General features: G+C 38.0%; 1 protein-coding gene across 1 annotated transcript; it reads right to left on the bottom strand.

Annotated features, from left to right (window-relative positions):
- Positions 1-13,638: 13,638 nt before the first annotated feature.
- On the bottom strand, positions 13,639-63,330 carry HIF1A (hypoxia inducible factor 1, alpha subunit (basic helix-loop-helix transcription factor)). The gene is made up of 15 exons (XM_006891786.1): positions 63,281-63,330; positions 39,022-39,212; positions 38,273-38,418; positions 38,104-38,188; positions 32,866-32,978; positions 31,949-32,151; positions 26,876-26,982; positions 24,951-25,098; positions 22,744-22,964; positions 21,291-21,577; positions 19,686-19,808; positions 19,144-19,568; positions 15,875-15,986; positions 15,300-15,426; positions 13,639-13,838 (listed from the first exon to the last, which is right to left on the bottom strand). Exons 1-15 carry the CDS (start codon positions 63,313-63,315, stop codon positions 13,687-13,689), a joined length of 2,475 nt encoding a protein of 824 aa, XP_006891848.1. The 5' UTR covers positions 63,316-63,330; the 3' UTR covers positions 13,639-13,686.
- Between the last annotated feature and the right edge of the window lie 6,048 nt (positions 63,331-69,378).

Here is a 69,378-nt window from a genome sequence, read left to right as displayed (position 1 = left end):
CTGACACCACATTTCTCCTCATAGAGACCAGCCTCTCGGATAATCTGTTCTGCATACAGGTTGAAAAGGTATGGAGACAGGACACATCCCTGGTGTACACCCTTCCCAATTTTGAACCATGCAGTGTTTCCTTGCTCTATTCTAACAACTGCCTCTTGGTCCAAGTATAGGTTTCGCTTTAGCACGATCAAGTGTTCTGGGATTCCCATTCTTCTCAGAGTCAGCCACAGTTTGTTATGACTCACACAGTTAAATGCCTTTGACTCCGGATATATTGCTCCGAAGAAATCAGTAGAAGTATTATATAAACAGGTCATTTGCTCAACTGGTAACCAAAAAAGCTGGAGTCTTGAGTCTATCCAGAGGCACTCTGGAAGAAAGACAAGGCATTCTACTTACCAAATAAAACTTAAAAAAACAGTCATTGAAAGCCTCCAGGCTTGAAGATTCCAACCACACCCAATTGGAGCAGAGAGGATATCTTGCCTCATCGTTGAAAATTTCCGACTATGTTCCTCAAATTGAGTGGGATTTCCAACCTGAGAACATTATACTTAAGCCAATAAATATTCACTCAAGTCCCACTGCTGAGTCTACAGAGCCTCAATCTTAGCCTCAATCTCTACAGCAGAGCAAAGAAAAACAGCAAAAACCCTTGTGGAGCACGGTTCTACTCTGACACACATGTGGGAATGCCATGAATTAGCTAACTTCATGACACCTGTTATAATGAGAAAAACTCTCTCATGAGCTAATTGTTACAGCCAGTGCTGTGGCAGACACTGTGATGAATCTTATCTGTTGGGAGTACCAAATGGTCCTCATCTGTCATCTCTCTTTGCAATGTCCCAGCTATAGACAACTGTCTGCAGGTGAAACCAAACAGCTCCTTGGCAAGGATTTTGAGACTCTGTCTCACTTACTTTGGTCATGTAGCCAGGAGGGGCCAGTCTTTGGAGAGGGATATCATGATGGAAGGGTCGAGGAATGGCGCAGAAGAGGAAGACCCTAGATGAGATGGATTAACACAGTAATTGGAGTAATGAGGGTAGGTGAAGTGTGTCAGAAGCAGTAAGATTGGCTCAGAATAGAGTTCAGAGCTATTGTGCATAGGGTCTGTATGTGTGGCAAGAGGCTGGACAACACATAACAACAACAAGCATTCTGGGAGTGGTGGTTGTGTACCGTCAAGTAGGAACTGACTCACAGCTGACTCTCCAGAGAATTTTCAGAGGCAGTAAATCACGCAAGAGGAACTTGCCCATCTTTACTCTGTGAAACAGCTGGTGGATTCAAACCATGTTCCTTCTTACCACTAAGCCATGAGAACCCCCTATACTGAGGGAGCACATCAAATGACTGTTCAGTGTGGAGGTTAAAAAGGCCTGGGTACACCCCACTCCCACCTCTGTTAACTAGACAACCTTGAAGGGCTGCTCCATTCGAGAGCTCCAAAGTGGCTGCCTCCTAAAATCTCTGTTGGGGCAACTTTCTCCTGCCTCCCTTTGCTTTTTTCCTCTCGCACATATATTGATACTACATCTTCAATCTCTGTCTCTGAATATACTTCTCAGGGAACCAAACTGCGAAGACACTTTGGCATTATTATACCATTGTCATGGTACATGCTTAAAGTTTTCAAAATAAAATACTAAGGGGAAACAAAATATCCAAATCTGTGTCAGATTCAATATGGTGGCTAGAGAACAATGCCAAGTAACATCCATGTTGTTGTTGTTGTTTTTAGGTGCAAGTCAAGTCAAATACAATTTGTAGTGACCTCATGAACAATAGACCTAAACCCTGCCCTACCCTCCTCATCTCTGACACACTTGAGCCAATTGCTGCAGTCACTGTGTCAATCCATCCCATTGAGGGTCATCTTCTCTTTTACTGACTCTACCTCTCCAAACATCATGTCCCTTTCCTAGGAATAGTCTCTTGTAGCAACATGCACAAAGTACATGAGTCAAAGCCTCACCATTTTTGCCTCCAAGAAGCACTCTGGCTGCATGTTCTCCAAGACTTATCTACTTTTTCTTTTGGCAGTCCATGGGATAGTCAGTGCTATTCTCCAACATAACAACTTAAAGGCATCAATTCTTCTTCTATTATTCTTACTCATTGTACAGTTCTCAGATGAACACCAAGTGATTGAAAAGATCAGCCTGAATTAGGCATATCTTAATCTTCAAATGGACATCATTGCTCTTCAGTAATTCGGAGAAGTCCCTGACAGCAGACTTGCTCAGTGTGATAGGTCTCCTGATCTCGACTACTAGTATCAAGGGCGTCAATAGTGGATTAAAGTGAGATGATCTGTTAATTGCAATCTTTCCTCCAACAATCATGACACTGCTTATTGGTATAGCAGTGAGGATTTTTGTCTTCTTTTTTTATTTATGCTTTATCTTCTTGATGTTGAGCTGTAATCCATCTTGAAGGCTACAGTCTTTGATCTTCTGCAGCAAGCACATCAAGTCCTCCTCACTTTCAGCAAGGAGGCTGGTATCAGCAGGGATCTAGTATCAAAGAGCGAGTGATTGGTGGTGCCATTCACCGAGGTAGGAAATACTGGTAATGACTGTTGGATGACATTAAAAAGGGTTTTGTTACACAAAATGAGAAGTACCTGTGGAAGTGGTTTGGCTTGTAGAGATAGATATTCAAGCTAGCGTCAAGTCATGAAAGGGAAAGGTTGCAGTGACTTCTTGTTGTTGTTGTTGTTGTTGTTAGACATGTTGTTGTTGTTGTTGTTATGTGCCATTGAGTCCACTCTGACTCAGAGTGACCTATGTATAACAGCTCTGAAACCTGCTCTATCCTGAGCCAATTTCACCATCTCTGACATACCTATACCTACCCCAATTACCCTAGTCACTGAGTCAATTCATTTCATCCAGGTCTTCCTCTCTTGTGCTGTCCCTCCACCTTTCCAAGCAATGAGATTCCTCACCCAGGACTGGTCCCTCCTTGCAACATGTCTAACATATATCAGATGGAGCTTCAAAATCCTTGTATCCAAGGAGCAGCCTGGTTTCACCCTCTCCTGAATTAGGTATATCTTAGTGTTCAAACTGATATCATTGCTCTTCAGTAATCTGGAGAAGTCCCTGACAGCAGACTTGCCCAGTGTGATATGTTTCCTGATCTCTTAACTATGAGTATCATGTCAGACCTGTTTGTTCTCTTAGCAGACCATGGTATATTTAATATTCTTCTCCAGCACTACAACTCAAAGTCATCAATTCTTCTGTCATCCTTAGTCATTGTCCAGATTTCTGATGTATAGCAAGAATTGCAAAGACCATCATGGCCTGGATGAAGGGACGTCTAAGTCCCTAGACTGACATCATTGCTTTTCAGTACTCTAGAGAGGCTCCTGATAGCAGATTTTTCCCAATACAATTTGTCTTTCAATTTTCTGCTGGCACCAAGAATGTTGATTGTGGAGCCGAGCACACTGAAGCTATTCTCAGTCTCTTCACTATCTATCATGATGTTGCCAAATGGCCCAGTGGGGAGAATCTTTGTTTCCCTGATGTTGAGCTTCAATCTATATTGAAGGCTATAGTCCTTAACCTTCTGCAGCAAATGCCTCAGGTCCTCCTCAGTTTTGGCAAGCAAGGTTTTGTCATCTGCATAACTGAGGTTGTTGATGAGTCTTCCTCCAATCCTGATGTCACACTCCTCCTTATGTAGTCCAGCCTCCCAAATGATCTGTTCTGAATATAGATTGAAGAGGTATGGAGAGAGGATGCATCCCTGGCATACACCTTTCCTGATTTTGAACAATGCAGTGTCTTCTTGCTCTGTTCTGATGACTGCTTTCTGGTCTAAGTATAGTTTTTGCATAAGCACAATCAAGTGTTCTAGGATTCCTACTCTTCTCAGAGTTAGCCATAGTTTGTTGTGATTCACACAGTTACATGCCTTACTGTATGTTAAATGACTAAAATTTTTTTAGCCTTCAATTATATTTTCACAATTACAATTAAATGAGAAGGTACCTCGTAGGATGAGCATTGTTGTTATGTGCCATAGAGTTGCCTATGACGCACAGCGACCCTATATACAACAGCCCTATACCCTGCTCTATCCTATGCCAAGCTTATTGTCTCTGACACACCTACCCCGCCTTACCCCAGTCACTGAATCAATCCATTTCGAAGGTCTTCCTCTCTTGCACGGTCCTTGGTGAGAAGTGCAACTAGAGACAAGAAAATGAAACTTATCTCACATACTTTGGCCATGTTTTTAGGAACGGCCAATCCTCGGGAGAAAACCATAATGCTGGGGAAAGGTCAGCAAAAGAAATGAGGATCCTCAAGGAAATGGGTTGACACAGAAACTCTATGATGCTCAAGCATAAGGCTGGCACAGTATAGGGCAAGATTCAGCTTAGTTGTTTATAGAGTCTCTATGAGTGGTAGTCGACTAGGCACCTAACAACAACTTGATGGCAGACATCATGTTCTACAGGTCCTCCAATAACATTTTACACTTAGTTTGTCCTATGTAAATTGCTTATTGAATCAATGAATTTCAGTGGAAGAATAAAAAAGTGATTTCCCTTGCCCCATTCTTCTCTCATCATAATTCTCTGGTCTTAGTGACATACCAATGTCTTAATTGTCTAGTGTTGCTGTTACAGAAGGAACACCACAGCATGGTGTCTTTAGCAAACAGAATGTATTTTCTCACAGTTTAGGGGGCTATAAATCTGAATTCAGGTACCAGCTGAAGGCTTTCTTTGTTAGCTCTGGAGGAAGATCCTTGTCTTCTCTGAGTTCATGCACCTGGAAGGCTCTTCCTGCCTAGATCTCTCTTTGCTCATTTCAGCTTCTCAGCTCCCTAAATTAATCTCTTTTGCACCTGGAAAGACATTGACTCAAAATACTCTCTACACTAATCCAGCTTCATTAACATAACAAAGAAACCTATTTACACACGAGATTATAGCCCCAGGCATAGAGATTGGCAGATATTACCTATATTTTGGGAGTGGTGGAAGAGTGGACATTTTTGAGAAAAATGAAAAATAATCCAGATGGGAGTAGAGCGCTATGAAAACTGAAAGTTTAGTAGGAGAAGAAGGGCATAGCCATATAAAGCAAACACAGAGAAGTAAAATGAGGAAGCTAAAAAGGAATTCATGTAGAAACTCTGAAGGATGATGAATACTTACAGGTGAGAGATTTTAGAAGCAGAACGTTGTTAGGAGTCAATGAGTCAGCTATGACTCATAGCAGCCCTAACTGATTAAAAACCATGCCCTATCCTGTAGCCTGGAAAGGTGGAGAGACAAAGAAGGAGAGGAAGACCCCGGATGAGATGGATTGATACAGTGACTGGGGCAATGCGGGTTGGTGTGTGGGAATTAATGAGACTGGATCAGGACAGAGCAGGGTTCATAGGGTCGCTATGGGTCGCAGGAGACTGGACAGCACATAACAACTTATCTGTTAGGTCTTCGCACTGGATGTAAGGCCAAGGACTCAAGGAAGGGACCAGAGAGAAAGAGAAAGCTAAAGAAGCTTTACTAAAGGGGCTCTTGGGGCGGGATTCCTTGGTCTGGAGAGACAGACCAGGGAAAAACTGCCCCTACAGTGGTTTGGGCAGGTTTTTACATTAAGGGTCTTTTAGGGAGGGAAGGAAGGGGGCATTTCATTGTGGTTTAGACAGGTGGGCGAGGCCGTTCACACTCCCTTTGTTGACATGTTGATATTCTTTGACTCCTTCATTCTCCTCTTTGACCATGGTCTGGGCCTGACAATAGTATTCTATGCCATTGTCTTGTGCCACCATGCTCAGCTCAGACCTGCTGTTGGCAGTCACTGTGTCACTCCATTTCCTAGAGAGTCTTCCTCTCTCACTGATTCTTTACTTTCCCCAACATGATGTCTTTTTCCACGTACTGGCCCTTCCTGGTAACATGCCCAAAATATGTGAGACAAAGTTTCACCATCCTTGCCTCGAAGGAGTCCCCTGGTTACACTTCCTGTAAGACACACTGGAGACAGTACAGGCAGATGCAAAATGCCTGCTGTTAGAGCAGCTCACTAAGGATTGCTGTTGTTGTTAGGTCCCATCTTGTTGACTCCAACTCACAGCGACCCTATGAACAACAGAACAAAATGCCTGGTGCTATGCTGAACTCACAATTACTGCTCTGCTTGAACCCATTGTGGAAGCCACTCTATTAATCCACCTCATTGAATGTCTTCCTCATTTTGCTGATCTTGTTTTTCCAAACATGATGTCCTTCTCCTGTGGGCCCTCTTGATAACACGCCCAAAACATATGAGACAGAATATTGCCATCCTCACTTTTAAGGAGCATTCAAAGTCTGGCTACAGTTCTTCCAAAGCAGATGGCAGCTCCATGGGAGAAAAATCTGGCGATCTGCTTCTATAAAAGTTACAGCGAAGGAAACCTTATGTTCAACTCTGTCACATCTGGTGGCTATGCATCAGAATGGGCTCAACAGAATTTAGCCACAAAGTTGCTTGTTTTGGTTGGTTTTCTCTTTAAATATCCCACCAGACAGAAACACAGAACATTTTTATAATAACTTCTTTTTGTTCAGAACTTCAGAGTATATTGTTCAGAAATTAAATGAAAGATTTTTATGGTCGTGATTATATGGAAGCAGTAGTAAGAATATAATAATACATTTTAAAAGCAATTGTTATCCCAAAATTTCTGGAAATTATTTTTAACATAAAATATTGTTTCCTAAAGTTTAAATATTTCAGGTGTCAGACTTAACAAAAATAGATTTGACTTTCCAGAATCCCAGTCAAGGTATATAAGATTCTCAACTTGTTAGAATGCAAAACACTTTTCATATATTACAGCCTTGAAACCACATCTATTCCTCTCTGTGGAAGAATCATGAATCACATATATAATTTACTTAGCATCTTCAGAACCAACAGAATTGTAGCACTTTGATTAAATGGTGGTGGTGGTTGTTGTTAAGTGCCGTCGAGTCGCAGGCGACTCATAGCGACCCTATGAAGGAGAGTCCTCAACGCTTCTGTGTCTTTCATCCTCTCTCCAGGTTCATAGGGTTTCTGGAGGCAAGCTATTTTAGAAGCAGATGCCACTCCTGCTTCCAAGCTTGTTTTAATCCGGGAGCTCCACCCCACTCTCTGTCTGCATCGGGTAACCAACCTTTAATGCATTTGACATATCAGTGTCACAGCGTTCAGCTTCACAGCAACCACAAATTACTGCTGTATGGCAACTTGTACACCAGGGCTTAAAGACACATGTAGCTGATGAAACAAGTCCATTTTTGTAGTTGAAAACCAGTTTAACTACTTTTTAAAAGTAACTCTTATTTTCAAGGAGACACTTTGAAAAGTAACTGTTACTTTCTAGGAAACATTTTAAAAACTAGCAATAATTTTGCTCCAGGAAATAATTTCAAATAAAATGCAAAATGTAATTATGCAGAGGTGAGGTTACATTCTTTAAACAGTACTTGGCTTAGTAATTTACAACCAAACAGGGTCATATAACGCTAATTACTGGAGATTAAATTTAAGGCTGTAAATTTTTCCTCTATTTTGTAAACTCTTCTATCCTCCAGACAATGTCCTCTCCCAAAGGATTCTCAATAGCTCTGCTGATAAGATACAAGTATACAACACATTAAGAAAAAAGAAAACAATGCCACCTGAGGCAATGATTTACATAAGTAGGAATGTTTCACAATGGACTGTTAGTCCATTCTAAATTACAGTTAGCTTATAGGATGTTATTTTTATGTGCAGTCGTCAATGACTCAAGCAATCCTATGTACAACAGCTGTGAAGCCTGCCCTGTCCTGAGTCAGTCTCACTGACTCCAACATATCTAACCCTCTTGCCCTAAATGAGACTGGCCCTATAGGGTTCCCAGGCTGTAATCTTGACAGATGCAGACTACCCATATTTCTAAGCAGGTGGGTTCCAACTGCTGACTTTTATTAGTAGACAGGTGAGGTCAACGCTGAACCATTGTGCCACCAATACTCAATGAAAGAAGTCTTGAGGGAGAAGTTTTAAGTGAACCAACAACTCCTCTATTTTTGACCAGATTTGTGAGAACTCTTGTTGAGTGTTTTTGGTTTTGTTTTTTGTTGGGGTTTTTTTGTTTGTTTTTTTTTTTTGTAAATATTCTCCATTTTTATTGCTAAGATATGTTCATTACCTTAATCAAGAACTGTTCTACAGGAAGGAAGATGCAATCTAGGAGGAGATTCGAGACATTCCTCTCGTCCACACAGCACATCTGCCCACCTCAACGCATTTGCTAGGAAATGCTGGAGAGCGTCCCACAGAAACGCGCAGAGTCCCATCCGCCTTTGCCCTATCCAAAAAGTCCTGGGACCGGGTCAAGCTCCGACTCTGAGCAGTCAGGGCAGAAGGGCAGGGAGGGCCCGTCGCCGCCCGCGCCCTGCTCCCTTCAAAGGGCAGGAGTGGCGCGCCTCCCACGTGCGCTCCCACACGTAGGCGCCCAGCCGGGCCCAGCGGCCCCACGGAGCACACGCAGCGGCCTCGCGCGAGTCGGAGCGCAGGGGCCCAGGGCCGGAGGGCGGGGGGTCGGCCGGCTGCGGTGCTGAGACAGAGCACGTACTGGGGCGTGGCTTGCAGCGGGCCGGGCGGGGCTTGAGGAAGTTTGCGTGGTGGCTGTGTTGAGCATCCCTGTACCAGCCGCCACAAGGAATCGAGGGGCTGCCCGGTGCTTCCGCGTCTCTGCTATCTTCCCTCCCGCAGAGGGTCTGTTCACGGCTCCTCTAAGGCACCTGTGTTTCCTTTCGGTGCTGGAGCGGATCTAACTCAAGGGAAGAGAGGAAATTAAACGGTGCAAGGAGATCGGATGTGCGGGCAGTCTTGGATAAAACCTTTCACTAAAGGTAAGAATAAAAATCATTCCCAAACCGCTGAAAGGCGTGAACACAACAAAGCTCCAGTAGACATTCCATAGAAAGTTTCGTGGCAAGGTGTAGCTTTTATTTTGCAGGGAGATTCTACCGAATCTACTTCTTCTCATTGAAATGATCTGAGACAACAGGTTCAGGACTATTTAAAAGAGCGCGTACTTGGGAGAGTGGTTTTTAGCGGTATTCTTAAACACCTGGATAATTGTTGTTGTTAGTTGCAGACAGCAACATGGATGCAAAGGTTTTATTTAACCAAGTCCTGTTAAATTAGTGGCGTGGGTGGTATGTTTGTGAGCATAGCTGCCTTCCAAGCGTTGATTAGGCTGAAATAAACAAAATCCTGTGTTCTCTGCAAGGAATTTTTGACATAACTGTTAAAACATTTTAATTCTTAGAATGTGAATATTTCTCCAAGTCCAGTCACCTTAATCTTTTATGTATTTAAGAGGGTATTAGGAGAAATCATGATTTAAAATAATTTTGTTATACAAACTTAAACATATAAATATGGCATTCCAATAGTTCCGAGAGCCATACATTCATCTAACTTTTGAGTCTATGGGCTATTTCCCATATTCAGACCTCAATCTCCAGGTTAACTCTGAATCACCAATTTATAGACTTGCCCTGCCACTCCCCATAGGATAGTCCCTTCATGTTCTGTGTACTTTCATTACTTTGAAGTCCCTGTTGCTTTCTGTTTGCCGTTTAAACAACGGTAATGGAGGGAAATGGGTCCTGGAAAGGAGCCCACAGTGGTTGAGCACTTGACTCCAGTGGTTTGAACCCACTAGTAGCTTTGGAGGAGAAAGCCATGACAACCTACTTATGTAAAGATACAGTTTTAGAAACCATAATACAGTAGCTTGACTCCATCCTATAGTGCTCACTGGAGGCAGGAATAATGCTTTGCCTCATTGCTTTGGGAGGACATGATGCTAGGAAGTGTGGAGGGTTGGTGGTGAGGAAGACCCTCGACCAGGTGGATTAATAGGGTGACTGCCCCAATGGGCTTTAATGTGTCAGGGAAGTGTGAAGATGGCATAGGACCAGACAGGGGACAGGGTTTTCAGATCTGTTCATAGGGTCGCTATGAGTCATACTCGATTCAGTGGCACCTAACAACCACAACATAGGGTCACCATGAGCTGGAGTCAATTGTACAGCAAAGGTGATTCCCCCCCCCCTTCCCTTTCTAAGCAAAGAAAAGGGTATATTCCACTGGATTGGCTAATGCTACAGGGTGGCTTTGGACTCAATGACTGTCAGCTCAAACACTATGCCACCCCACCTCTCCAAGACTTGTTTTCTCTTCTGCAAAATTAGATTTAAGTACTAGCTCATAGGAGTTTGTAAAAGAACGAGAGAGTTTATGCAAAATGCGGAAAAAGTATATGCGGGGTCTAGCCCATACTACTAAACATGTTAATCTTCTAATCTATGAGCTATTGTTATCTAGCTGTACTAGACTATCATGGTAATTCTATGCTTAATGTACAAAATATATTCAGCTTGCCATATTTATCTAGGTGTGAAAGCAATGCTATGGTTGTTTAAGCCCAGCCAACACCAGAAAAGGGGGAAGGCAGGGAGAAATATAAGCCATGGAGAGGGGACAATATTAAGCAGGGAAACTATTACATAGTTTAGGGCCATCCTCCTAGGATGAAGGCATGAAGAAAAGTTGTGATAGTGAGAGGGCACCAAGATGGGAAGGAATGCATGGTTCTATTTCAAATGGTACAGAAGACTCCAGATGACTTAGGAGTGCCTGGGAAGTAAGGACTTTCAGTTCTCTAGTCTTTTTACATGGCTTTCCTCTCTAATCATTGCTCAGAGGCATTTCCCACAAAACTTTTATATAAAATGTTTTTTTTTAAATTGGAGAAACTATGAAATTTCTTGTTTTCAGCTGAGGAGTGCCATAAACCATTAAGTGAACCTTCAAGCTAACTGAATGGTTGGCTGTTTGATTCCACTAGAGGCACCCAGTGACCTACTTCTGAAAACCCTGCCATCACAAACCCTATAGAGCAGTTTGCCCCAGACACAAGTGCAGCTATCTTGAATTGGAATTGATTCAATGGAAATTCTTTTCTGGATTTTTCTCCAACAAAAGCTAGTTTGTTACTAAAATTCTTACTTTAAGAATTTTAAATTTCGGAATATTAATGGTCACAATATTTGTGGTGAAGTATACAACTATCTCAGTTCTGGAGGGGGTTCTAAATTTTGTCTAAATTTTTCAAATAATAACATTTTATTCATTCCAAGTTTAAAAGTAGCCAGAGAGATTTGTTAAAGTAATGCATTCAGGCTATAAGATGAAAGGTTCTGGCACTGCCTACATAATTTGTCCATTAAAATAATTTATTGTTACCACCACATATGCATGTGAAAACTGGACACGGAATAAGTTAGAAGGTATAATGCATTTGAATGACAATGCTAATGAATAGTGAATGGGCTTAGAGAATGAACAATCTGGGAAGAACTACATCCAGCATGATCCTCAGAAGTAAGGATGCTGACACTTTTACATACTCTAAACGTATTAGGAAAGATAAGCCCCTTGAAAAGGATTTCATACTTGGTAAAAGGGAGGGCCAGTGAAAACTAGAAAATTCTCAGTAAGATATACTGACTGAAGTGGAATCAAATATAGCAACAATTGTGAGGATGGCACAGGACTTGTTAGTTTTCTGTTTCTATTGGACAAAGAAACGAATCACAATCATTAAGCTATGGTCAGGCATACCCCAGGCTGACTTTAATTTAGAAAAACTCTAGATTCAGATATCCTTAGTATTTTGTCCATTTTTTTAGTTATTGTTTTTATGTGCCATTGAGTCACTTGTGACTCATAGTGACCGATGTACAGTAGGCTTGAAACCTGCTCTATCCTGTGCAAACCTTACTGTCTCTGATACACCTACCCTCATTACTCCAGTCACTGAACCAATCCATCTCATCGAGGGTCTTCCTCTCTTGAGCTGTCAGTTTTTAATAATATAATTTTCAGTTTAAAAACTATTTTCTATGGATATATATTGACTTTTGGGTTTATTTTTTATCTTTCAGTACTGTATTTTAAACAAACAAAAAAATTCCAAAACCAATAATGTAGTACTTTTATCATGAGAAAAGAATGTCATTACTTTATAAAACAACAACAAAATATCAATGTTTGCTTTATGTTTTAAATTAGAGTCCAGAAAAGCCAAGTTTAAATTCTTGGTCCACCTATAAGCACCTTTAGGACATCAAGTTATTTTACCTTTTGGGGTTCAAATTTCTCCACCTGGGAAGTGATTATAAATCTTAAGAGGAATTTCTGTACAATATGTAATCTTTACAATAGTAAAATGTATGTTTTGTAAAAACACTTTTCTAAAAACATACTTTTCCCTGTGAAAAATGTGATTATTATTAATGTAACAATTACAGCATACATTAAATTTATGAAACAATAAATGTAAAATCAATCAATACCAATATAAAAATTGTTTGTAAGCTATTTTGAGTGGGAGATGTTGGAGCAATCACTTTTAAAACATAAAAGCTGATCAGAAGGGGCCTGGTCCACAGAAGATGTTTATTTCATGTAACAAAACAATACAGTTAGTGTTAGATCCAACCACAGAGAGCAAAAGGAATGAAAAATTTATACAATGCACATAGAAAAACAAGATATTTACTGTGACAACTACATATTCCTAAAATAATGCTTCTAAAATTACTCAATTATTAAAATCTACATGAAAACAGAAAGATGTTAATAGCGACAAAGTGCATAAAACCAAACATCAAATTTTGAGCAAATTAATATACTAGGCAATTTTGCTAATAATACATGATATTTTTGTTTACAATCTGCTCAAAATACTTTTATACCAACAGGGTGGGCAGAACATTTAAGTTTAATATCAATTACACAATAGTAGCATAAACCTTCACAACTACAGATAAGGTATTGGTTTTATTAATTATTTTTTTCTGAGCTGGAAAACTGACTACAGTAACATAGATCATTTCTCTGAATTGAGAATTTTATCCAAATGCTACATACCTTCCAGATATATGTATATCTTTCTATATCATGTAAATGGCTTTACCCATTTAAATAATAAACCATACAGCATTTAAGAATCATTATATGATTAACAATGACAAGTTCCAGGTTTAACAATTTCATAGGCAAAAAAAAAATTCTTCTTAAAAACTAGTTTTATAAATGCAGAATATATTGCATGAGTAACTGCTGGTATTTTTTTAAGAAAATATATTGTGCAATTGTGGCTACCAAGTACTGCTGGCAAAGCATTATTGTTTATGTGAAAAAGAACTTGAGTAAAAATCTTTCAACTGCCTATCATCATGATGAAAGGTTACTTGCCTTCTTAAAAAAAGTAAATTGGCATCTCCTTGGGGGAAAAAAAATCTGTTGCAGAACAAATTCCCTAGCCAAAAATAAATAAATAAAAAGGTGCATTTTAAAAAATGATGCTACTGCAATGTAATGATTTCAATACCAAAGAGCTGTGAAAATGTGTTGTCTGTGATCTGCTATTAAAGAGCATACTAAAAAAAAGATTAATGTAAATTAAGTAAAAAGGGGATCAAAACCAAACTAACTGAGTTTGTGCAGTATTGTAGCCAGGCTTCTAAAATTAGGTATAGAAAATATAAATAGACTGCTTTAGGTAATGAGCCACCAGTGTCCAAAAAAAGGAATGAGATTATGAAAAAGCTCAATTAACTTGATCCAAAGCTCTGAGTAATTCTTCACCCTGCAGTAGGTTTCTGCTGCCTTGTATGGGCGCATTAACTTCACAATCATAACTGGTCAGCTGTGGCAGTCCACTCTCATCCATTGATTGCCCCAGCAGTCTACAGGCTAAATCTGAAAAAGAAAAACAAAACCCCCCAAAAATAGCTAAGAAATCATTCATGTAGTCAATATTTATTAAATACTCACTATGCAGTAGGAATTGGGACTATTAAGTCTACAACCATCTAGAACATTTTTTATTTATTCATCTCTCGCCCTTTCTCTCATTATTAAGTAGGAACTGACTTATTTATAGATGATCCATCAGTGAGTTTTCGAGTAGTTTGCCCAACTTTTTCCATTTAAGCTGCTAGTAGATTCGAACTACTTAGAGAAGCAGTACTTTTGGTTAGCAGGGCAACTCTTTATGCACTAGGCCACCAAAACTCTCTATTCATCTAGTCAATATTTATTAAATATTCACTATGCAGTAAGAACTGGGGAAATTACAGGAAATAAGCATTTTAGAAGAGTCTGGGTTTTTAAATGGCAGAACCATCTGTATGCAGAACAGATTATCTGAGAGGCTGGGCTCTATGAGGAGAAGTGTGGCGTCAGGATTGGTGGAAGATCTATCAACAATCTGCGTTATGCAGATGACACAACGTTGCTTGCTGAAACTGAGGAGGACCTGAAACACTGCAGAGGGTGAAGGACTACAGCCTTCAGTATGGACTGAGGCTCAATGTCAAGAAGACAAAGATTCTGACCACTGGACCAATTGGCAGCATCAGGATGGATGGTGAAGAGATTGAGATTGTTAACAACTTTAGTCTGCCTGGCTCCATGGTCAACACTCTTGGCACTAGTAGCCAGGAAATTGAAAGATGTATTGCGATGGGAAAGTCTGCTGTTAGGGACCTCTTCAGGGTACTGAAGAGCAATGGTGTCACTCTGGAAACTAAGGTGCATGTCACTTGTTATGCATCAGAGAGTTGGACAATGACTAGGGAGGATAGAAGGAGAACTGATGCCTTTGAGCTGTGGTGCTATAAAAGAGTATTGAATGTACCATGGACTGCAAAGAAAAGAGATTCATCCTGGAGAGGGTTAAACCGGGCTGCTCCTTGGAGGCAAGGATTCTTGGGCTTCATCTGACATACTTTGGACATGTTGTAAGGAGGGACCGGTTCTTGGAGAGGAACATCATGCTTGGGAGGGGGTAGGGACAGCACAGGAGGGGAAGGCCCAGTGACTGGGGTAATCAGGATGGGTGTGTCAGAGGTAGTGCGATTGGCACAGGATAGAGCAGGGTTTAGGGCTGTTGTACATAGGGTCGTTATGAGTCGGCAAGCAACTCGACGGCACATAACAACAACAATGAAATCACAGATAAAGACATAGCAAAAATGATTACTAAGAAAATGAAAACACCATTTTGAAATATTTGCTCCTGAATTATTGTTACAGATGAGATGCTACTTCATTTTTCAACTTTGCTTAAGAAATCAGTCACTCTTACTTGTAGGAATGCTCCTAAATATATTTTAATTGTTTTTGTGTAGCTCTAGAGGGCAGAAATTGGAAACTAACCAGAAGGTATTAAAATAATTGTCTTTTGCTCCATTCCATGTTGTTCACTAGATTTGCATCCTTTTACACGTTTCCAAGAAAGAGATGTAGTAGTTGCACCGTCATTTGGCTGTTGTAGTAAAGTTCCCTAAAAACAATAAAGTTACTTTAATTTTATGATGATGACTTTTAAAAAAGGAAAAACGGAAACAAATTTAAATTTAGTAACAGTATGTAGGCAGGTTCCTTAATACTATTATTATCAATTATTCTTATCTCTCTTAGTCATATAATAATGCCACTTGCCATCCATTGTGACAAATGTTTTACAGTAAATTTGTACAGAGAAAATCACTTTAGGTTGACTTAATTATGGGTTTCAATAGTACAAATCCACCCCCCTACACAACACTAATTATTTTTATAGAAGAACATAAAAAGAGAAGGGAATGGGAGTGATAGTAATTTGGAGAGCAGAATTAGGGGAGACTTAATTTTTATTAAAAATGCACCTGTATTGGTTGGAATTTCTATAAAAAAGGATATTCAGAAATAGTATTAACTTTGGTTAGAGTAGCATATACTCTTTCACTTACAATTCCTACCGCTTGAAAGAGTGAACCATCATGCTCCATTTTTCGCTTTCTTTGAGCATTATGCAATGCTAATATCTTTGGATTAAGTTCTTCCTCAGAAACAGTTGTAGTTCTGAGGGGGGGAAGAACATGAAATGAAAATAATGAATATTCTATTACCATTATTAAAAAACCCAAACCTTACTTAAATAAAAAGATGAATGTTAAATTTCCCATTAACAAAAGATAATGCATAGAACTTTCATGATTATTAAAGTTTATAACTGAAATTGTTCAAAACTAAATTTAAAAAAAAAAAACATTTCCTAAAATATGCATTTATCTATTTTCTTAAACAGACCAAACTAATGCTTTTGTAAGTAAAAACATCTTAGGATCATTAAAATGCATAATGATACTTAATTTCACACTTATACAGCAGTTTCCCCTTCATAAAACATTTCATGTTCATTAGTTTATCTTAACCTCATTCTAATTACCAAGATATATAAAATAGTTATTATCAAGTAAATGTGATTAAAAATTAATTGCTAATAAACTGAAGATACAGATACAATCTACATCTCTTGATGCCCACCTCCCTCTCTGTGTTCTTCCCATTGTACTATGGTGTCCTCAATACTGGATCAGATAATCAAATCTGAAATGTACATAAAAATACGTAGTGAAGAACTATTTTATTAGTACTATACATCAATTTTTTATATCTGGTTTGATAGGCAATCTCCTGTGTGACTTACAGCTTGGGAAAACTCACTGAGGATCAGCTACGAGTCAGTTCTGACTTAGAGGCAGTGAGTTCAAGTTTTAAGGTAGACTTTCAGAGATTTGTTGCATCCCCACCACCCAATTAACCAAATGGCTTTTTCAGTTCACTTAGCTTTAGGCTTAGTCATTTATTATTCTAACTTTTGTCAAATGTTTAGTTTTGAGGGGTTTTTAATGTGTATGTTTTAATTCTGAAAAACTTGTTTATATAAACAGGCAGCTTTTAAAATGTTTTAAAAAATTTTTATATTTAGATAATTTAGCTTAATCTTATGAGCACCATCTTACAATTTTAATGATTTCTTTAATACTTGCTCTAAAGTCTTCTGATTTAGTAAAGCACTTTGATTTTGCAAATAATTATTTAAAAAAAAACCACACCAAACCCACTGCTGTAAAGTCAATTCACTGGTAAAAATCTTATGGGACAGCGTAGAATTGCCATAGCATATTTTCAAGTCTGTAGTGTTTACTGGAGTGGACCACAGCTTTCTCCCAGAGCAGCTAGTGTGTTTAAACTGCCAACCATTTGGTTATCAGCTAAGTACTTGAACTGCTACGCTACCAGGGCTCTTAAATAATTACCTGCAGAGTGAATGTAAAAAAGAAAAGAAAAAGCCTCTAAAAGCTTGTGAATGCTAAGTTCATCCCATAAAATGCTTACTATATGCTATATGAGAACTCATGTAAAACAAAAATTGTCACAGTGATTAGATGTGAGATTCAGGTTTTGACCAGAATAAAGTATAAGGGGCAAATTTACAGAAAACAGAAATATCCCATGGTCTTCATAGCCAAGAGTAAAATGTAAATTGTAGATCACTGCTGTATGTAGCATTAATATTGAGGGAGTATTACTGTTTCTCTCATCTCTCCATCCAATATTGACCAATATAAGCATTCTTAAAATTTTATTATTCTTGCAGGCAATGACTTTTTTTTTTTAACAAATTGAAGGTTTGGCAAGCTGTGTTGTAAGGGAAGTCTATGGGTGCAAGTATTTTCACAGGGCATGCTCATTTCTTGCAATATTTAAAACTTTTCATAATATTATTGCATACTTAAAAGACTTCAGTATAAATAAATATAACTTTTATTGTACTAGGAAATAAAAAAATTGGTCTGACACTCTTTATTGTGATATTTGAGTTATTGTAATGATTTGAAACTGAACCTGCAGTATCTCTGAGGTATGCTTGTACGCTAGGTTCTGAGTTCAGGGATTTTTAATACTAAAATGCATACTTTAGAGTAAGTTGATAACATGGTGATTTTTAAGGTAAATGATTTTGCAGTTATCCTAAAGTCCCAAGAAAAAGATGTAGCATTCTAGAACAAGTTAGCTTGAATGTGGCAGGAGGAAAATCTCCTAAACCCTGGATTTAGAAGTGCTTCTTTCCGCTTGCTTTATATACAGTAGAAATGGAATAATTTTTTTTTCTCTTGCCCCATTGGTGACTAAAATTTGTTTTCTCTGGGTATAGCCTAAAATTAAAAAGTATCAAATACCACTAAATTAAAAAATTATATACATGCTTGGAAGGGTAGAGGAACAGAGAAAGACTATTGATGAGATGGACTGATTCAAGGACTGGGGTAATGAGGGTAGGTGTGTCACAGACAGTAAAGTTGGCACAGGATAGATAGAGCAGGTTTCAGGGCTACTGAACAGAGTCGCTCTGAGTTGCAAGCAACTCGATGGCACACCACAACAAAAAAACAACACACGGAAATTACAACTTAAAAATTGGCTTGTATCCAGATGTTTAATGACATCAACTCCATAGAAGAAGCATGTCATAAATCATGCTTGATCTTCAAAAGCCTCTTTAACTTACAGGCTAGCTAATGTTCTACAAACCAGTAGGGAAAAAGAAAAGCCACTGTAATATAACCATGTATAATAAAACTTCGGACTTGTAAATATATACTGAATTTGAGGTGTGAATAAACAGCAAGCACATTTTGGAATGAGGAAGTACTGCTAAATTGGAAAGGCATCCTCAAGCTTTTCACCACACCTAAATGTCTTCAGGAAAAAAGCCCTAACGTATCTGCATTTTTAAATTGTATTTTATTATTTTAAAAGTTCTGGAGTTCTCATATACTCTTGGTCACATTTATTTTTTTAATGTTACTTTTGTTTGTTTTATTTAAATTTATTATTAATTTCAGTAAAAATTTATAGAGACTTTGGATTTCCATTCATTCATTGTTGCACTTTTCTCCCCTCCCATTTTATTTTTAAAGGCATTAGAAAAATCTCTCTTTTCATTGAGATGGGTGATAGGATTATATTATAGAAAATGCACAATATAAGAGACTAAATGAATGCTTGTTTTATGTTTAGAATTTGGATGTTAACTTTATGTTCTCTTTAAACATATAGATCAGATACTCTACTGTATGGTTGGAAAAAAAGAATTTACCACCATATACATTTTCTCTAAAATAATAATAATAAAATAACAGAACTGTTAAATGTTATGATGTATAAATACCTTTGACTCAATGTGACTGTTAACAGGTTAGGACTTCTTGGATGAGATTTTTCTGTCTGTTCTATGACTCCTTTTCCTGCTCTGCTTGGTGAAGCTGTCCGGCTTTGAGTATCACTGTAAGGTGATGTTGTGGCAGTGGTGATTTCTTTAGCAATGTGGGTAGAAGATGGGGAAGCAATCAATATTTTAATGTCTTCCATACTGTCTTTTGTCATGGTTTTTAACTCATCAGTGGTGGCAGTGGTAGTGTTGGCAATAATAGCAGGTTCTTGCATTTGATTCTGCTGGAACACTGTAATTGTGCTTGCACTCTGAGGGCTTGTAGAACTGCTTTCTAATGGTGACAACTGATCAAATGAACGTAACTGGAAATCATCATCCATTGGAATATAGGGGGCCAACATCTCCAAGTCTAAATCTGTATCCTTTAAGACAACAAACAAATGAGTTTTAACAATGGCCATACCTTGTAAAAGAAAAACTCAAAAGTTATTTCAGACTAAAAATCAGTAAAATGTAATATAAAAGATAAGTTCATATACCTGAGTGGAAAATGGGTTCTTTGCTTCTGTGTCTTCAGCAAAAAGTTTCTCTACCAATTCCAACTTGAATTCATTGACCATATCACTGTCCACATCGAAACAATACTCACTGGGACTATTAGGCTGTAAGGAATAATTGTATGCTTATCTTTTCCCTGAGAAAAACTCCATCTTTTGCTGATTGTTAGAATTCTCACATGATATCTCGGCACCCAACACAGTCCCATCTCTTTTTTTTTTTATTAAATTCTGTCTAATGAGTGAGAAGTTTTATTTTTATGCTTATATATACACCAGATTTGTCAAGGACACATATCTGACTGCATATAACAGAACATAATTTATAAATTGCAGATAAAAATACTCATTTTATTACTTTAGATAATAAAGCTTACCCTAATGATTCAACTTATAATGTGATCAAATTGAACAATTTATGAGATACACTGTTTGGAACTTCCTTTGTAATGAGCATTAAATGTGTGCTTAAATATTTTGCTGTTATTCAGATGAATGGAGAGAACAGGTAGCATAGTAAAGATTTACAGGCTTAGAAAATCTTTGAGACAGTTCTGCTCTGCCTTTACAGAGTTGCTTGGAATCAGAAGTGACTTGATGGCAGTAGAGGCTTGCTTTGTTTGGGGCAAGAATTACAACCAAAAACTATTATTTGAGAAGGACATCATGCTTGGGAAGGTAAAGGGTTAGGAAAAAAGAGGAAGACCATCAGAAAAATGGAATGACAATGCCTGCAGCTGCTGGCTCAAGTATAACACAGATGATGAGGATGGCATTGGATGAGATAGGGTTCAGATCTGTCTCAAAGGCAACTAATAAAACATCTGAAGCAGAACATTCTGCTACTGTCAGTCTAATTTTTTTTTTGGTTAGGAAAATTATGCAACTAGCTACAAGGTTATATTCTAATAAGCTATGAATTGTCAAAACCTACTGTAGCTTATCAGATGTTATAATGTGTATTTAATAAAAAATTATTTATAATGTACTAAAGCTTACTTAAGTCTCACTTACCAAATTATAACATTCAGATCTAAGCTGATTTACTCCTGAGCATAATTTTAAACTTAAGGAGTTCTGATATTGGATTATTCCAGATTTAGAAATAGAGCTCTGTGTAATGCCTCTAGTTGTGGTTTCAGTCTAGTCTTTTTAAAGACGACTGTGTACCAAGATTAAACTAAAATAAAAAGATCAGTTATTATTTATTCAATGCAAGCTTTGTATCTTCATGCCATACTTACACAGGTTAACAGGTACTAGGCATGGGGTTATTTTGGGAATACACACATACTACTCTTCTCCGGATGTCAAAATTCAAGAATTTTTTTTGTTCAACTTAAGTAAATATATAGAGAATCAATAATGATTTTTATAGGACCATTGAAATTATAGGACCAAGATATTTAAAGGCAGTGCTTTCAAAGGTTATTTTTACAGTTTCCATGTAAATAACTTACTTGTGAGTTTAAAATGCTAAACTGCAAACATAAAATTTAGATAGGTGGTTCAAATTAAAATTGAAATCAAATCCCTAAGCATTAAAATTTGAAAATGCCCCCTTTCTTCTTCTACCGTAACACTCACCTCTGGTGAACTCTGTCTAGTGCTGCCATCAGAAGGACTGGCTGGCTGATCTTGAATCTGAGGCATAGTAAAAGAAAGTTCCAATGATTCTGGATTTGGTTCTAATTTTAATGCAACTTCTTGATTGAGTGCAGGGTCAGCATTACTTCGAAGTGGCTTTGGAGTCTCAGAGGCAGGTAATGGAGACATTGCTAAGTTTATATTCTGTAATTTTTCATTAGATGAGGGGAGCATTACATCATTATATAAGGGAACTTCCTCAAGTTGTTGGTCATCAGTTTCTGAATCTGTGGCAAAGAAACAGATCAATCTGATCAGTTTAAACATTATCTAGATTTTAATATATACAGACATTTGTATACTTCACTTAATAAAAATATTAACCACAAAGCTTACATATGATGGGATAACTATAATGCTGAGTATCTTTCCTTAGCTGGCACCTTATTCTCTATAAAGTCCTGGGGCAGTGTAAATGATTTTCAACATGCTAGGCTGCCAACTGAAGAAGGGTGGAGGTTTGGATCCCTTCAAAGGCATCTCGAAGAGTAGGCTAATGATTGACTTTCAAAAAAAAAAATTAGCCACTAGAATCCTTATGGACCAGAATTCTATTCTGATAAATGGGCTTATCAACGAACAGGAATTACCTCAACAGCAAGTGGTAACAATTATTCTACGAGACCTGAAAGTTGAATTCATTCATAAGCTTCTTTTGTTCTTTCACCTTTTTTTTTTAATACATAAAAGTTTCACTTACATAGTTCATATACACTGTTTTTCACACCAGATCTATCCCATTTCCTTTACCTACCTCTCCCTCTTCTAAATTTTTGTACATTTTAACATCTAACCTAGTTAGAAATTACAGTTTTCATTCTCAAAGTTCAATGTCATGGTATAACCCTGCTTATTTAACGTTTAATGCAACAAACAGTACCTGCTACACGATTACCAACCCACCCACTCCTCCATCCCTCAAAAAAGAAAAACAGCTTCACTGCCATCAAATATACCAGTTCAACAGGACCGAGTAAACTTGCCCCAACGTTGTGAATCATTATGCAATTAAGCTGTCACATCTTTTTCCTGGTGAGTTCAAACTGTCAACATTTTCGTTAACAGGCAAGTTGCTTAACCACTGTGTTATGCTATAATATTGCTAAATGCATCGGCATATACAAATCATAATGGGAAAAAGAAAAGCAGGAAGAAGTACAATTCCTAGTAACACAACATAAGTAAAAAAAAATAGAAATTATGGGACCAAGATATTTAAAGCCAGTGCTTTCAAAGGTTATTATTATTTTTAAAAAAAGTCTGAAACCACAATGTTCAAATGACTGTCAACAAAAAAAGGCAGACTAAAATGCAATTAAAATGGTTTGGTATTAAAATGTTATTCTGCATTAACAAAATATTTTAAAAGACTAACAAACAACTAAATACCTACCATTGCTGCCAAAATCTAAAGAGATGATTGTGTCACCAGCTGCAGGGGCCAACAAAGTTAAAGCATCAGGTTCTTTCTTAAGTTTATCAAAGAGACTACTTGTATCTTCTGATTCAACTTTGGTGAAAAGCTGTGTCATTTTCATATCTGAAGACTCAACAGGTTTGAGGACACATTCTGTTTGTTGAAGGGAGAAAATCAAGTCGTGCTGAATAATACCACTGTTAAAAGAGAGAGATTAATAACTCTTAATTCCATTTAAAGGTATCAATAATTCTTCAGTCTCCTTTACTCACATTTTTCACATGCTTATCAAGCAACAGAATATACTACAACATACTTTAAAGTGACATCCTTGCTCTTTAGCACTTTTAAAATGCCCACTTTGCCCCTCAAGATGTAAACCTACCCTTAAAGTAAAAATAATGTAACACAATGTGGTAATTGCTAAAGTGGAGGATGCTTGCTTCACAAAAAGACCACAAATAAGCTGAAACCTGGGCTTGAGAAAGGTTTGTTGAGCATATTGGGGTCGGGGTGGGGGTGGGACAAGAAGGGAATTCTAAGTGGAAGATTCTTACATAATGAGATAGTCCTGAATTCTTTGGCACTAATATTAAAGGATGGTCTTGGATGTGACATTAATGAAAATAAATGGCTAAAACTTTCCTAAGAGGGATAGCCCAACATTTTAGAAGGAGGGCTAAATATAAGAAAGCACAGGAGTAAAAGAAAATGAAAAGAAATATGCCACACGGATATGTAAGGGCTTATCTTGAGGATAATCTTTAAAGATCAATGAATAAAGATTTCCTTAATGTTCACTTCATGAATCTAAGAGTTCGTGTACCCTATCAAATATGCTCTCCATGTCTTACACAGAATTTAACTTTTTGAACTAAATATTAACTCTCCTACATAGATGAAATACAAAGAAATGAGGAAAACCCCTCAAGCTCACAGTAGTAGACCTATGACACAAACAAGGGTTCAAAAGACTGGAATTATGAGAAAAAAAAACAGCAAAAAAGCTGCTTTGGGAATAGTACCTATTGAATAACTGTTAGGACAACATCAAATTAATCCACAGGAAATCTGTTATTTTTTCAAAATCGTTTTAAAGACTAGTAGGAAGAATTGGGGCAGATAGTTACTGTTAATATTACATAAACAAATCCCAAACCAACTGAAACTCATTGCTATTGAGTTTGAATCAACTTATGGTTGACCCTCAGCTGGATTTTGGAGGCTGTAAATCACATCTTTCTCTTGCAGAACAGCAGCTGGTGGATTCTCACTGCCTACCTTTGGGTTGGCAGCACAATCCTTACCACTATAGCTTTGATGTTGTCAGGTGGTATCAAGTTGAGTGTGACTCACAGCAACCCTATGAACAACAGATTTGAAAATAGCAGTCCTAGAAACCTAGACCAGAATACTATAAATTATAATAAAAAAAATGGATGTGAAATAAAACTCATCTGATCACATATGCATACTAAAAAACCTAATGCCTGCTCTCATGTCCTCAAATTTGTTGCTGTGTTTGAGCCTTGTTGCTATGTTTGAGCCTACTCAATCCACTTCATTGAGGGTCTTCCTTTTTGCCACTGACTCTCTACCAACCATGAGGTCTTTCACTACAGCTGGTCCAAATTAAGTGAGACAAAATCTGTCATTACTTCAAAGGAGCGTTCTTGACTGTACTTCTTAAAAGATGGGTACTCTGTTTTTCTGGGTGAAAGTCTACCGGATATTCAATATTATTCTATAACACATAAGTCAAATGCATTAATTTTCCATAGTGATAATTCAAATGCATCAGTTCTTGAGTTTTCCATATTAACTGTGCAGCTTTTACATGCATAAAAAGCAAATGAAAATATTATAGCTTTAGTCCTGAAAGCGACAGTTTTACTTTTTTAACACTTTAAACCATATAGCCTTCAGCATGGATTAGACCTCAATATCAAGAAACTAAAAATCCTTAGTAAACCAATATGCAACATCATATTAAACGGAAAATGTTGAAATTATCAAGGATTTCAGTTTCTTTAGATCTATAATCAATGCCCCTGAAAGCGAGCAACAGTCAAAAAATGGGGTAGATCTGCTGCAAAAGACCCTTTAAAATGCTAATAAAATAATACTTAAAGAGAACTACTGTTAAAAAAAACCCCTCAAGCACATTGATTTTTCAAGCTTACCTCACAACATAATTTACACATACAATGCATTGTGGTTGAGAATTCTTTGTGTTGTATATAACAGTTGCTTGAGTTTCAACCCAGACATATCCCCCTCTTTTGGCAAGCATCCTATACTGTCCTGTAGTGACTTGTCCTTTAGTAAACACTAGAAAAGAAAAAAAAATCTTAAAGAGAAAATAACTGAATTTTCAGTCAAATTAATGAATGCTGATCATAGTTTTAGAAAGAGAGAAATGCTTAATGAAATCATGTGTATTGTTTAAACTGAGATTAAAACAGTAAAACCCACCCAATATAGATAAGAATGTACTCATTTTCTTCTCCTAGCCCCACAATTTACACTTTAAATAATAAAAGCTAGGAATAAGGGCCAGCTGAGACCAAAATTTTATGACTTCTCTTGAAAGACTAGCGAATTATGAACACCTTGATACATCAGAGATCACTGAAGAAAAAAAAAAGCCACTGCTGCTATTTCTTTGTATTTCTGTTAGAGTTAACAGAGAACTAAAGATAATTCAGGGTGCTCTGGTGGCTCTGGTAAGGAGCTGTGCTGCCAACACAAAGGCACCAGTTCAAATCCATCAGCTGCTCTGGAACAAGTTGGGCATTCTCCTCTCATGCCATTAACTGCCTCTGAAAACTCACTAAAGAGTTAGCTATCAATTGGTTCTGATATTAAGGGAGGTTTTATGGCTCAGTGGTGAAGAGCTGCACTGCAAACTCAAATGCACTGATTTGAATCCATCAGCCACTCCACAGGAGAAAGATGGGCATTCTACTCCCATGCAAATGACTGCCTCTGAAAATCCACTGGAGGGTCAGCTATGGGTTGGTTCCAACTCAGCAGTGTAAAACAACAACAAAGGAATTTCTAGTAACTGTCAGCATATTTGATTATAAATATTATATCAATGATTTAGGCAATCTAAATTAATTGTTTACTCAGGAGACTCAGTGCCAGTTGCCAGTTAGTTAATGCTGAGTGGTGGTAACTGCGACCCTATGTGGGCCAGAGGAGATACCTGTGCTCCCGGATTTTCAGTGGCTGATTTTCTGAAGCAGCGAGTTCAATCTTTCATCTGAGGTGTTCCTGGTAAACTCAAATCACCAACCTTTCAGCAAACAGCTGAACATACTAATTGCTTACACTTTCTAAGGGTGCCATTTAGGAGAAAGTATTGGGTAAATTGGATGCAGGAGTAGCATCACTTCTAAATAACATGCCTCTGGAAACCCTATGAACTTTGATAAATGTTGATAGTTGTAGAGGGGCTTCAAGCCTTTTGTTCATAGGGTTGCTATCAATCTTGCTCGATTCAATGACAACAACAACAACATTGGGTAAATAGTAATGACACTATCATGAGTCCTTGAGCTCTGACTGCAGACTTGAAACCACTTTGCCGTTCAGTACTAATCACAATAACTTAGTGAGTGACAATCTGTGCACCCCCCATTGTGTTGTGAAGTCATGTTTAGAGTTAGTATAGTTAAGGATAGAGTAAATGTTAAGTGAGAAATTCCCACCTTTTTGTGTGTACTATTTTTACGTGTACCGTCAAATCAGATCCGACTGGTACAGATTACCCCCTCCTTCTCCAGCAGAGCATCTGGTGGATTTGAACTGCATACCTCTGGGATTGCAGTGCAGCATCTTGCCACTAGGCCACCAGAGCTCCCTTGAAATTCCCACATTTTAATTTGGGACCTTTAACATCATTTACCTGAGCAAGCAAAATTCAGTCCTATCTTATTTCAAGGCTACTTGTTACTAATGTGCATCATGTTTAACACAAATTCATTCTACAATTATTTTCTGTGTGCCCCTGAGTATTAGGTATGGATTCTGAAAATGAATTTCAGTATTGCATTACTTCTTTTTTTCATGTCTATTAGATGTATTTTCCCACCCTACTTACTATCATGATGAGTTTTTGTCAGATGATCAGAATCCAAAGCATGATAATATTCATAAATTGAACGACCCAGAAGTTCTTCAGGTTCATATCCCATCAGCTCAGTAATTCTGTTTGGGGGGGAGGATCAGAAATGACATGAATGACTCAAAAGTTCTTCTGGCTTAATAGACTATTAATTCAGTTAAATGAAACGGTAAGCAAACAAATAACAGAGTAATTGGTAAAGAGATATTTTACTTTTTCAGAGTTATTTTATTGGCAAGGAATTTTAAAATTCCTTTGCTTAGACTAAATTTGCATTTATCTTCAGTAACGGTAGGATCTTAAAGCAACAAGCATTTCTATAACTCCTCTAGATTCATTCTATGAGATTCTTTTTTAATCACTTCATAGAAACAAGTTACGTATTTTTAATATATCTTATTGTGCATCCTTTTGGTAACAAGAAAGATTATTAAAACACACAAAATAATGTTAAATTAAATGATGGCAATAATAAAGGTAGTCACTGATGTTTAATTTAAAATGTAGATTAAGTCTGCAGCATTCTACGAAACCATAATCTTATAGAATAATTCACTGTGCTAAATAGAAATGATCCCTTTTGCAGTATTTCTGGGATTAAGCTTTTACATTTTCCTGCCTTGGCAAAAATCAGAATTATATAATGTATTATAGGTCAAACTCCATTCTCCTAAAAAAAGATATAAAGATGACGCTGCTTATGTTGCCATACTTAAGACAAGAGCTATCATAGTTCCAAAATAAGTATATGAATAAAAAGACTTAAATAAATATGAATTGTTCTTGTTGTTATGTGCCGTCGAGTCGCCTGCGACTCATAGTGACCCTATGTACAACAGCCCTAAACTCTGCTCTGTCCTGTGCCAGTCGCACTGTCTCTGACACTCCCATCCCAATTACCCCAGTCACTGAATCAACCGACCTCATAGGGGGCCTTCCTCTCCTGCGCTGTCCCTCCACCCTACCAAGCATGATGTCATTCTTCAAGGACTGGTCCCTCCTTACAACATGTCCAAAGTATGTCAGACGGAGCCTCAGAATCCTTGCTTCCAAGGAGCAGCCCGGTTTAACCCTTTCCAGGATGAATGTTTGTTTTCCTAGCAGTCCATGGAACCCTCAATACTCCTCTCCAGCACCAAAGCTCAAAGGCATCATTGTCCTTCTATCCTCCTTAGTCAACAGACTTGGTAAAAAAACCAACAGAGAACTTAAAACATTATCAACACTAGGTGGCAGCATTATAAAGGAGAATTCTGGTTAACATGTTACTTATCGTTTTATCTTTAGAGTTTTACTGGTTTTATCATAAGGAGATGTGTTGCCAACTTGAAACCATATGGTTCAAATACCCTAGCTTCTCTGTGGGAGAAAGATGGGCAGTTTCTACTGGTGTGATTTGCTGCTTCTGAAAGAGATTGGAGAGTCAGCTATGGGTCAGTTCTGACTGGATGATACCTAACAACAACAAAATCATAGTTTATAGTTTTAAATAAAACTGCTATAGAATTATTTTCACACTATTTATTAAACAACATGCTAAGTGATGAGACTATCTGTAGGAATCAAAGCGACAACCCCAATCCATAGGAATGGCGGAAAAGGGAGTAACTTCTAGTAGAGCCTTAATGAGCATGGACGAGCTCCAAAGCAAGAGCATTTCAGGAGGAAGGTTTCCCACAGTCAAAACCAGAGCTGAGAACATACTTGGTAACATAAAAGTAGTAAAGACTCTGATGTGGTAGGCAGGGGTAATATAAAGCCGGTAGTAGAGAGATGATGGTGGAGAAATTGACAGGGGATCAGATTAGTGAACACCTTTTAGGTCACTTTAAGAAGCTTTCATTTAATTAGAGGTCAATCAGAGCTTTCTAGTCTGCTGTGCGATGTATCTGTCACAAAGGATTAATAACTGGGAATATGCAGATGATACAGCTTTGCTTGCAGAAGGCAGAGGACCCGAAGCATTCAAATACTACATTATGGTAGAAGACCGACAAAACCAAATACAGTGCCAACTGATTCAAGGGGACCTTACGTGGCAGAGTAGAACAGCTCCGGTCTGTTTCTGAAATGGACTATTTACTCCCCCTCTTGGAATGGCTGTAGAGTTTTAACTGCAACTTTTCAGTTAGCAGCCTAACCCATCACCCACTGTGTTACCAGAGCGCCTTTCAATGACTATCAATTACATCGCAACATTAAAAAAAGCTTCACAACTGAAGCAATAGCAGCATCATGAAAAATAGAAAAGACTAATGTTGTGATGGATTTCATGTTACTTGAATCCACAATCAACAAAAATGGAAGCAGCACCGGGCAGGGGGAATTCAAACCGTGTATTAGGTAAATTTTCTCTCAAGTACTCTTTTAAATTGTTGAAGAGCAAAGACTCACTTTAAGGACTAGGGTGCACCTAACTCAAGCCATGGTATTTTCAGTCATCTCGTATATGTAGAAACACTGGAAAATGAGTAAGACTGAAGAACGGATGCCTTTGAATTGTGATGTTGGTGAAGAATACTGACGATACTATTAACTGCGAAAAAAAAAAAACAACCCCACAAAACAAAACAAATCTGTTCTGGAAGAACTAAAGCTACAATGTTTGTTAGAGGAACAAGGATATGTACTTTCAACATGTTACCAGGAGGGCCAAGCCCTGGAGAAGAACATCATGCTGGGTAGAGAGTCAGAGACTAAAAGGAAGATCCTTATGAGGAACAGTGGCTGCAACAGTGAGTTCAGTCATAGCTGTGCACGTGTGAGGATGGGACAGGACAAGGCAGTGTTTTGAAAGGGAGCCAACCTGATGACCCCTAACAATAAGGGATTCAAGAAGTTATAAAAAGAATACACTTCCCCTGAAGGTCAGTTTTATTCATATTTGGAGAACAAAAGTAAAGTTAATTAATGTTAGAAAAATCCATAGTTTACATTCTTTACTGAAGAGTGTGGACTTAAAAATTTGTTCAACAACTGTTTTTAATAGACTATGAAACCTGTGTTGCAAAGCAAAAACTTAGATAGGAATTAAGATATATTATTAGCAATGAAGAAAGTGATGCTTAATAACAGCTAGTATGTCCAAGATCATTTGAAGTTAAGACAGTTAATTTAAGAATTAGCAGTCTGGCCACTGAATCCATGCTTTTAACTACTGTTGCAGACCCTTATGATGGAAATGGAACATATAAACAAATAATTTAAATAATAGTATATAAAGTCATTTAGACATTAAAACATGTGGGGAACTGTCTGAGTATAGGACATTGGAGACCAAATTAGCATAAAGGTAATTGTGAATAGATCTCTCACTTTATGTTTAACTGGAGAGGTGGGCAAAGGCCAGACTATAAATATCTTTGTTTACTATGCTAAGAAATTTTTATTTGATTGCCTAATGTCCATTTATCTTTTCCTCCTTTTAAATGAACATTTTTGCTTTTGATAAGTTAAAAAACAAAACAAAACAAAAAACCAACAAAACAAAACAAAACACACAACAAACCAGGAGCTCTGGTGGCCTAGGGGCAAGAAGATGCACTGCAATCCTTGAAGGCACTTGGTTGAATCCACCAGATGCTCCGCTGGAGGAGAGCAATCTCCTCCTGTACCAGTTGGATCAGATTCAATGGTACTCACACAAAAAAATAATAAAAAAATTTTAAAAACCCCCCAAAAACCAAACCAACATAACTCCTACTCTCCTAGCATATTATTAACATTATGTTGTTATGAAGAGGAGAAATTGAAGTATTTTTAATAGGAAAGTAACATGATCTAGTTTTGGCAATAGGAAGTTTACTTTCTGACTATCTGGATGAGTTTAAAAGGGCACAACTTTGCTGTTAGAGGGTGACTCCTAGAACAATGGAAAAAGTTCAGCAAAAGGTGGTAACTGAAAAATGAAAAAGCAGGAGCTCAAGCATGCAAAAAAGTGAATAGATAAAAAAAAGTACTTAATAGACCGCATCAACAAGACTTAAGTTGACAAGGATGAAAAAAAGGTTAAAAAAGGACTTCCAAATATTTTTGTTTTTTTAAAAATAATTATGTCTACAGTAGTTATTTATTATTAACCACAATGAGGACTATAGAAAGGAAAGCAGTGTTTGGTAATGATGTACTCTTTGGGGCAGCAGTGTAGTTATGGAGACACCTACTTTATAATTGTGTTGGAAACCTTGAAAATCAGCTTTTCTATCCACTGTATTAGCACCACTGGGGGAATGGTCTTCAGATACCTTAACTGCAGATCCATGGGCTTATAAATCATCAATAGCAGGGGGACCAATATAAAAAAGTGCTTTGCACATTGTGAAAAATGGTGGTGGAGAGAGGATAAAGAGACTTGGCACTGCTGTGAAGATAATGTGACAAGGTGTAACCAGAGGAACCCTGGAAGGTTTTGCTTGTGGGATGACCAAAGGAAAAGGTGACTTGTAACTTCTCTGAGATAACTTTGTTGGACAATTGAGGAAACCCGAGGCTCATTTGTACTGCTGAACTGAAATTGGACTTTCACTAATTGAGGAATTGTGCTTTGTTAATGTAGCTTGGGGACTACTGGACTAACACTGTGAGATATTCTTTGCCTCCTCCACTCTGCAACCTTTTTCCCTAATAAATAGCTGACTGTCCATTGGGTTTCCAAGAGCGTAAATCATACAAGAAGAGTTTATCTTTCTCCTACAGAGCCGCTGGTGGATTTGAACTGCCAGGGAGGCATAGGCTGTAAGTTAATAGTGCAACTCCCTATGGATTATGTCACCAGAGCACTCTTCTTTAAATACGAGAGTCTTTAAAAAAAAAAAAAAAGAGTTCTTGTTAATAATCTTTGTATCTGGTAGTTACTTATACATAGTTCAGTATTGAATAAATGTGACTGAATTTATTTGCAAGGTTAACCTATTTTTACTGAGGTCCACACATAATTTACTAAACTTAGTAGTAAGATGGATTCAATTTACCATTGAGTCTTTACTACAGCATATTTAAATTAAATTCTAAACCAACTAAAAATTTCATATTATAATTTATACTATTTACCTTTCATCACAGTAAGAAAATTTCATGTCCAGGCTGTGACGACTAAGAAAAGTCTTGCTATCTAAAGGAATTTCAATATTTGATGGATGAGGAATGGGTTCACATATCAGCACCAGGCATGTCATAGGTGGTTTCTTATATCCACATTGAGACTGGTTACTATTGGTATCATAAACGTGAATATGGCCTGTGCAATGAAGTACCTGTACATGAATGAAAAATAAAAGCGAACTGAAGAAAACTTTGTAGAACTAGGAAGAAAATGCAGGGATTAAGTAGTTGAGTCTGACATGGCAAGTAAGCTTTGATAAAATTCACTGTCATAAATGGATTAAAACTTATTAAAATATTTTCAGAATAAATGTTTCCCCTTAAAATAAATGTTTTGTGATATAACTCATGACATAACTATTCTTGTTAATAGGCTGCTTTTTCATCAATGATGGTTAATTTTTGCTCTGATGACTTTAACAGTAAGCAAAGAAATTACTTTCAGTAGTTGTTTTGGGAAGGCAAGGAACTAGAAAAGACACCTAAACTAAATTAAGTTGTTCAAAGCTAGAAAGGAATACATTAAAAAAAGCAAGAGATTAGACTTCAGTAGGAAAAAAAAATTCTAAATCATAAACTTTATGAATGCAAAAGTCAAATTCCTTTATTCTTTGTTTGGTAATCAATTTTCTTTTTTAGATTCATGTTTGAATCATGCCTTCCTAGAGTTTTGTTCTCTGATAATATTTTTGGAATATATTATGGAAACCATACACTAGTTGCAAGACCAAATGTTAAATCCGCAAATGCCAAGAAACATCTGTGACATTTTCCAGTAATCTTAATGATACTCTAATACTAAAATTGTCAAGATACATGAATTTGTCTCTAAAATTCATTACTACTCACAAATTCTTCTTATTTACCTTCCATGTTGCAGACTTTATATTCATAGTTCTCCCCCGGCTAGTTAGGGTACACTTCATTCTGAGAAAAAAGCTTCTTTGTGTGTTTTGCTCTTTACCCTTTTTAACAGGACCTAATGAATGCAAGAGGTAAAGGTTAACTATACCAGTTTGTGATAGTAAGAGTAGCAAAATGCTAAGCATATAAGTAGTATTCAATTCAATTTCAAGATAAGCAGGGATTCACACTCTTTTCTTTACTTCAATATATTTGACACACTTCCACTAATAATAATGCTTCATGACTATAATGATTTCCTGAGCTAAATAAAGAAAGGGGGAAAATTATTTCACATTCAAGCTGGTAAAATAGTAAATATAAATATGGTATGAATTCATGCTACAGCTGTGTTATCAATGAACACAATCTAAAGATAGCTTCATGTGTTAGTGCAGTATGTACTATGCACTCCATATACTTACTGAATTTTCTTTTAAAAATTTTATATTGATTTATTTACAAAGTTCGAATACATTGTTTTTCACACAAGATCTTTCTTATTTCCGTCACCCCCCTATTTATTGAATTTTTGAAACAGTAACTTAGGGTTTTATAAAACCGATTCTTTCTTAAATCTCCTTTTAAATCAGGCAGGTGATTATTTCTAATTTGTTATTAGGGAAAAATTCTATTGACTGACTTATTAGAAACTACTGAAATAAAGTCAGAATTAAATAAATGGAAGTCTATTTACTCTCATTCTAAACCTCATATAACTAAAAAATGATTACATATCAAGTAAATAAACAGGTAAGAAAGTGATTTATCTTTTATTGGTTGGAATGTTTTAAGTAGAAAATGGCTTGTTATTTAAGGTCTAAATTAGATATTGCAGGAAATATCAAGACAAGTAAGACACACACTATCTGTCCTGGAGAAATGAAACATGAAGTAAATGTAGTTTCTTATAAGGCCAAGAAAAACAAAACAGTCAACAGTCATGAGGCTGAAGAACTGATGCCTTTAAATTGTGGTGTTGGCAGAGTACGGAAATACTTCAATAAGAACAAATCTGTTTTAAAAGTCTAGTCAGGGTGTTCCCTTACTTCATCTCATTATACTTCGGGCATGTTAGAGGTAGGGCAGCCTCTGGAAAAGGGTATTATTCTTGAAAAGGTAAAATTCAGCAAAGGAAAGGAAGACCCTCAGGAATGGTTTGACATAGTTACTTTAACAATTAAGCTTAAGCACAGCAGAGATTGTAAAATGGTCCTGCAGTATGAGTCATGGTCCAGTTGATAGCACCTAATAGTAACTGAAAAATCCCAAGTATAAATAAAAAATACTTTAAAAAAAAAAAAAAGAGAGTGAGAGAGAGAAACCAAACCATGATTTCTAGGTCTAGGAAACTAAGAGGGTGTCTTAGTAAAACGAGCATTAGAATTTCAAGTACAGGTAAGTTAGAAGGCATTCCAGACAGAAAAATATCACACGCTCAAGGGAACACAGTATAGTTTGGCTGTAGAAGAAACAACTTATAACTAAATTTTAAGAACAAGTTAGAAGGGATAGTTACCATTATTTTGGGGGAAGGGAAACACCCTAATAAGCAAACTGTGGTGTTCAAATGTAAATACAAAAACCTCTGAAAAAACAAGCTAGGAAGAACAATTGGGAACTCAAAAACCTAGCAGCTCCGTGTTTTAATTAGAATATGGTTAGGAGCCAATTACCAGCACAGGGGACGAAAAAGTGACAGACAAGTAGTATCTATACAACCTTGAAAATTGATGTAAATAAGGGTTCCAAAAGGATCTAGGATTTTGAGGTTAGAATATATACTGCTTTGTTTCACATCATGCTTGGAAAGGCAGAGTCGGTGAAAAGAGAAGCTGACACCCAATCAAGTGGACTGGACACAGTGACTGCTGCAATGGGCAAGAAGCGTGAGGATGGCACAAGACAGGACAGTGTTCAGATCTGTTATTTATAGGGTCACTATGAATTGTACTGACGGCACCTGACAACATACTGAAAGAAATGTTTCTATAAAAACAATTTTAAAACACCCCCAAACCAAGCAAAAAAAACCGTGACAAGTTTCTGTTTAGGCATGGTAACTACAAATATTACTCCTGTGGAAGAAAACTATTACTCAGATGGACTACTGAGGAAGATGTTTAAAATCTTTTTATGTAACAATGGAACTAGGAAGGGAGCACTGGTGGCCTAGTGGCAAGAAGCTGTGCTGCAATACCAAAGGCATGCAGTTCAAATCCACCAGCTGCCCCCTGGGAGAAAGATGGGCAGTCTCCTCCCATGTGATTACTGCTTCTGAAAACCCTTTGAAGGGTCAGCTAGGGGTCAGTTCCAACTTGATGATACACAACAACAGGAAAGTTAAGGGCAGACTCAGTACTGATGCCATAAGAAATGATGCCTTTCCTAGAATAATTTCATTGTTGTTCCGTACCAGAGTTGGAACTGACCTAGCTGACCCTTCAGAGGGTTTTTAGAGGCAGTATATCACATGGGAAGACTGCCCATCATTCTCTTGCAGAGCAGCTGGTAAATTTGAACCACCTGCCTTTGAGCTTGTGGCCCAGTTGTAAACAACAATGCTGCCAAATCAAAGGCATGAGATTCAAATCTGCTAGCTGCTCTATGGGAGAAGGACAGGCAATCTCCTCTCACGTGATTTACTGCCTCTGAAAATGCACTGAGGGAGCAGCTGTGGGTCAGTTCCAACTTGACAGTACACACAACAGAATGATTTCAGTGTATCTTTTTAAAAAGATGGCGCGTGAGTCATACTAGTCTTGGTGATAATGGGGTAGATTTATGTGGGGTGGAAGAGTAGTAGTCGTGGTAGTAGAGACTTGCAAATACACTCTTCAAGGTATTTTCAGTACTTCATAATCTAAATTTGAACTTAATTTAGCTCTGGATGCAAAGGGACATTAAATGGAGATACTCAGATAAAAACAAAAATCAAGTAACTGTATTATACAAGCATTAATACATACAAGAAAAAATATTTAAGAATGAATTTTAATTTCTCTAAAAATAACATTTTGTAGTGATTCAATAGTTGAATGTATCTTTTTAGAATCTAAATGAAAGAATAAAATGACTATGTTGTGTAAATATACTTAGCGTATCATTAAAACAGTTTGCAATAGCCCCTCCTTTTTAAAAGTGAAAATCTACAGAATTAAAAATCCATTAACTAGGATTTTTTAAAAAAACTAACAATTCTTACTGAATGGGCTATATCTAATTAGAATAACACATTATATTTATTACCCCCCCAAAAAATTATTACCCAATTAAAAAAAGTCTTCATTTCCATCAATTTTTAGTCTAGCCCAAGAGTCTGTCAAAACTATGGTCTGTGGGCTAAATCTTGTTCATGAGACTGAACAGCTCAAAAAGGCTTTTATAGGAAGTTTGCATAAAGTATGGTAATTTTATAAAATGTCAAACTAAAATATTAATAAGGATGCTTATTTTTTAAACTGAAACAAAAAAATAAAACCACTGGTAACTTGTTGTCAAGTGGAAGCTGATTCCTAGATGACTGCTGGGTTTCTGAGACTATTAATCAGATGGCAGGAAGTTACTCCCACAAAACCACTGGTGGATTCAGACTGCCATAGAGGAGCAGTCTTTGTGTTAACAGTGCAAGTTCTTGTGGACCATGCCAAGATCTCCCTATAACTGAAATATACCTTAAAAAGATTTCTAATATGTTAGAATTCTATTGAATTTTAGCTGCCTGTTTAGTTGTATTAATTGCAAGAAGAAGCAGATAGTCTTTGCAATAAGAATTCCAAAGTAATTTAATGAACTAATAAACAATTGTTCTTTTAATAAAGACCCAATTTAGTATGTTAATTAATTGCATGAAAAATTCCATGAGTTAATCTTTTCTCCCCTTTTCAAATAAAGCAAAATAATGTACATATTTATGTCATCATAGGTTTTGTTTGAACATAATCTCTTGAACTGAAAAATACTTTACTTTTGCAGCACTCTCACCTATTTGGAAAATACTGAGCTACAGAAACCGCTCACTGAGTAGCCAATACACACCTTACTGAAACTCATGTAGGAAACTCATTTGTTACCCAAGCACTGTACCAGCAGGGAATCAAAATCTCTCTAAAAAGGTTAGCCATTATGAGACGTGATGAAAAAGAAAAAGAAAAAAAAAAACCCTCTATAAATGAGATTGATGAATGAAGAAGCAAACAAACATACAGCAAAGTACAACTACAAAGCACAGCAAATTTCTATCATGGGGACTTTCAGTTGTGAAAAGTTAAATTATGATGAACATATTCCCTTTCAGAAGGCACAATATAAAAAGACTATTAAATAAAATTTTATTCATACTTCAAGAGCTATGTTCAAAAAACTTAGAACATCTGATTATTTGAAACACAAGCAATTATTGGACTCTGAAAGGAAATGTCGTGACACAGTGCTCAAGTGTTTGGCTGCGAACCAGAAAGTCAGTGGCATAATCCACCAGCTGCTTTGCAGGTTAAAGATATAGCAGATGTGTTTCATAAAATTATTGCCTTGAAAATCACATAGGGCAGTTCTGCTCTGTTCTAGAAGGCTGTCAGGAGTTTATAAGTAGGAACCAACTTGAGGGTAAAAGGTTGGTTTTTTTAATATACACTTGAAATTCTACCCTCAAGCTCCCAGGTCATTAAAAAGTGTGCATCCAGAATGACACTCAAATTCTAATAACTGTCTAAAATCCCAAGAGCTATTACCCTGGCCCATGATTTTCCACTGCCTTAAATTTAATTTATGATTCCCATGGTCCTAATATCGCTTCCTAGTTTTTCTATTTTATTTATATGTTTCACTCTGGAAGGTACAATGGTTAAGCACTTGACTATGACCTCAAACGTTAATTGTTCAAATCTACCCAGACAGCCTGGCAAACTACTTTAAAAACATCACAGCTTTGAAGACACTATGGCACAGTTCTTCCATATACATACCAGGTCACCCTAAACTGGAACTGACTCAATGGTAGCCAATAACACAACTAGACAAGGTTTTATGAAATAACTAAAAATTAGAGTAACATTGTTTAAATGAAGAAGAAACATTTTATTAAACATGAAATAAATTTTGACTTAGGCAAGCACAAAAGCAAGATTTAAAAGTTGGTAACACTATTTAACTATGCAAAATAACTTGTTAGATGAAATCAAACAATATACTTTTCTTCTTACCATTTCTGTGTGTAAGCATTTCTCTCATTTCCTCATGGTCACATGGATGAGTAAAATCAAACACACTGTGTCCAGTTAGTTCAAACTGTAAACACATTTTAAAAAATTAGATCTACACCATGAACTCATAAAAACACATACAAGATCTCTTTCTTTATGGGTATTTTACCTGAGTTAATCCCATGTATTTGTTTACATTATCAGAAATGTAAATCATGTCACCATCATCTGTGAGAACCATAACAAAACCATCCAGGGCTTTCAAATAAAAGCAGTTCATCTGTGCCTTCATTTCATCTTCAATATCCAAATCACCTAAAAGGTTATAAAAATAGGAAAATAATTAGTTAAAAATATATTTAAATAGTATTGGTATTTAGGTGATTTATAAAGTTCTACCAAGTTTTAATATATACATCTATTTCTCCTTCTTTATAATTGTTATCCCCTGCCACTTTCCTTTTAACACAGAATAGTCAAAGCCTGAGGCTAGAGAGACTAAAATTAGAATTGCCAGCTGCATTTCATGATGAACAGTAAAGAAGAAAAGGAAGAGTCATGTTATTAACAGGAAAATAAGTAGAGGAGAAGCAAAAGAGAAAAAAAGCCATTCTTTTAAAATAAAATTTTGTTAAAGAATAAAAATTGTTAAAATTTAGTTTAATAATATAATTATTAAAGAATAAAGAGAAAATATAATCAAAGGAATAAACCAAACTAATTTAGAATGTAAAAAGGAAAATTATTTGAAAATAACTAAATGAAGCTTGGTTAAAATATTGATTACTGAAACTTAAAGTACTGATCATAATATAATGAAAAACAAAATAAAATCATTTGCCTTTCCTAAATTAATTTCTAATTGCATCTAATTTTTCATTTTTAGGTCTGTTAAGTCCTTGTTAAAAAACAACTTACCAGCATCTAGAAGTTTCCTCACACGCAAGTAGCTGATGGTAAGCCTCATAACAGACGCTTTATCAAGATGTGAGCTGACATTATGGGGAAGAGGCAACTGATGAGCAAGCTCATAAAAAACTTCAGACTCTTTACTTCGACGAGACCTGGCTGCATCTCGGGATTTTTCTTTGCGACGTTCAGAACTAATTCTATGTAACATGAATAGAAAGTAAAGAAGAAAATAAAATTTATGTTAGGAACTTGCATAGTAAGTCCAAGACCAAACTTTAAACAAGTAGGCATAACCTCCAGGTCATGTCAAATTTTAAGCCATGTTTTAATTTTAGCCAAAAAGCAAATACAACAAAAAACTTGTATATGTACGGCTTTATGTATATGTAATGGCCTTTGTAGCCACTCAAAAACACTCTCAATGTACAGAGAACATGATTAAATCATGAGAAACTATTTAAATTACGTATTTATCCAGTTATGGGGATTTTTTAGAAATAAATAACTTCAACCTTTCCAACCCTGTACTCTGTTTTGTTTGCTAGATGCCATTGAAATGGATCTGACTCGTAGTGACCCTACATACAACAGGGCAAAACACGGCCCAATACTGTACAATCCTCACAGTTGCTGCTCTGCCTAAAATCCATCAATGTAGCCATTGGATCAATCAATCTTCTTAAAATCACTTCTAAATAATCATTTAAAAATCAATCTTGTTAAAAACACATTTTCTGCTGACTCTTTTATCAAACATTAATGCCTTTTTCCAGGGGTTGGTCCCTCTTGATAACCCACCTAAAATATGTGAGATGATGTCTAACCATGCTAACTCTTGGACATACCTATTTGTTCTTTTGGTAGTCTACGATGTACTCAATATTTTCACCAATACCTTAATTCAATTCTTTAATCTTCCTCATTCACTGTCCAATTTTCACATGTATATGAAATTGTAATGGATCTGCCCAATAAAATACATTGATTTGACTTCAGTTTCCATGGGTGATGACTGTGGATCCAAGTAAAATAAAAAAAAAATAAAAATTCAAATTCATGATGTTGTTAAGGATTTTTGTTTTATGTTGAAGTTTAATCCATGCTGAAGGCTACATAGCCTCTTAGCTTCATCAGTAAATGCTTCAAATCTTCATTTTCAGCAAGCACAGCAGTGCCACCAGCTTATCACAGGTTTTTAATGAATCTTCTCCAATCCTGATTGAACACTCCCTTGGAAGTCTCTTATCTATCATGGATACAACAGTATACTAAGTAAATGCAAGCATGTGGCACAACACTATGAATTTAATCAAACAGATTAGCAAGGATTTGCTAGAATTTACATAGGTCACAGAGAGCAATTTACTTACAATTAAAGTTTTATTAAGATATACACACAAAGTAAGGTTGGCAGTGAGAAGTTATAGAAAAACTCCTTTGCTCAAAAAATATTCTTTCAATAATAACAAATAAATATTAAAAACAAAGTTGGCTTTTATTGCAAATTCTTAGCCCCACTTTTGTAAAAACTCTTTCTGTAGATTTTAGACTGAGTCCAGAATCTGGATTTTTTAAAAGTTCTAAAATCATGATCCACAGGGAGGTTTGAGGCCACTGACTCAACTAGTCTTTAGTGTTACTTGTTCATTGTGGGTTTGGGTGTGTGGTTTTTTGTTTGTTTTAAATGATTTTAAAGCTATTAATCGGCTAGTGAAAGAGCCACACAATCATTGCTGGTCAAGCCACTGTTGTTATGTGCCGTTGAGTTGCCTGAGACTCAAGTGACCATGTGTACATTATCTCTGAGTGCTGCCCTATCCTGAGCCAATCTCATTGCCTCCAAGAGACCTAATCCCATTTCTCCAGCCACTGAGTCAATCCATCTCATCCTGGGTCTTTCTTTCCTGTTCTGTGTGTCCAACCTTCCAAGCATGATATCCTTCTCCAAGGCTGGTCCCCTCCAGCCCTGTGCACAATGTATGTGAGATGGAGCTTAAAAATCCTTGCCTCCAGGGAGCGGCATGGTTTCACCCTCTCCAGGACAGACTTGTTTGTTCTCCTGGCAGTCCACTGTATGTTCAACACTATTTTCTAGCACCACAACCCAAAGGCATTGATTCTTCTTCTATCATCCTTTGTCACTGTCCAGCTTGCAGATGCATAGCATGTAATTGTGAAGACCATGCCTGGATCAGACACACTTTAGTCTTCAGAATGACATAACTGCTCTTTAGTACTCTAGAGAAGTCCCTGACAGCAGACTTTCCCAATGCAATCCATAATCTCCTGACTGCTGGTGCCAAGAGTGTTGACTGTGGAACCAAGCAAGCTGAAGTTATTAACCATCTCTATCTCTTCTCCATTAATCATGAAGTTGCCAACTGGCCCAGTGGTGAGAATCTGTTTTCTTGATGCTGAGCTTCAATCCTTATCAAAAACTGCAGTCGTTGACCTTCTACAGCAAATACCTGATGTCCTCCTCAGTTTCAGTTTCAGCAAGCAAGCAAGGTTGTGTCGTCTGAATAATGCATATTGATGAGTCTTCCTCCAATTCTGATGGCACATTCCTCCTCACAAAGCCCAGCCTCCCGAACGATCTGTTCTGCATATAGATTGAAAAAGTATGGAAATAGAAGCATCCTTGTACATTTTTCCTGATCCTCAACCATACATGCAGTATTTTCCTGCTCTGTTCTGACTACGGCTTCCTGGTTCAAGTATAGGTTTTGCATGAGCACAATTAAGTGTTCTAGGATTCCCATTTTTCTTAGTTAGCCACAATTTATTGTGATCCACAGTCAAATGTCTTTGTATAGTCACTGAAACATAGAAAGACATTTCTCTGGCTCTCTCTGCTTTCGGCCAAGCTCCATCTGCCATTAGCTGTAATATCCTTATATATGCCATGGCTTCTTCTAAACCCAGCCTGCATTTCAGAAGTGCTGATATACTGTTCCAGTCATTTTTTGATAATCTTCAGCAGGATCTTGCTTGTGTGTGATATTTTTTAATAACACCCACACTCTGTCAGGCCACCTTTTTTTTTTTTTCGGAATGGGAATAAACACAGATCTTGTCTAGTCAGGTGGCCAGGTAGTTGTCCTCCAGATTTCTTGGCATAACTTGGTGAGCGTGTTCAGGGCAGAATCTGTTTGCTGAAGTATGTCAACTGCTGTGTCGTCAATTCTTAGGGCCTTGATTTTTGCCAATTCCTTCAGAGCAACTTGGTAAACTTCCTTTTTCATCACCATTGCCTCTTGATCTTATGTTGTTTCATGAAATTCTTCTGTGTCAGCCACTTCTTTTTGATATAATGCCTCTGTGCACTCCTCCTTCCATCTTTTTTTGATGCTTCCTGGGTATCCAACATTCTGCCTTCAGCATCCTTAAGGATTGCAACTTGAGGCTTAAACATGTTCTTCAGTTCCTTCAGCTTCAGAAATGCTAAGCGAGTTTGTCCGTTTTGATTTTCAACTCCTGCTCTTTGCACATTTCATTATAATATTTTGCTTTCTCTTCCTGAGCTTTCCTTCGACAACTTCTGTTCAGCTCCCTAACTTTATGTCTTCCCTTTGCTTTGGCTTCTCAGCATTCTAGTGCAATTTTCAGAGTCTCTTCTGACATCCATCTTCGTCATTCACTTCTTTGTAAAGACTTTTTGCATTCTTCATGAATATTCTTGATAGCCTCCCACGGCTCATGTGGTCTTTGCTCATTAGTGTTCAAGGCTTCAAACCTGTTCCTGAGAAGGTCTAAATTCAGGTGGGATAGACTGGAAGTTAACTTGGTTCTTGTGGATTTGATTTTTCTTTAGCTTCAATTTGAACTTGCATATGAATAGCTGATAGACTGTACCACAATCAACACCTGGTCTAGTTTTCATAGCTGATATTGTCTCCAGCAATTTCTTCCACAGATGTAGTCAATCTGATTCCTGTGTAGACCATCAGGTGAAATCCATGTGTATAGCTGCCATTTATGTTTCTTATTAAAAGTGTTTGCAAGGGAGCTCTGGTGGCCTAGTGGCAAGAAGATGCACTGTAATCCCAGAGGTGTGCAGCTTGAATCTACCAGATGCTCTGCTGGAGAAGGGAGAGCAATATGCTCCTGGTACCAGTCAGATCTGATTTGACAGTATATGCACGTACATGCACAAAAAAATTTAAAAAAAAAAGTTTGCAATGAACAGGACACTGATTGTACAGAATGATATTTCTATCACCAAGTCCTGCTTTTGACTACTGATCATTCTTCCCTGTTTCCAACATTTCCATTCAAGTCCCTAGAAAATGTTTATTCCTCCTTTTTTGCTGGCTCAGACAATGACCTTTGCAGTCCTCAACTTTGTTCATCTTATTCTTTCCTTGATGTTGTTGTCTTCTCATGAAGGTCATGTCCTGCCAGTCTGGGTTTGGTTTTATTTTTCTTCACATAATCCAGGGATCATGCAGATCATGCCAAAGTCGTAGTCTTGCCATCACTAAAGTGGGTTCTGAATCCAAACACAAATATGGTATTTGGTGTGGACTTGTACATTCTTGCTAGTTTTTTCGAATTACTTAGGAACTGTTTGTTGCCTTCCCAGGGTGAAGAACTTCAATAATCATTAGTTTCCACTGCAGTAGTCAGATGGTCATCAATGTCCTATTGATGATCACAGTGTGACATGACAGCAGCTATCACTCACACAGTCAGAGGGAAAAAACAGTGTTACTTTGTTTTAATTTCTTAAATTACAACTCAATAAGCTTTTAAAATACACACCTGTATATGCCCTACTTAAAATGTTATCAACTGTAATTAGACAAAATCTATTTTAAAAAGAAGCCCTTAATTACCTGCTTTCCTGCCCATTTTTTCCATGCTTATTACTGGACATAGTCACATTTTAAGCCACACTACAATTAATCAGAAGCATATTAACATTTCACTCCTCTCTGACTTGCTTACCTCCCTCTGTCTGGGGTACCCTTCCTGATATGTGGCTTGGTATTTTTATATGTGAAATTTTCAAGACGCCTTCTTAATTATCACTATGCTTGTGATTTTTTGTGGGTTTTTATTTTGTCCTTTCAATCTTCATTCATAACTATCCAGCATACCGATAAGGCATATTTGTATTTACTATGATTATCTGAAAGTTCACTTGTATAGATATGTGTATTTGATATGAGTGAAAATCTACTTCTATTTTCCTGCCCTCCTCAGTCTATCCCAAGAACATCGTTGTTGCTCTTTGTTGCCACTGAGTTCATTCCAACCTAAGGCGACTTAATGTGTGCAGTGCAGAGCTACACCATAGGATTTTCAAGACTGTGCCCTTCCAGAAGCAGGTAACAAGGCTTGTCTTCTAAGGTGTTTCTAAGTAAGCTTGAACCACTAAGCTTTTAACTTGAGTTCTTAACTGTAGTCCCAAGAGACCTCAGTAATCGCTGCCAGGTGTTGTATTACAGAGTTGTTATGTGCTGTCAAGTATGACTCATCGTGTCCCTACTAACATAAGATCAGCACCCTATCCTCTCCTGTGCCACCGTCACAATCTTTGACACACTTGAGCCCATTGTTACAGCCTCTTTGTCATTCCACCTAGTCAAGGTTCTTCCTCTATTTCACTGTCCCTCCTCCTTCCTAAGCATGATGTGGCTCTCAGTGAATAGTCCCTCCTAACAACATCCCCACAGTGTATGAGGCAAAGTTAATCATCTTTGCCTTCACAGAGCACTCAGGCTGCACCATCTCCAAAATATGTTTGTTCTTTTGGCAGACCATGAGATATTCAATACTCTTCTCCAACATCACAGTTCAAAGGCATCAATTCTTCTGTCATCCTTACTCCCTGTCCAGCTCTCATCAGAATATAAAGTGGCTGAAAAGACCATGGCCTGAATAAGGTGCACCTCAGACCTCAAACTAACAGGTCCCTGACTGCACACTTTCTCAATTCATTATGTCTCCTGATCTCTTGACTGCTGGTACAAAGTGACAGATTGTGGTTCCAAGTAAGATAAAGTCACTGACACTTTGAATCTCTTCTCCATCTATTACGATGTTGCCTATATGAGTGGCCAGGATTTCTGTTTTCTTGATGCTGATATGCAATCCATATAGAAGTATATAGTTTTTGCTTTTCTACAGCAAGCTCTTCAAATCCTCCTCCCTTTACAGCAAGCAAGTTGTATCATCTGCATAATGAAGGTTATTGACGAGTGTTTCTTCAATAATTTATTCAACATACAGTTTATATAGGTATAGAGAAATGCTACAACCCTGACACATACTAGTCCTAATTAATTTTAAGCACTTGCTGTGTTTGTACAACAGTCTCTTGGTCTAGGTACAGATTTCACATATGCACAATTGTTCTGGGACTCCCATTCTTCTCAATGTTAGCCATTTTCTGTTATGGTCCACACAATCAAATGTCTGCATTGTCAGCATGAGAGTAATACCTTTAATAGGAAAATTCAGGTTACATCACTCTGCTTAAAATGTTTCTTGCTTCATCCAGGCTAAAAGTCAAACTCCTTACAATGTACATGATCGAGTGCCATTGCCTCTGACTTCGTTTCCATCTACTGTGTTCATCTTGTTCACTCCATTCTAACCAAACTGGTTTCTTTGAGTTCTTCAAATACTTTGGGAACACTCCTGTCTTAGAGCCTTCATAGTGCCTGCTTCTTTTGCCTACACTACAGTTTCCTCAGATATCTACATAGCTTGCTTCCTCCTCATTGTCTTCAAGTATTTGCCCCAATTTCAACATCTCCCTAAGATCCTTCAACAGTGCTTCTATCTTGGCCTTTTTGCCTGGTTTTACTTTTTCCATAGTACTTAATCAACTGAGTCAGCTCCACCTCATAGTGACCCCACATACAATAGAATGAACCATGCCTACTGATGCAGTCATTATGTCAATCTATCTTGTGAGGGTCTTCCTTTTTTCCTGATCCACTATTTTTCCAGGAATGGTATCTTTTTCTAAGGACTGACACCCCCCCCCCCGAAATATGTCCAAAGCATGTGAGACTAAGTTTCACCATACTTGCTTCTAAGGAGCCCTCTGGCTGCATTCCTCAAAGCTAGGGTTTGTTCTTTTGACAATCCATAGCCTATTCAGCATTTTTTGCCAACTCCACAATTCAAAGGCATCAATCACCTTCAGGTGTGCCCTGGTGGTGTATACTTTAGCATGCTGTGCCATTAATCAAAAAGCCACACATCTTTAGCAGTTCAAATGCACCAGCTTCTTCAAAGGAAAAAGATGGCAGTCTCCTCCAGTTAAGATGTAAAGCCTTGGAAACCTAATGGAGGGAGGACCACTATGAGTTGGAATTGATGTCAGCATGTTCGAGTTAATCCTCCTTTAATTTACCTTATTAATTGTCCAATTTCACAAGCACATGTTGTTGTTCTGTACTATGGAGTTGGAAGCAAATCATAGCTGACCCTCCAAACTGCACAGGAAAAGAATGTTCCTCTTTCTCCAGTAGAGTAACTAATGGACTCGAATTGCATATCTTTACATCAGCAGTTTAACTGCTTAACACTAAGCCACACAGGTCTCCTAAACGCATAAGCAGCAAGTGAAATACCATGGCTTTGGGCCATGTGCACCTTAAGTCTCTAAAATGCCTTCTTTGCACTTTAGCACTTTGAAGAGGTTCTTAACAGCCTATTTACCCAATGCAATGTGTCATCTGATCCTTTGACTGTTGTTTCTGAGGATGCCCACTGTTAATCAAAGTAAAATGAAATGCCTGACACCTTCAATCTTTTCTCCATCTATCAAGTCACTATAGGTCTCCTATTTATCAGGAGGATTTCTGTTTTCTTGATGTTGAGGTATAATCCATACTAAGTCTTTGAGCTTCTAAGTGCTTCAAGTTCTATTTTCAGCCAGCAAGGTTAGGTGACCTGCACATCCAGATTGCTGAAGAGTATTCTTCCAATCCTAATGCCACAATCTTCCTCATACAGCACAGCTTCTCAAATTACTTGTTCAGAGTACAAACTGAACAGGTATGGTGCAAGTATGAAACCCTGATGCATATCTTTCCTAATTTTAAACCATGTAACATCTACTTGTTCAGTCTGAACAACTACTTCTTGGTTAAAGTACAGGTTCCACAGGAAGACAACTAAGTATTCTGGAATAGTCTTTTCAATAATGTTATCCATAATTTATTATGATCTAAAATACCTATGCACAGTCAACAAAATACAAATAAATATCTTTCTGGTGTTCTCTGCTTCAGCAATGGTGACTTGAGTATATGACAGTTACTTCTCAATGTACTAGCGTAGCTGTTTTTATAATAATTGTTAAGATTTTACTTGTGTTTGCCATAAATTATACTGTTCAATAATTTCTGCACTCTGTTGTATTTACCCCTACCCATTTGTTATTGACCAACAACCCACACTTACATTGGAATGCCAACTCTGTAAGGGCAGATTTTAATATTTTGTTCAGAGACATATCCTAAGCATCTATGGGAATTCCCAACATACAAGAGGTATCAGTAAGTGCTAATTTTGCCTATGTATTAATAAGTTGATATTTTATCAAATTAAGTATAAGCACACATTAACTACAGTAAAAATAGATGCTACAATAATGGATTATGAAAGCAGCTAATGTGTACAAAACAACTCTTTCCTCATTTAGCTCAGTTTCTAGAACCTAAGAAATGTTACATCACTAAACTGTAAAATACAGCAGCTACTGATTTATTTTTTTTTACTTTTTTTTTTGTTGTTGTTGTTATGTGCCATCAAGTCGTTTGCGACTCATAGCGACCCTATGCACAACAGCCCTAAACCCTGCTCTATCCTGCGCCAACCGCACTGCCTCTGACACACCCATCCCGATTACCCCAGTCACCGAATCAATCCATCTCATAGAGGGTCTTCCCCTCCTGCGCTGTCCCTCCACCCTCCCAAGCATGATGTCCCTCTCCAAGGACCCGTCCCTCCTGGCAACATGTCCAAAGTATGTCAGACGAAGCCCCAGAATCCTTGCCTCCAAGGAGTAGCTTAGTTTAATCCTCTCCAAGACGAATCTGTTTGTTTTCCTGGCAGTCCATGGTACATTCAGTACCCTTCTCCAGCACCACAGCTCAAAAGCATCCACTCTCCTTCTGTCCTCCCTAGTCATTGTCCAACTCTCTGATGCATAACAAACGATTGCAAATACTATGGCCTGTATCAGGCAGACCTTAGTCTCCAGAGAGACACTGTTGCTCCTGAGTACTTTAGAGAGGTCCCTAACAGCAGACTTTCCCATCACGATACGCTTTTTGATTTCCTGACTGCTGGTGCCAAGAGTGTTGACTGTGGAGCCGAGCAAACTGAAGCTGTGAACACTCTCAATCTCTTCGTCATCCATCCTGACACTGCCAATTGGTCCAGTGGTGAGAATCTTTGTCTTCTTGACATTGAGCCTCAGTCCATACTGAAGGCTGCAGTCCTTGACCCTTTGCAGCAAATGCATGAGGTCCTCCTCAGTTTCAGCAAGCAGGGTTGTGTCATCTGCATAACGCAGATTGTTAATAGATCTTCCACCAATCCTGATGCCACAATTCTCCTCATAGAGCCCAGTCTCTCGGACAATCTGCTCTGCATACATGTTGAAAAGGTATGGAGACAGGATGCATCCCTGGCGTACACCCTTCCCTATTTTGAACCATGCAGTGTTACCCTGCTCTGTTCTGACTACTGCCTCTTGGTCCAAGTATAGGTTTCGCATTAGCACAATTAAATATTCTGGGATTCCCATTCTTCTCAGAGTCAGCCACAGTTTGTTATGATCCACACAATCAAATGCCTTTGCATAATCAATGAAACACAGATAGACATTCTTCTGGTATTCTCTGCTTTCAGCTACTGATTTTTTTTAAAAACCCATCAAGCAGGCTAACAGTGAACAGCACTGCTGACATCAGTGAGAGTAAGTGATCTTGCCGGAGAAGAAAGTAGTATAAAGGAGAACGCTGAAAACTAGAACATCAACTTGTTGAGGTTCAGTGCTTATTTCTATTATCACTGTACCCCATGTCTTTTACTACTTTGTGTAAATTAAAGGCAGTGAGAAAAATTTATGAATTTGCATTTTATGTTCTTACCAAAATTAAATCAATACCTTTATAAATATGTGTAACCAAAATTTGAGATAAAATCTTATCTACAATCTTTTAAAAGAGTAATTTTTCAATTTTTCTTCATGACATGAGGTTTTCATCAAGGTGATTCCTAATCTTACTGCCCCCCCCCCCAAGAGTAGGGATAAGGGCAATTTCTCATAAATGGTCTAACCAAAGTGTCTTATATTTATTATTATGAGTATTCTGGTTATTAATAAGATCTGTTGTTATATTTTCTACCTAGGCATTGTTAAAAACCCACAATACTTTGAAACAGATAGTGTTTAACAAGAAACACATCCTACATAATGGAAGAAACAAAAACACAGCAAAAAATTAGCAGTTCATATTAACTACAGATTACATGTTCAGAATAGTTATCTCTTATGTTCTTTTGTCTGGGAAATTTCTCACCAATAAATTTGAAAATAAACCCTCATGTTAAAAAATTACATAGCATTGTTATTCCTAGGTACAGCATACTGAACAAAAGAGACCAAATTTCTACCCTCACAGGACTTAGATTCTATATTCAAAATTTATACACGCCTCCCCCCCCTTTTTTTTAACTTTATTCAACAGTACTTGTCAGGGTCAATCTCTGACAATACTAACTATAGAAATCATTTTTCCATAAAACCAACTAATATGAAATTTTAGGATAAAAGGTAGTCTACAAAAACTTATCTTTGTTTACAAAAGATATTACAATTTAACTAAAAAGAGTAGGCCACCTAACAAATTTGAATATGAATCCATTTTTGCATAATGTGTATGTAACACATCTTAACAATTACCATTAAGTCAAATCTGACAGAATAAAAGTGCCCCATGAGGTCCCTAAGTTTCTATTATTTTTTTTTTTAACAGAAGCATATAGCTACACCTTTCTTCCATAGAGGAACTGGTAGATAATAGAACTTCTGACCTTTCAGTTAGCAGCTAAGCACCTAACCACTACACCAATAGGGCAACTTACACACATACACACATTAAACTGATACCAAGCTGAAGGAACTGAATAACAAATTCAAGCCTTGAGTTGCAGTACTTAAGAATGCTATGGGCAGAAAGATCCAAGAAGCATTAGGAGAAGATGGAAAGAGTACACAGAGTCACTGTACCCTAAAGAACTGGCTGACACAAGAATTTAATGAAACAACCTATCATCAAGAGGCAATGGTGATGAAGGAGGATGTTCACCAAGTTGCTCTAAAGGAAATGGCAAAAAATAAGACCCCAGGAATTGATGGATTACCAAATGACTAATTTCACAAATAGATGCTACCATGGATGTGCTTACCACATTGTGCCAAGAAATCTGGGAGACAATTATCTGACCAACAGACTGGAAAAGATCCATATTTACTTCCATCCCCAAAGAAGGTGACCTGACAGAGTGTGGAAATTATCAAACAGTATCACTGATATCACACCTAAGCAAAAATCCTGCTGAAGATTATAAAAAAACCGACTGGAACAGTACACATTGACAGAGAACTATCGGAAACAAAAGCCAGGTTTAAAAATGGTGAGACTGGTTCAGGATAGGACAGAGTTCAGAGCTACTGAACATAGGATCGCTATGAGTCACAGGTGATTTGATGGCACATAACAATAACAACCATCTACTGGAGTGGAGACTCTCAAGTTTCCCAAAAAGTCATGGCAAGTACAGCTGCATAAATTCTATGCCTGTTAAAATATTAGAGATTGTGAATCCATGTGATAATGCACAAAACTAAAAATTCACACTCATCACATTGTATCAGTAATTGATCTAGTATCCTCTACATATTGATAAAAACAACTCACTGCTGTCAAGTTTGAACAGACTCGTAACTGAACCTCTGTGAGTCAGAGGCTATAAACTGCAAGGAAGGAAACGGCCCATCTTTCTTCCTCAGAGCAGCTGGTGGATTTGAACTTCTCTCCTGCCTTTGGGTTGACAGGGCAACCATTTTCCCACAAGGCCACCAGAGCTCCCGTGTATCCTATGTACTATAGACATATACTGCAAAACGAAACCTGTTAATTTCAGGAGATATTTATTTTTTAGTTTACAGATGGGAACAATCAAATAATCTACAAGATAACTGGATCCATATAATTGGCAGCCTTCCGTTTGGGTTGTTAGTGAATAGACTTTGAAGCAAACTGGCATTCTTCCTTAAAACAACAATATAGATATTAGAAGATAGAGGTTAGTTCTTTTCTTTTTTACCCAAAACATTTTATTTATTATGCCAATCATATTTAGTATTATAACTATTCAAGCAGTACTTCTTTTATCAACTTATTAATAAAAACAACTGTACATTTTAAAATATCTTGAGTTTTTTTATTCTCAATCTTTTGACTGTTTTAGCTGATGTTCTAGAACTTAATGTAAAAAAATGTATCTTCTATTTTACCTTTTAAAAATTTTATATTGGTTTAAATAAAAAAGTCATATACAGTGTTTCATTTATATAAGTTGTGTTTCATGCATTCCTCCATTTACACAGTTTCTTTCACATTATCACTCCCATAAATTGGATTTTATAAAATGAATCACCCCTGATCCATTCCCATCATTACTCTACCTTTTCAAGTCCCCATTGGATCTTTTTTAATTTCTTTACTCCCTCGCTCTGCCCACCAAATTCCATGGCCTCAAGATTCCCACTCTCCTTCCTTCCCCCTTTTGGACTTTGGTACACATCTTACTAGTAAATCCTTCTATTTTTACAATAATGGTCTTATGCAGTATTTGTCCTTATAAGACTAAGTTCACTCAGCATAATGCTCTCCAGCCTCTCCCACGTTATACAGTATTTCTCAAAACCATTGCTCCTGAGTGCTGCATAGTATTAAATCATGTGACTGTATCATGATTTTTCAATCCATTCATTTGCTGATAGACATTTTTGCTGTTTCCATTTTCTTGCTATTATGAATAATGGTGCTGTGAACATCAGTGTACAAATCTCCATTTGTGTCTTGGTTCTATTTTCCTCCTAGGAGTGGAACAGATGGGTTCTATGGAATTTCCACATTCAGCTTTTTTGAGGTGTCTTTCAGAGTGTTTGTACTATATTATATCCCATAACCACTTATGAGAGTTCCAGTCTCTCCACATTCTCTCCAATATTTACTGCTTTAAACTATGCCACCACTCCAGGAGTCAGATGCTATCTCATTGTGGTTCTGATCTGCGTCTCTCTTATTACCACTGATTTTTAGCATCTCTTCATGGATCTGTTGGCAATCCAAATGTCCTCCTCTGTGAAAAGTCTTTCCATGTCTTTTACCCAATTTCCAATTGGGTTATATTTGGTTTCATTTTGTCTCTTATGATCTTTATTATTCTAGGCTTTTTACCTCAATGTGTCTGATCCATCTTGAGTTGATTTTTTGTGTATGGTGTGAGAGGTGGATCCTGCTTTTGCTTTCTGCAGGAAGAAGTCCAGTTTTGCCAACTCCATTCAATGATGAGGTTGTCATTTCACCATTAGGTTTTGTTTTCTTGTCAAATACCAGCTGACTGTAGATAAGATGGATCAATTTCTTGATTCTCAATTCCTTCCCTTCGGAGTATATCTCTGTCAGTGTACCAGTACCACATTGTTTTGTTATTACAGCTATGAAGTCGGTTTTAAGATCAGGGAGTGCTATGCCTCCCAGTTCATTTTTGTTTATTCAGAATCTCTTGCTTTTTAAAATAAATTTTCCAACTGCATTTTCTTTTAATAAAAATTTTATTTTAATTGTGATTTTAACAAAAGTTTACAGAAAAGTTGGATATTTATTCATTCATTTTTGCACATTTTCCTTCCTCTCCTTCCCTTTTCCGTCTCCCAGTTCACTTAAAAAAAAAGTCATTGATTGTTGCACAATTCCCTTTCCACCCTTGCACCCCTCTCCAAAGTCTCTTTGCAATGTTACCTCTTATTCAGGGCTGTTGTCATAATATATATATAATGCCTAATCTTATATTCCTTTTAAATAGTTCTTTCCTTCATCTGTTCCAATGCAGTATTATTTATCTCCTCTTAGTTTCCCCCAACCTCCGTGTCAGTTCTGTTTTATAATAGTGGCATCATGTAGCATTTGCTCATTTGCTCTCAGCATAATGTTCTCCAGGGTCAACCATGTTGTGTAATGTTTTACGAGATCACTGTTTCAGTGCTGTAGTATTCCATTACACGAGTATACCAGTTTTTCTATCCATTCATTTGTTGACAGGCACTTGGGTTGCTTCCATATCTTTGCTACTATAAATAATGTAGCAAGAAACATAGGTGTGCATACATCTGTGTGAACAGTGGTTTTGGTTTTTTTAGGGTATATTCCCAGTAATGGAATTGCTGTGTTAAATGGCATTTTGAGAAAGCACCAAACTGCCTTCCATAGTGGTTGCATCATTTTACACTCCTACCAGCAGTGACTAGGAGTTCTACCTGTCCACACTCTCACCATCATTTACTCTTTGCTGCTCTATTGAACTTGGCTATTACTGCTGGCTTTTCTTTTTGAAAAATGAATTTGGTACCCACTGGGATTGCACTGAATAGGGATTGCCTTTGGTAGGATAATTTTCACTATAATGAGTCTTCCTATTCACGAACAGGGAACATTTTTTGATTTCTTTAGGTCTCTTACTGTCTCTTCATTTTTTTTTAAAGGACAAACTACAATGATGTAGGGTTAGGAATGCCAGTGACCATCTTTCATGATCCCATATGTCAATGGGAACATAAAGCCAATGAACAGACATATGAATCCCTGGGAAAGTCACAGGTTACACTTTAAGGACTTTATCACTTCAGTTTCTATAAATTATTCCTTAAGCCAAAGCTAAATTGTGTGATACAATAGCTGCTTTCTCCCCTCAAGCAAGCCATGTCTCACTGCTTGCAATAAAAAGAATTCTAATACACTTAACAAATTGTTAATGATCCAAATTTAAAATGAATGAACTTTAATGATGTTAATGTGTTCTATGTTGGGCTTTTTAAAATCCACTCTTTTCTTAATTTCCCCCAAGCTCCATGTCAGTTCTGTTTTATAATAGCGGTCCTGACTTCTCAATGACCCTATGTACAACAAGAGTACCACACTGCCGGATCCTGCACCCTCTTCATGATTGGTATTGTGCTTGGAGCTCATTCTTGCAGGCACAGTGTTAATCCATCTCACTGAAAGTCTTCCTTTTTGCTGACCCTCAAATATTGGTTTTGTTAAGTGCTGTCGAATCAAATACAACTCATAGAGACCCTATGAATAACAGATCTGAACTCTGTTTTGTCCTGTGCCAACCTCACCGCACAATCAACTGGACTGCTGCAGTCTCTGTGTCAATCCGTCTTGATAAGAGTCTTCTACTCTTTTGCTGACCCTCCTCCTTTCCAAGCACGATTTCCCTTTCTGAGACTAGCCAGCCCCTTCTAAGAACATGCTCAAAGTATATGTGGGAAGACACTTTGCCACTTTTGCCTCCAAAAAACACTCTTGCTATACTTTCCCCAAGATACCGGTTTATTCTTTTGGTAGTCCATAGGACAGTCAGTACTCTTCAACACCACAACACAAAAGCAATGAATTCTTCTCTGCCATCCTTCTTCACTGTTACAGCTCTGAGATGCATAGCAAAAAGACCATGATCTGTATCAGATGCACTTTAAACAGTCTTTAAACTGGTATCACTGCTTTCCAGTAATTTGGCAAGGTCTCTGACAGGAGACTTTCCCAGTGCACTATGTCTTTTGATCTTCCGACTGCTGGTACCAACGGGGCTGATTGTAGAGTCAAATTAAGATGAAAATACTGATAGAAAGTATCCAAACTTTCTGGAAAGTACCAACATTTTTCATTTTTTTGACCCAGTAATCCCACTTCTTAGAACTTAATTGTCAAGAAATACAGATAAAAAGCTATTAATACTAATTCTTAATCATTGGGAAACAATAAATTCAACTGAATCATCCCAAATAAAGGAATGATGGAACATCTATATAATGTAATTCAGCCTTTTAAGACTATTATGAAATAATATTTAATGATATTCTAATAATACTTAAATTACTACATATTCTGTGCTTAAACTCCTTGTAAATCACATTCTGAGTCATATTTTTTTCGATCCAGAATCATTGCCTACGAAAATAGTCAAGAAATTATATTATTGCACCAGATAAATCTGCTGCAAATGACCTCTTCAAAGTTTATAAAAGCGAAGATCCTCAATAAGATGGTCTAACATGACAAAGGGGGTACAACTATAAGCTCAAACAGCAATGACTGTGATCACACTTTAAGACTGGGTAGTGCTTCGTTCTATTGTACAACTCGGTCACTATGAGTTGGGACCAATTCAACAGCATCTAACAATATCAACAATCACAAAAGTCCCTGAGGCAAGAAAACCAGTGTGGTCATAGGAATTATCTACCCTTTCAAAATAAGTTTATTTATTATTTTCCAAAATATATTTGGATAGTTGCTTTTATCCCACCAAAATTTACAGCCTTAGAAACCCAATAGAAGTCATCATGAATTGTAACTGACTCAACAGCAATTGTCCTGGTTTGAACTTTGTTTTAATAGAAAAGTAAAAACAGTAAAGTAGCCTTTATTCAATATCCTGAGAGCATTAAGGGCCATGTACTTACTATGCTAAGTACTATCTAATTTGTTGTTGTTGTTATGTGCCATCGAGTTGCCTGCGGACTCATAGTGACCCTAAAAACAACAGCTCTGAAGGCTGCCCTGAGCCGGTCTCACTGACTTCAGTCCACCTACCTACCCTCACTACCCCAGTTCTGTGTCCATCTATCTCATCTGGGGTCTTTCTCGCCTGTTCTGTCCCTCCACCCTTCTCGGTATGATGTCCTTTTCCAAGGACTTGTCCCTCCTGGCCATGTGCTCAAAGTATTTGAGATAGAACTTCAAAATCTTTGCCTCAAAGGAGAAACTTGGTTTCACCCTTTCTAAGACAGACCTGTTTGTTCTCTTAGTGGTCTATCGTATGTTCAATAATCTTCTCCAGCAGCACAATTCAAAGGCACTGTTCTGTCATCTTTAGTCACTGTCCAACTCTCTGATGCATGGCCAGTATTTGCAAAGACCATGCCTGGATCAGGTGCACCTTAGTCTCTAATCTTCACAATAACTCTACAAAATTCTAAATCTCTCAAAACATGTAAGCAAGGATACCCCCAGCAGGGATAGCAATACTTTTTTTAAAAAGCTAGTTAAAAAACACAGTATATATAACCTAATTAAAAACACATGCATACCTATGCACAGAAAGAGAACTACTCACGCTAAAATGTTAATATCTTCTGTGTAAGGAAGTAGCAGACAATGATACTGTTTATTTATATAGTTTCAAATTTTTTCCAAGTTTATAAAAAAAACCCCACATTTTAAAAAACATTTTAAAAAGCAGTTTATGTTAACAATGACAACAAAAAATAGCTTACTCAGGGATCTACTATGGTGGCACAAATATTTAAGCCCTTACAAAATCACACACACAGTTCAACTACATCCAAGGTGCCTCAGAATATACCCTGATGATCTGTTTTTGAAAAGTTACAGTCTTGAAAATGCTATGGTATAGTTCTAATCTGCGTTAATGGGGTCATCATGAGTCAAAATTGCCTTGGTTTTGTTTTGGTGAAAACCAATGAGAGTAATCAAGTTTTTACCTTGTGAAAGGTTTTATTATAATAAAAGTACACTTGAATCTAATGTTAAAAGTTCTTTTAAAATTATTGATTTTTGTATCACACTTTGCTACGATGACAAATAAGCTTCCTATTTTAACCAATTTCATCACGGGTATAAGTGCCTGGAATTTTTTATTCAACAAAATTTTGAAGTCAGCTGATATAATGGAAAGACAGATGCTAATCTCTAAATGCGGAAGGGGAAAGCAATGGCAAGCTTGTCTTTACTTTTCATTTTTAGTAAGGCCTCAGGAAATCGAAAAGAATAGAATTTTAATGTCTGGATCAGAAAAAGTCAAAGGAAATTCTTTAACTTGTTATACATTGTTTTGTTGCTAGGTGACCTTGATCTCCATTTATAGCAATCCCGTCACTTAAGGTTTTCTAGGCTTTTAGTTTGAAGACTAAGTAAGATCCATCTGATTTAAGCTTTATGGTCTTTCCAGTCACTTGCTATGCATTTGAAAGCTGGAAAATAAAATAAGGATGACAGAAGAACAACTGATGACTTTTATTTGTAGTAATGGAGAAAAGTACTGCCAAAAGAACAAACAGGTATGTTTTGGAGAGAGTATAGCCAGAGCATTCCTTGGAGGCAAAGGTATCAAAGCACATCATTTCACACATTTGGAGTATGTTGTTAGAAGGGGCTATTCCTTGGAAAGGGACAGCATGGTTGGAAAGTTGGAGGGTCAGCAAAAGACAGAAGACCCTCATTAAGATGGACTGTCACAGTGACTGCAGTAATGAGCTTAAATTCATCAGCGATGAAGAGGATGGCAAAGCATAGGACAAAGTTCAGATCTGTTTTCACAGAATCACTCTGAGTTGTACTCAACTCGACAGCACCTAATTGTGGAGTCCCTGGGAGGGCTTGAACTACCAATCTTTCCATTAGCAGCTGAATGCACCCCAAAAGATCCTTCAATAAATCTCAGAGGAAAGGTATAGATGCAGGAGGAAGCAAAAAAAATTCAGGAGAAACAAGAAACACCTCAGGTAGGTTTGAGATAAATGAAAGAAAGAGATAGGTCAGAGTGGACAAGAGGAACAAAGTTTATGATATATACTGACTTGATCTGATAGGAAGGCCCTCTAGCTTATTCCAAGAACTTTGGTGATGGAGTATCACTCATGGCTTTGCATAGAGGTAATATCAATCAAAGGAGGAAACACATCATTTCAGCAGTTCCAGGCAGACATTCCTTTAGGAACAATATGGATATACAATTTCCATGAGAATTTTATTTCTCATTCTTAGAAAGTTCGTTTTGATATTGAGTAAATTAATTTTTACAATCAAATCTCCTCTAAAAGTAAACACCCATTAAACATCACCAAAAGCCAAATTATTTTACTAAGAACCATAGTATTTACTCCTTACATTCCTGATTTTGACTTGAGGATCTTTCTTCATATTTGTTTACATTAAGAAAAATTTTAAAAACATAATTGCGGAAGGTGATGTTGGGTTGTTGTTGTGTACCGCAGAGTCAGAACCGACTCATAGCTGACCTTCTAGAGGGTTTTCAGAGGCAATTAATCACAAAGGAGGAGACTGCCCATCCTTCTCCCACAGAGTGGCTGGTGCGATTCGAACCACATGCCTTCGTTATTGCAGAGCAACTTTTTGCTAACTAGGTCACCAGTGCTTAGAAATGCGATGGTAATCTTATTTAATAGCAAACACTTATATGTACTATTTATTATTCGCCAAATATTGCCCTATGCATTTTACAGTGGTCTAGAGGTAAGGAACTGCTCAGATTGAACATACCAGTTGTTCCTCCCAAGAGATTTACTGTCTGAAAACCAGCTAGAGGTTCAGCTCCAACTCAACAGTACTCAAAAACATTAGGCAGTTAACAGTGCTCTGGTAGCCTAGTTAGTGTTAAAGAGCTGCAAGGCCAAACCAAAGGCAGGTGGTTTGAATCCACCAGCTGCTCGGTAGACGGAAGAAAGGCAAATCTCCTCCCATTCTACTTACTGTCTCTGAAAATCTGCTGGAGGGTCAGCTATGAGTCAGCTCTGATCTGATGGCAACTGCAACTGCCACCGCCACCACCACCACCACCGTATTAGGCAGTTATAGACAAGAAAACTAAGGTACAGGAAGAAAATTCTGTACCAGTTGAGATAAGTGGCAGAATTGGGATTCAAAGCTCCAGTGCTTTAATAACTAAAAGTTATCTAACGGAATAACATGTAATTAAAATACAGTAAAAGACATGTAAAGAATACTATTAAAAGAGTAGAGTAGATCAAACAAAACTATTTCTGTTAGTAAACATACATCCACATAATACATATAAAAAGTATATAGAAGAAAATGTATTAATGCTAAGAGTTCTCTCTGAATGTGAGAATTTTTTCCTTTATACTTTTTGGTATTTTCTATAATTGATATATAAGTTATGAGTTTGAAGAAAAGCTTTATTTACTGTGACTTAAGTAAATGTTTACAAAGCATATTCATTTTTCAATCACTCAAGCATATTTTGTTCCATTTGAATAAATGTTTAAGAGCTCTATGTGCCTTATCTTTTATAGTGATAAATTGGATTTGCCTAGAAAAGAGTCCATGATTAGCACTAATATATAACTCAAATCTTCAACACACAGGATAACAATACATTTAACCACTAAACCCAATACATGGCAGTGAGTTCTTAAAAATCAGTCAAGAAGCTTATCTCCTTAACCTCCTACACACCATTAACATACAATAGACTGTCAGCACAAAATTAGAGTCCAGATACTATTAGATTCAGACAATAGAAGTTAACAGGTAAAAAGATTTGGTGACTTCAAATTGTCCAAGGTATTTTATAGTAAGATACAACTTTATCACTTTATAAACTTTATCGGCCTAAAGGACCCAATAAGTTAGTGAACATGAATGCATTAACATAGATTTCCTACAAATTATACCACAAAATTTGCAGTAATAGTACACGCTTCAAAACTTGCCTTGAAATAGAACCCAGTGGTCCTAACTATGGAGAAATCAACATGCAAAGGACAGTTTTTCTAGTATATGTAAGCTGGTACGTTTTATTTGGTCCCATTTTAAACAAAGACTATTAATACTTACAAAATATTTAGAAAACTACTTACTCTGTAATTCTCATCATGAGAAAAAGTTTTATGATATCATCAATCCTATGCACCTCGCATATACCCTGGTGAAATGAAGTCACATACACACACAGTTAGTGTATACCCTTATTATTAGTCTCTAAGACTCCAGAATAAATTCAAAGTAGCCTATTTGAGGAGCAAACTCAAGAGTAAGGAATTATGAAGGGGGCCTAAGAGTCTTAATAAACATTTGCTTATTAAGAATAATTGATAAGATACCAACATAACTCAGTGATGTACTACTGTTTTAATAATCAAATCCCTTTAACATTCTTGATCTAATGTCAGTCCCTAAACTTTTAAGAGAAGATGTATGAAGACAGAGAGAAGCACTAAAACATAGACAGAACTTGCAAAAAAAGTGGAAGTTTAAACTAAAACGTACATTTATTTGCACCGTATACAAAATGTTACCAAGGCCCCATATGTTAAACACTGGGATAAGCAACTTATATGTATTATCAGAGCTAATCTTCATTTCACAACAACCTCAAGAAAGTTCCTATTATTACCATCATTTCAAAAGGTGGAAATTAGCTCACAAGGGTTCAGTTACTCACCCAAGTTTACAAAGTAACAAGTTAAAAAGCTAGGAGTCTAATGCCAGGTTTTAAACCACCCAGGTCATTCTGCCTCTTTAGAAAGGAAGTCTAAGTAATATTGTAACAAGAAAGATGTTTCCTAATAAGTGAAAAGTTTCTTCACTTTTTAAAGGAACAAAGTTATAGAAGGAAGTGAAGGAATGTTCACTCTCAAGAGATTCTACTTTAATGATCCAACAACTGTTTGTTTGTTTTGGAAAACTTTGAAGGGATCTGGCAGAACAATGAACTTCTTCCTATCCGTTTCTAAATTCTATACGCATATGCTATGAAAGAAACACAGTTCTTATAACTAAGGAATGAACATAAAATACTCTATCTTAAAACCATCACATAACATACCCATTCCATTCCCATTTCTTCAAATCCCTCAACCTTTTTACATCCTTACATCTACTGTCTAAAAAAGGGAAATTTTTCTTACATCAACTCTGCATGCTAATTTAAGATGGAAAACTTGCACAGAGTCTTGTACTGCTCCCCTTATCTCACTTTCAGTTCACATATCAGAAATTCTTGCCCCTCAATCCCTAACTTGTATTTCTGCTTAAGTTTGAGAATGGTTAGAAAAGGATTTTAAAAGGTACCTTTTACAGACAACTAAAAGGAAGCCTGTAGTGAGTGTATAAAGGTTTGATCCTACCAAGAGATGTCTCAAAAGATAGTAAGTGATCTGTTTCTGAAAGGTCACAGCCTTCAACTCTCCAGCTGCTAACTTTGCACACATGGGGTCAACAAGAATCAGAATAAACTCCACTGTAACTAACCACCATAACAAAAATGACTCAGAAGCCATTCTTAATGGTGATACTGAGAATTATGACTCAATCTGATCCAAGGTTGTCAAATTTGATTGAACTATCTAGGGTTCAAAATGATAATTTAAAAAAGCATACAGGAAAAGATGCAAATCCAAGATCTTTTGGAATTGGAGGTGATGCACAAGAATTAATTAATTTATTCATATTAAGGTTGCTCGCAATCTTCTCAACTGCAAAGAAAACAGCACCAAAAAAACACCAAAAACCAAAACACACATAAAAAGGAACTGACTGGTGCTTAACGAAATATTTTATTAAATATGAATCAGCATCTAATAAGGACAGAAAGTTGGCACTATCCAGAGGTAATCGGCTTTAGTTTACAATACAGCAGTCTCATCATTTTATCAAAAGCACTGTAATCACTTCTGCAAAATTAATTGCAATTAATTTCCGGCAACTCTTGGAATTAAGTGTAAACTTGTTCTGTTTGCCCACGCTTTTAATTGTATGGTTGCATTCTCTAATGCATGAAACCTGAGAAGGTAACATTTCTATTTAAGTAACATTAAGTTAGGAGATCTCCAAAATAAGAATACACACAAGGTTATCTTCTGTTGATACTGATTAGAGAAATTAATCTCTCCCAGAGCAGGGCAAAGACAACAGTCTATCCAGGCTATTAATCATAACTCTTTCCTTTCTTCGATTCCTGAAAATGATTTCTTCAAAGGTTAAAATACCAAAGAGGACCAAAACAGATTTTGGAGTAGGGTGCTACTTCATTCTTGATTCACTCCACAATTTGTAATTCTTCGGTCATGTGTCCCTTGGGCTCAAACTTGCAGTGGTGTTTCATAAAGCTGCAACAAGTTCTAAAGGAATGGCTATTGCGTTAAAGTGCCTTGGAAGGATCTTTTTCCACAGCCTTCCATTTCAGCCCTCTGAAAAACATGCAACATTTCGCTGCCGCGTTCCATTTGCTCTGATCACACTTTTCTTTTCAATCCCTGAAAAAACGGCTCAAAAAATTTTTAACCAGGCTCTACAGTGTTTTCCCCTAGTGTATTTTCAAAGAATGAATGAAGGTTCTATTCATTTTAGAACACCGAGCTCTCGTGACAAGTGACACGCACACAATACTGAATTTGGATGCTCTCTTAAAATTGGTCCTATTTCCCTCAATTCGCATGGCTCCAACCCTCCCAGCCTAGGCAAGTTTGGGGTTAGGGGGGGTTTGTATCTCCAGGTGATTAAAACAAAACCTGCACGTGCAAAAGAGAAAGAAAGAAAAAGAGAAAAGTTGGGCTCCGAAGGCCGTGGCGGCCGATGTGGAAAAGCACAAAGGGACAGGCAGACGGCGGCGCGGCCGGCGAGCGAGGAGCCGGAGCCCACGCGGAGGAGCGGGGCAGGAGCCCAGGCCGAGCCGCGCAGTCCCGGCCGCGCCCCCCGGGCCGCCAGCGCCGGCGAGGGGGCGAGCGCAGGCTCTGCCGCGGGCCCGAGAGGACGCGGGGCGGGGGGCAGGAGCGGAAGCTCGCGGAGCACGCCCCTGCTCGGAGCTTCACGGCCCCCTCCCGGGAAGGACTCCGCGCAGGCGGGGAGCTCCGGGCGGCTGGCGAGGGCGACGCCAGGCCGGGGCGCGAAGCGGGGAGGCGGCGCGCGCCGCGCTCACACCCCGGCTCCCAAAGCACTTTCCACGGATCTCCCACCCCCCACGACAAGATGGCGACGTGGACGGCGGGGGAGCCGGCCGCCGAGGTTGGGGGGAAGAGGGGAGGGGGAGCAGAGGCAGAAACAAAAAGGCCGCGCCCCCCCACCCCCAACTCCCGAAAGCTGAGGCCGGCCCGCGAGTCCCGGGCGGGCGGCAGCGCCGCGAGGGAACGGAGTCGACGGAAGGGGCTTACTTTTTCTTGTCGTTCTCGCCGCCGGCGCCCTCCATGGCGAATGGGTCCCTGCGATGCTTTCGCGGCCGGCGGCCCCCAGGCTCGCTCCGGCCTAAGCGCTGGCTCCCTCCACGCGCGGAGAGACAAGAGGCTGGTCCAGAGGCGAGGGCTGGAGGCGGGAATCCCCTCCGGAGTCCACGGGAAAGGGGGAGGAGTCTGTAACTGCAAAGGTCCCGCCGGAAAAGAGCCTCTCTGCGGGCTGCTTGTCAGGGCCTGGCCCGAAGCACTGGCCGAAGCAGGGGCGAAGGCGATCCTCGCGTTCCCTCAGACCAGACGGCTCTGTGCACTGAGGCGCTGAAGCAGCGGCAGGGGGCGGACAAGGGCGGAGGCGCGCTCGGGAGCGCGCCCGCCCGCCGAACCCGCCGCGCGCTCACGCAGGCCCGCCTCACCTGAGGGGGAGGTGGGTGCCTTGGGAGCCAATGGCAAGCGGCTCAGACGGCCAGGCCCCACCCCAGCCCACGTCGCTCTCAGCCAATCAGGCGGCGGTCATCTGGGCACAACTGAGACAGGCTGCAGCGCTCACGTGCTCGTCTGTGTGCAGCTGCGGGGGGGAAGAGAAAGGACCTGGGTGGCTGGCGAGCCAGGGTCTGGGGACTCCTGATGGATCGTCTCTGAGGGGACCGGGTGGCTGACTGTGGGAGGCACTGCTGAGAAGGGATTTCAGTTGCTGGGTCCCAGCTCAGCATCACATTTCTTGCCTCTGTATGCAGTAATCCAAGTCTCCCGCTCTCTTTCCCTCAGGGGGCAGCGCTGGGCAGGGTTGCCGCCCAGCTCTGCTGAGTTCTCAGTTCAAAAAAAAAAGCAGACTTGGCGTCGTGGCAGCAAGCCCCACGGTCTCTTTGCTCAGAAATGTTACAACGGTGCCTTTCTTTGCCAGGTTACCCAACCACGGGCCACGTCACCGCACTCTTCGCCGTAGCATCATAGAATTCTCTTTGACAGTTTCTGCAGAAGGTATATTTAAGTAAAAATAAGTAAATGCAAATAAAATTTTAAGGGAAACTTATAATTGTAAATGCATCAAGGGCAAGAATTGAAGCTGCGAGAAATTTTACAATCTGAAAGTAAGCATTTACAAATAGATAAAAGTGGTGGTCCTGGTGCTGTGGAGATGACTTCAACTCCTAGAGACCCTGTGAACAACCGATCAGAACCCTGCCCTATCCTTGATAGAAACCTTGCCATCTCCCATCATCCCAGAAGATCTCTGATAAGCTTGAGCCCTTTGTTAGTCACTGAGTCAGTCTATCTTGTGGAGGGTCATAGATCTGAGCTCCAGGTAAGGAGTCAGAAAGATAGTTTTAGTTAGACTTGTATTTTGGTTTCTTGCCTCATTAAAAAGTCAAAGATTTTTATTATGAAAATGAGGAAGATGATTCTTAGTGTGGGATTTATTGACCTGAAGTGAGTGCCCTGTGGACCAAACAGCTGTGTATTATTATTATTATTAAATACTGTCAAGTCAGAATTGACCCATAGCTGACACTCAAGGTAGGTTTTCAGAGACTGCAAATCACACAGGAGCAGACTGCTCATCTTTCTCCCAGATTCAAACTATCTACCTTTGGGCTGGGAAAGCAGTTCTTATCACTAAACCACTAGACATATAAGGACTATCCAAATTCTTACACTGAGATATGGCCTAGTATGGAGGAGCCTGATTTGAATTAACCAGGTACAGTGGCATCAGAATTGCTTATTTACTAACACGATCTTGAAAGTTACTAAATAAAGCTCAATTACCTTTTGCATTTGGAAGCCAGATTAAAAGTTTGTCATGAAAAATAGTAATGCATATTGAGGTCAGCAAATGTGCGCTACATAGATATTTCCACTTGACACTAGATTTTGCTTTTCACTGGTTGCCATATTAGCATACTGTTATCTAGCCATGAGTTATATGTTAATTCATATAGACATCCGTAGTGGGTTTCAGTTACATTATATGTAAAAGCAATAGGTAATATAAAACCTAAAGAGGCAGTTGTTTGAAGAGAATAAGGGAAGATTGCCTTTTTTAAAATCAGAGAAGGTGTGTATAATTTCTCTGTGTTTAATCTGTATGATGGAGCAAATAATATTAGAAGCTGGCCTTAATGAAGAAGGTGGCATCAGGATTGGAGGAATTCTTGTTGGCAAACCTGCATTATGCAGATGGCATAGCTTTGCTTGCAAAGAGTGAAGAGGACTTGAAATACTTGCTACGGAAGAGCAAAGACTTCAATATAGATTACATCTCAACATCAAGAAAACAAAAACTCTCACCACTGGGCCTATAGAACAATAGAACATGATAAAGAAAAGGCTGAAGTTGTTAAAGATTTCTTGAATTTTGCTTGGATCCACAGCAACACCTATGATGGTGTCATTGTTAGGTGCCAACAAGTACGACTCTGAGTGACCACCATGGCTCATCTTTTAAGAAGTTGTTATTCATTGCAGCCCAGTGAAAATGACTCATAGCTGACCTTCCGGCAGATTTTCAGAGGCTCACACAGGAGGAGATTGCCCATCTTGAGTGTTCAGAGGCAATAGATCGCATGGGAAGAGATTTCTCATCTTTTTCCCTTGGAGCAGCTGATGGATTCAAATGACTTACCTTTGAGTCAGCAACACAACTCTTTACCCACTGACTACCAGCGCTCCCTTCTTTAGTGATAGCAGGCATTAAAAAGACTTTTCTTCCCCCTCCAAGGATCAAAACAAAGTAAGTGTGTATTTCATCTGTGTTCATGAAGAATATGTTAGACTAGAAATTTTTATATACATGTATTGTTGTTGTGTACCATCGAGTCAGAACCGAACCATAGCTGACCCTCCTGTGGATGTTAAGAGGCTCACACAGGAGGAGATTGCCTATCATTCTCTCACAGAGCAGTTGGCGGCCTTGAACTGCATGCCTTTGGAATTGCAGTGCAACTTCTTGCCACTAGGCTACCAGAGCTCCCAAGTATATACTTCAGAATGGATTCCATCTCAACATCGAGAAAACAAAGGTTCTCACCACTGGTCCAATACACAACATTATGATAAATGAAGAAAGAATTGAAGTTGTCAATGATTTCCTGTTGTTGTTACAACAACAACGACACAGCATCCTTGGTACCAGGAGTCAGGAAAGAGATCAGGGGGCATATTGCATTGGCTAGTCAGCTTTCAAAGACCTCTCCAAAATACTGAAGAGTAATAATGTCAGTTTGAAGACTAAGGTATCCTGATTCAGGCCAGGGTCTTTTCAATCACTTGCTAAGCCTCTCAAAGCTAGGCGATAAATGAAGTTGACAGAAAAAAAATCGATGCCTTTGAGCTGTGGTGTTGGAGAAGAGTACTGAATGTCCGATGGACTACCAAAAGAACATACAGATGTGTCTTGGGAAAAGGGCAGCAGAGTACTTCTTGGAGACAAAGATGGCAAAGCTTTGTCTATGTATTTTAAGCATGTTGCCAGGAGAAGCTGTTCCTTGGAAAGGGACGTCATGCTTGGCAATATGGAGGGTCTGCAAAAAGAGGAAGACCCCCTAATGAGATTGGCTGACACAGTGACTGCAGCAATGGGGTCAAGTGTGTCAGAGATCATGTGGATGATACATGATAGAATAGGGTTCAGATCTTTTGATCACAGGGTCGCTTTGAGTCATACTCGACAACGCCTAACAACAAGAAGGCAGGTCCAAAAAAAAAGTGAATTTAGCAGCCAGAAACAGAAAGACAAACTTTTGTACGCCACTTTGCTTTATGGAAATCTAACTGTAGCAACTTCTTAAGGGAATTACAAATAAAAAGACATTATTTTCTGCCTATATTCACTCTCTCTCTAGTTAAAAACACTATTTTTGTTCTTCCTCTTGTCTTACTATTTAGAGACTGCTGTAATTTTGCATCTCGCACCTCTTTTTTCAGCTATGGGAACACTAAATCTTGTCATTGTAAATAAATGACTAATGATTTAAAAGTCTAGTTGAGACTAGTTTAGATTTCTTAATTATTATGCAAGTCAAGAGTGAAAAGTACACTACAAATTAATGAATTATATAGGAGGAATGAATTATAGGAGGAGTTTTACTAATTCATCAACTAGATTATAAGCATGTATTGTTGTGATATAGGCACAGTGGTTGCTCGGTGTTAAAGAATTTGACAGATAAGCCAGTCTGCTTTAGGAGAGACTTACAACCTTACAGCTTCAGTTTGACTTATGGGCGGTTTTTACCTTGTCCTACAGAGTTGTTATGGGTTGGAATGGACTTGATGGAAGGAGAGTTTGTAATATAGTGGTGATATGAAATGATGTGATAGAATGATTCTTTAATTGGGGCCAAAATCCTGATTTGACCACATATTCCCAGTGGACAAACATTTTAAAATTCTCTACACAGATGGCTAAAGTTCTGCCAAAACACTGTCAAGCACTAAGCTCTTACTAGATATTGACCCTTCCAGGAGAAGTTCTGAACATCTCTATCCAAATTTGGTTTAAAGCTACAAAGAGACTCTTATTTTCCTATAACAATAACACAGGAAGTCAGATGATGAAGTATAGGCAAGAGAATCTCAAAATGAATGTTCACCCAGAAATACTTACTTTTAGAAACTATTGATGTGATAGAACCATTCTTTCTAAAACAACTGTGGTTTCCTCTGGGGTAAAATGACACTACCTCTACCAGAACATTAGGAATGCCACTGACACCATACTTAAAGTGTATTTTTCCTTTAGATGTTCCTTTCCATTACAAATTGTATCTTTTCAATCCATGGATTTAAAGGGGGGAGAAATAAAGCCATCTTTTAAGGAAAAAGCAGTAAAAGAAGAATTCAAGCACAAATGAGAAGAAACATCTTACATTGCCTTAATATTTACTTTCACTTGGTTTTCTTTCCATGTGCTCAAGCCTCTGGCTACTCATATTTTCCAAATTTGGGGTGGATAATGTTTTCTCTTTGATTTTTTTTTTGTGTGAGTAATGCAGAAACATTAACCGTTTGGCTCTTATATTGGAAAACTCATGAAGTTCTTTGGTTAATTTTGTCAGAACTTGCCTATGAAGAACCAGAGGCAGTCACAGAAGTTGATTAATTTTATACCAAGACTTGCAAAGACAGGTTAGCTATTCTCCTGTGTATGTTTAAATTACATCACACTATGAAGTAAGCCAGAGTCACTTGATTATCTTGCTATCAAGGATCAAGGTACTAAGCATGTACTATGTACCAAAGTTTGTGGTGGAATTTGGGAATTGCAGATATTCTTATTCAATTCTTTCTATTCCTGCTACATTTTCCCTCCCTTGCTTTCTGTCTAGGATTGAGAGGGACAAAAGGAAGACCATCGGGGGAGTTGTTTAAAGGTTTTCTGTTTGGACAGATGAGCACCCGGAACTCCCTATATCCTATGTGGTTAGGAACAACACCTCTGCTCCTTGATATGTGGGCACTCTCCAATCTGTATTCCGGATCCTATTAGCCTATTCTGGGTAACTAGAATTAGAAACAAGAGTTTGCCTCATAAGTTGAATTGTTATTGGTATGCTCAAATGATTTATTTCCCCCTGCTATAGGAAGACAAATCCCAGTGATTGTCTGAGAGCCTATGGTAGATAGGCAACTGAGATAAGTTTGTGGTGGGAAAAAGTTGTTGTTCTTATTAGGTGCCTCCACGTTGAGTAAGACTCATAACAACCCTATGAGCAAAAGAGCTAAACCCTGTTCCATCCTCACAATTCCTGACACACAAGAGCCCACTGCAGCAATCACCTTGTCAGTCCACCTGGTTGAGGATCTTCCTCTCCTTCGCCAACCCTCTACCCTTCCGAGCACCATGTCCCTCTCCAGGGAATAGCTCCTCCTAGCAACATGCCCAAAGTGTGTGAGGCAAAGCCTCATCATTCTTGACTCCAAAGAGCATTCTACCCGCACCCTAAGACATATCTGTTCATTTTCTTGGCCATCCATGGAAGTTCAGCGATCTTCTCCAACACCACAGCTCAAAGGCAACAATTCTTCCCCCTAAAAACATGATTATCATTCTCTCTCTCTCTCTCTCTCTCTCTCTCTCTCTC

The sequence above is a fragment of the Elephantulus edwardii genome, unplaced genomic scaffold (assembly GCF_000299155.1).
Source record: "Elephantulus edwardii isolate Elephantulus edwardi_28Jun2011 unplaced genomic scaffold, EleEdw1.0 scaffold00104, whole genome shotgun sequence".
Classification (NCBI taxonomy): Eukaryota; Metazoa; Chordata; class Mammalia; order Macroscelidea; family Macroscelididae; genus Elephantulus; species Elephantulus edwardii.
The sequence above is the reverse complement of the archived record's forward strand: the minus strand, read 5'-3'. Positions and strand labels throughout refer to the sequence as shown.

Coding starts and splice junctions, on each gene's coding strand:
- HIF1A (XM_006891786.1), bottom strand. CDS start 63,315: ATGGAGGGCGCCGGCGGCGAGAACGACAAGAAAAA. Junction 19,569..19,685: donor AGAACCCATTTTCCACTCAG/GTATATGAACTT, acceptor GTTGTCTTAAAG/GATACAGATTTAGACTTGGA. Junction 15,427..15,874: donor TCTTTCAAGCGGTAGGAATT/GTAAGTGAAAGA, acceptor TATTGTTTTTAG/GGAACTTTACTACAACAGCC.